General features: G+C 45.1%; 2 protein-coding genes across 4 annotated transcripts; both read right to left on the reverse strand.

The window, feature by feature from the left end:
- Window positions 1-2652: 2652 nt before the first annotated feature.
- Window positions 2653-13908, reverse strand: map2k7 (mitogen-activated protein kinase kinase 7; the record flags this gene model as incomplete). 2 transcript variants are annotated; one of them, XM_084465475.1, is made up of 12 exons in its annotated part: window positions 2653-5315; window positions 5444-5489; window positions 5617-5759; window positions 6071-6151; window positions 6519-6698; window positions 6841-6948; window positions 7160-7279; window positions 9526-9639; window positions 9810-9876; window positions 10050-10188; window positions 12525-12572; window positions 13784-13907. In XM_084465475.1, 12 exons carry the CDS (start codon window positions 13905-13907, stop codon window positions 5172-5174), a joined length of 1314 nt encoding a protein of 437 aa, XP_084321601.1. In that variant the 3' UTR covers window positions 2653-5171. The 2 variants fall into 2 exon arrangements, with proteins under 2 accessions (XP_084321601.1, XP_084321602.1); XM_084465476.1 differs by lacking the exon at window positions 12525-12572 and having other exon boundaries at window positions 13784-13908.
- Window positions 13909-14685: 777 nt separating this feature from the next.
- On the reverse strand, window positions 14686-60745 carry pkn1a (protein kinase N1a). 2 transcript variants are annotated; one of them, XM_084465913.1, is made up of 23 exons: window positions 59929-60745; window positions 36719-36913; window positions 33007-33112; window positions 32093-32241; window positions 31464-31584; window positions 29166-29311; window positions 26246-26459; window positions 25512-25706; window positions 24966-25075; window positions 24473-24616; window positions 24122-24197; window positions 23273-23402; window positions 22997-23081; window positions 22412-22515; window positions 21456-21531; window positions 21123-21214; window positions 20476-20652; window positions 19924-19986; window positions 19744-19820; window positions 17969-18111; window positions 17709-17816; window positions 17426-17506; window positions 14686-16851 (listed from the first exon to the last, which is right to left on the reverse strand). In XM_084465913.1, the coding sequence occupies exons 1-23, from the start codon at window positions 59947-59949 to the stop codon at window positions 16648-16650; spliced, it is 2817 nt and encodes a 938-aa protein (XP_084322039.1). In that variant the 5' UTR covers window positions 59950-60745; the 3' UTR covers window positions 14686-16647. The 2 variants fall into 2 exon arrangements, with proteins under 2 accessions (XP_084322039.1, XP_084322038.1); XM_084465912.1 differs by lacking the exon at window positions 59929-60745 and adding an exon at window positions 38312-38421.
- Window positions 60746-64962: the final 4217 nt, after the last annotated feature.

Consider the following 64962-nt stretch of genomic DNA (forward strand, 5'->3'; position numbering starts at 1 on the left):
GGCCACCGCTAAACCTGCATGTTTAGCAGGTCCAAACGGGACCAGGGATCTGCTGATTACTTTGTTCAATTTGGTGTCAAATAATTTTCCCTGAATATATAAAAAAGTTATATCATTATTATTAATAACAATATAATAATAAATGAATAAACATTGAAAACAACAATAACAATATAACAAAATAAGAGCAAAATAATAGTCATAACAATCATTTATAAAGACTTTTGGTAGACAGGAATAAAAATAAAAATCTGGCAAAAGAAAACAACTTCCCTCACATATGCGGTTGAACGTAGACGGAAAAAAGGAGAGAGAGACACAATTGGTTGGGGGGGGGGGGGGGGGGGACTCAAGATCTGCTGAGGGACAGCCATCCCCCAGCAACACTCTCCAACCCAACCACAGGTGCTCCAACACTAAACAAACATCACCAAAATAAAAAATAAAAAAAAGGCAAAAGTGTGTCTTTTTCCAAGTACACAAACAATTGACATTTCCAAAAAAACATTTTTTTTTTTCCCACAAAACAGGTATATATGCTTCAAAATAAATAAAAATACACTTTAGTTTGCATCCCCAGCCCTTAACTTAAAACCAATGGCAGTTACAGCATTAACAATAACATGCAATTGATACGCGCTCCCCCCCTACTGTCCCCGCATCCAGAACCCCACCCGGGGTCTCTCCCCAGTCCAAATACATTCCTCGCATTTCTCCGCTCCCTCCAAACCCTCTCGCTGCGTGTCTGTCTACTCTCAACGTCTTGACTCTCTCGTGGGCTCCGTGTCGTCGCTCATTACACACGGACGCGCGCAGACATGCAGGGAGGAGGGATCTCCCAAGGGAACTCTCATCCGCAATCCCATACGGGGCCCCAGTTTCTCCATACATGTAGCTTATTTACATGGGAGGCGGCGTCGTGACGTGCTTTGAATCACTGCATAGTGAAAATGGTTTTTGGTTTACTTTACAGATGGAGAAAAGACACGCACGCACCGCTCTGCATAGCGCGGGCAAACACATACACGATTTCTTGGCGTCTTTTGTTTTTAAACACCGCTGGCCCTGCAATGGCCGCACGCACGCACGCACGCACGCACGCACGCACGCACGCACGCACGCACGCACGCACGCACGCACGCACGCACGCACGCACGCACGCACGCACGCACACACACACACACACACACACACACACACACACACACACACACACACACACACACACACACACACACACACACACACACACACACACACACACACACACACACACACACACAGTTTCGCAGGGTCCTATGGGAAAGTAGTAACTATATACATTTGGTGCATGCGTGTTGTTTTACGGTTAGTTAATCAGTCTTTTTTTTTTTTTACATAAACTCACACACAGCGGGGGAGAGCATTTGCCAGATTCCCCGATAGTAGCTTGTTAGTGTCTTAGAGTGTGTCTGCATGTGGGTGCGTTAGAGAGAGTGTGTGTGTCGAGGGATATTTCAACGGAACAACAGAGAATATAGACCGGGAGAGACTGGGTCCATGTGATGCTCGGATGACCTGGATGCCTGACAGTATAGTATGGATAGGTCTCACTCTGTTAAAGTGGTGCAGAAAAAATAAAACACAGTATTGCAGAGAGACTAAAGTCCAGGAGGGAGACGGCTTTGACAGGCTGGAAACGGAGGAACTGCTGCCACATCTCTAATGGTGGATGGAAGGCTGAGTGCCTGAGCCAGACCCTCCCAGTGAAACCTCTCATAGTGAGGACGTCTGAGACCCACAGCCGCAGTCCGTGACACGGGACAGGTTGAACGAAACCGATCGATTGGGAGAAGGTTTGATACACTTTGGGTCGGGTGTGTTGGGTGTTGAAGGGGGGCCCCCCCAGTCTCTGGCTGTAGATGACACACATAGCTATAGAGAGATTTTACATAGATATATATATATTTTATGTAGTCATAGTGATCAAATATAACGTCAACAACAATGCTCATCATAACAATAAACAACAACAGCTCTTTCGTATCGTTTTTTTTTTTTTTCTAGCCGAGGACACCTTTGGTGTGGACAGACCTTGTGATACAGTTCGCTGGGGCGGCCCCCCGCAGACAGACAGACGTGGGTGGACTGACGGACAGACAGGCGCAAGGATTGAGGACTGCACACTTGAGATAACCTCAGAGGAAACAAAACCCAAATTAAAAAAACTAAGTGTCAGTTTGGGTTGTATCTGAACAGACAGACGGACATAACTCCCCTGCTCCCCGTCCAGTTCAGTGTACAACAGGACATGACCTCTCTGCGATGCTAGTGGCGTGGATATACAAGGTCTTCTGTAGCTATGGTGATGCGCGCCTGTATGTGTGCTTGCTGTGTGTAAGTGGCATTATGATTGGCGTACATTTTGTGTTTCCTGATACACCTCCTTACGCTTCCCTTCCTCTGAATTCATCAAAAACATTTTAAGTTAACCTCCTTTCCCCCTCAGATGCTTCTCAGTATTTGGTAACATGTGATTACATTGCATTAAGTTTGACATATTTGGCTTGAAAAAAAAAAAAAAAGGTATTTGTCCTTTGGGGAAAAAGATGACAGCAGTCTAAAGCAATTCAAAGTAGCAGCAGTACGCTAGCAACGCAAATAAATAATATCTTTCTCAAAAGAAAAGTAAACATGATCAAACATTGATATCAGACACTGATTCTCACTCCCTAAAGCCATACACTTCAGGTCGGTGTAACACCATGAAAGCTATTATATATATTTTAAGTATCCTGCAAACTCTACAACCCAGCAACCGTCCCGTTTCCACTTGCTGTCTCCATTCCCCCCATCACTTGCTGTCCAACATCCTGCCCCCGCAACTCCGTCCCAGACCCTTCTCTGACGTTCTGTTACTTTCCCGCAACAACTTCTCTGATTCCCTCCAGTCCGCCGATGCACCAGTAGGGATAACGCTATGTTACAGCAGCCTGATAAACCAGAACCAATCAGGCGTGGGGGCAGTAGAAAATACCCCTCGACACAAAGAGCCCCATCAAACAGGTCACATTCTCTACCAAGGGAAACAACCTAGAATAATATTAGATGTCTGTCCGTCCTGCTATAGACCCAAAGCCAGTTCTAGCATACAAAGGATCTCGTTGCTCCTGTGCATAAGCCTACTGACTGGTGCATCGTCTGCGCTGACATCACACTGCTCCTTCCCTCTACAATGGTCATTTCCTCAAAGCTAGACGCATCTTTACCACTGGTCTACATGCCGTGCTCTCCCTCACCCTGAACTCTCTTAACTTCCCTCCTGTTCCATGCGTCTCCCGCTCTCTCTCCCTGTGTCTAGTGGTGATTTGGTTTCCGGTTCCACAGTCCTCCCTGGTCAACTTTGGCAGTGACTGTGCCGGAGGTTAGTAGCTGGACTCCATTGGTGTAACACCAGAGAGCTCAGAGAAACGACCAGGGGCTGAACCTCCCTGTACTCACTCGCTGTAGAATGGCTTACACCCCAACAGTACACCGGAAATATGTTGTCACTATACGGAGGAGAAAGTAGACTTGTCCCGTCGGTGATCCGAACAAACTACAAACTCGAGACGTCTACATTCTCGGTAGTGGAGTCTTAGTGCACTCAAGTGTCCTGTAAACACCACTGCCATCACTGGGTCACTGGGATGAGGCTTCCAGCCAAAGTGACCTACACTTAACGTTTAATTCCTTAATATCAGCATTATGCCTGGTGTTGTTCACAGGGGCTTTTATTTTGGAATGACCCACCCAACTGCCACTGAGCCGTCAATACAGGACTGTATGCTCCATAGATTTGGAGCTTATAGCTTAGCTGGGCGCTAGCCCAACAGGACGGTGGGCTAGCTACCACTGTTCTTCTTCTACAACACATCTCCAACGCTCTACCCTCTTTAAGTTCCACATGGCTTTAAATAATAATCCTTATAAAATGACCCATAAGAAACCCATATACAACTGTACTACAAAGCAATGCAATTTTTTTTGTATTTTCCATAATTTCCTAAATCATGTAACAAATGAATGGATGTTAATATTTGTTAAAAATTCATTGTACTTATTAACTGCAAGATTAATATTGGCTACAAAAAAGTAATTGGTTGATCTCATGTGTTAGTTATAGCGAGTAAAATAAAAGATGGATAAAATACATAATCTGCCTTTGAATAATAAATGACACACACACACACACACACACACACACACACACACACACACACACACACACACACACACACACACACACACACACACACACACACACACACACACACACACACACACACACACACACACACACACACGAGAAGGTGTGATAGTAGAAAGCCCTGAAGACTCATAATTGCACCTTATCCTGGGTGTGTGTGTGTCCTCCATCAGGATGGGGGTAAAGGTTCATCTCTACTCTACTCTGTCCGCTCTGTACAGAGGCTTCGTTCCAGTGTCTGCTGACTACGCTGTTGACCGATGCGATCCCATCTCATCAATGTGATGGATCAAAGGGTGTGGCGCACACAGACAGAGTACACGTTGCGTGGTGACGGAACATCTACATGTAGAATCAAACTGTGTGCATACAGAGCTATACGGAGGAGTGTGAGTGTGCTGTACATTCTCTATTAGACTAACTAACTAACATCTAGCTATAGGACCCCCTCCACCACTCCCACCGCCATCCACCCCCTCCCGAGTCTGCCTGTCCAGATGAACCGATCAAAACCCCCAATGAAAACCTAATATACCCTTAAGGGATCTACTGCTGCACCTGTCCGTCCGTCTGTCCGTCCACCTGGTCCGTCTGTCCATGTGTTGATCCGGAGGCCTCAGCTCTCCAGTCTCCATCAGTCTTTCCTCTTTCCCCAAACACATCCTGGACCGGACGGCTCTCCAGGCCCCCCCCCCCCCCCCCCCTCCCCCGGGTCCAAAAGACAGGCTAAGCTAATGAAAGGCGTGGCTAACACCAGATTAGGCTAGCGTAGGCCAGGACCAAGCTTAGACCGGGCTAGGCTAGCGCTAAACACTCAAGCCAACGCAAAGCCTGCCTAAGCTAGCCTGGCCTCAGCTAGCCCTACCTAAGCTAACCCGGGTAGTGTTGGGCTGAGGCCAATGTTGAGCTTGTCCAAGGCCAGGCCAGGCCAGGCCAGGCCAGGCTACCTGCTGAAGACCGAGTTGAGCTGGTGCTGGTGGCTGTAACACTGGCTGCTGCGTGGGGACTCGGTGCACTCCATGACCGCCTGGAACCAGCCGGCCACGTCCACCTCCAGGACCTCATAGTGCCGGATGAAGTTATGCTCCTGGGGGGGGGGGGGTGGGGGGCAGCGAGAGAGACGCATGTCAACAAACAATTCAGCGGCCATCCAAAAATTTCTAGACGTAATCTTGATGAGAAAAACATTTCATGAAGCAGACAAACGCGACTAACCAGCAGTTTGTTGTATTTGGGCCGTTTTCTGTGATCCTTTGTGAGGCTGTGGAAAGAAAACGCATGAAAAAAAGAATAGAAAAAGGTTTGACAGGTGATGCGTGAACCGAGTGCGTCTATTTTAGAACCATGTTTGAGGCAGACGTGTGAGTCTGTGGTTGCGTGTGTCTCACCAGTCTTTGACGAAGGACTGGAAGTCGTTGGAGAAGTCCATGCCATGAGGCAGCACTGGAGGGTCTTCCTGGAGCACTTTGGTGAGGACCTCGAAGTCTGTCTTGCAGTTCTTATAAGGGAACTGTCCTGTGGCTAGCTCCACCTACAAGCCAGGAGGACACACCGTTTTCATTTAAAGGTGACATATTATACCAGTGAGTGTGATTAGCCGTTACAAGCCTGCCTCTTCTGACATCACAAGTGGGCGTGTCAACCTAGCTTGTAACGGCTAATCACCTGGTGGTATAATATGTCCCCTTTAATGGATTTAAAGGATTATTCCCCACCCCCCCATTCTTTTTTGGCAGCCTTAATATTAATACTGCCAAGCTCCAACATGTTACGGACCATGTAGTGACCACTACAGTAATGTTAGCATACATCCAGTGTTCGACCACAAGATCCATGTCTTACCAGAGAGATGCCCAAGCTCCACACATCGGCCCGGATGTCATAGTCTGGCTTGCTGGGGTCTGGAGGGTCTATTCTCTCAGGCTGCAGACACACAGATTATGACAAGGATCCGTGAGTACATATGGACTGCAGAACATCTCTACAACCTGGGACGGACAATTCCATGTTCAGAAACTAAAAAAAAGGTCCTGCCATGTGTTTCCTCTCACCCATGCAACTGAGCCTTCAGCCGACTCCTGGATTACACCAGCTAGCCGATCCAGAGGGTTGACTCACATGCTGGGACCAAATTAAATGTTCTGAACTTGGAAGTTTCCATCTCTGTGTTTATGTATCCATCTGGGTGCTCTGTGTGCGTGCGTGCGTGTGTGTGCATCTTGGTCTGGGTGTGCGCGTAGCCTTCTGGGCTTGCGTGTGTGTGGCCATCTGGGCTTGTGTGTTGACTCACTGCCATGTACGCAGCACAGCCGGCGCTGCGTGTCTTGGCCTTGGAGTCGACCAGCCGTCCACTGATGCCGAAGTCACACAGTTTGATCTGGCCCTTGTCGTCCAGCAGTATGTTGGAGGGCTTCACGTCCCGGTGAATCACGCCGTGCTTCTCCTTCAGGTACAGCAGCGCCTTCACGATCTGGGAGGAGAAACACACACATCCATTACACCAACTCAAGCTCTGGACCAGAAGCACACATGAAAACAACTTAAGACCTGGACAAGAAAACACAAACATGGAAACAACTTATGATCTGGACCAGAAAACACACACAGCTTACCGCCACGGTCATTTTTCCGAGAATGCGCTCCGGCATCGGCCCCTGGATCCTCTTTTTCAGCTTCTCAGCACACGTTCCCATCAACTCCATGGCGATGAACACATCCGTCTGCACACACACACACACACACACACACACACACACACACACACACACACACACACACACACACACACACACACACACACACACACACACACACACACACACACACACACACACACAGTGTGTCAGTAATCCAATCCAATAAGGTATTGGGCTCCTCTTCACAACATGAGTGTGTGTGCATGTGTTTGTGCGTGCATGAGTGTGTGCTTACGTTGGTAACTATAGCGCCATAGCACTGAATGATGTACGGACAGTCGTGACTCTTCAGCACTACATCCAGGTCCATCAGGATCCTCTTGTTCTCATCCTTGTTTCCAGTTCGACGCATTTGCTGGTGACACCAAAAAAAACATAGCACATCGAGTTACCAGAGAACAGTAGCCGTGTTTACATGGACACTTCTGTTCCGAATAGAAGTGGAAGAACAGCTCAATCTGAATAAAAAATGATCATATATACGCCTCAATCGGAATACAATTCTCTGATCGGAATAGAATTCTATGCGGAATAGAAGAGGTGGTGTAGTCCGCTATAATCGACATGTATACACTTATTCCGATTGGTTTGGGGTGGGTGCAGGTAACTTAGAGAGATGGCATCAGCAGCTGCAGTAGTTCGCAATTGGTCCATCTGTACTTTTATGCAACCTGAACTTGCACTGTCAAGGAAAATGGCTTTTTTGCCTGATTCACGTCTGTGTATTACTCTGCAAGTAGTCCGGTAACTTATCAAACCCAGCGGATTCGGTTGCTTAGAGACGTCAACGTCTTTGGCGGACTATTTCTCTGCTGATCAACACTACGAATGGTAACAAATAAATTGTCAAAAGACACACCGTGTGAAGTTATTTTTTCGTTTCGGCAAGTAGCCGTGTAATAATGTAGCCTATAGAACGTCGCCGGTTATTATCTAAAATAAGCCCCTTAAGGGAGAAGACACCTCCGCTTCAAGTCGGGGTCCGGTTCGCCCTGTCAGGGCCTACCGTAATTTCCTGCATATTGGCTGCATCATGGATAAACCGCAAGCCTTTCATTTATGTATTTAAAAAAGCAGAATAAGCCGCACCCATATAGGCCACACAAGTTTCAAATGCGCTAATTATGTAATGAATAGGCATATAAAACCCTTCAGCCAAGTGATCACTGCAAATCGATGTTAAACTTGAACTTGTTTTTCCCCCCTTTAAGACCAACTAGGTCTACTGCTTGGCACGCATTATTTTTGTGCAGGAGAACGGCGAGGGCACATCAAACGCGCATAGCAGCTATGGACCTGTCTTTCTTTAGGCCTACTGTCTCCGAGTGCGTGTCGCTGTTTTACACCTGGCGAGGTGTTCACCAATGAGTTGGTTTACCATAATAAGACCGCCATACAAATCTGGAAAAAACGAATAAAGACAGCGAGGATGCAGGGAGTTCAGCAAGGCTACAGCTGAAGATCAAGGTAAATAGGTGCTGATTTATTTTAAACGTCAGCATTAGAGCATTAGAATTTACGTGGACAAATTTAACGCACAACTGTGTGTTTATGCTGAGACTGCTTTGCTTTTTTCTACCTGTCTGTGTGCGCCGTGTGGGCTTTGCGCACCGTCATGGGAAAGAGGCGGTGGTTGAAAAAAATATCTCGACCGCTTATTAACTTCACTCGTAGCTTATAATGGTTTATTCGTTTCCCAGTATTTCATTAATTTAGAAGACAGTTTTGTTAATTTTTGAATTGTAAAAAAAATAGGCCTACAATATTTTTTTGAAGTTGCGAGTTTTTGAGAGTCGAGCTGACCTCGCCTGCTGTACCGTATATGTAATGTACTGTATATTGGTGAAACACCACTGCCAATGTGGCAGTTCCATGCGCAACGGGGATTTATAAAGGTTACTGTACAGTGGCGGAGAATGCGTCAGGAGCTGAATCATCACTACGGTACAGCTAAGAAGTTTCTACGAGCGCTTCAGACCAACCTTACCAACAAACGATACAAACAAAACCAACAAAATACATTAAAATGCCAAATAGTGATATCACGTCCATTAAGTCGCCGCCGGTCCAGATGTGTCAGGTGTGCGCGAGAGACAGAACGTTCGCTTACCACTTTTGGAAATGCCATATATACAGTATGTTCGGATCGCATGACAGGAATAGATCTATTCCGATTAGAAATCGAATCGGATCAGAAGTGTCCATGTAAACGCGGCTACTGTAAATAAGAACAAGGCTACGAAAAAACAAATGAACTCAACAGCAAAAAGCACAACACACTTTCAGGGATCCAAGCAGTAGTGAGTCCATGTGTGAAGTACTTGTAGAGCTTGCTAATTGTAAAACAGCACGACAACTACAATTAAGCTATCTCCCGATATAAAAAGAGAGAATGTGTGTGCTGTAATTAGGGAATCAGTGTGGGCTGAACCAATCAGGCGAATGAGAGGGACCGAGCAAGGAAATGCACCACACATACGCAGACACACATAGAAAGAGAGGATGAGAGATGCAAGAAAGAGAGAGAAATTGGGCATCTACACCCTAGTGGTCATAGATGACCGGATGCTGCTTTACAACGGAGATGGTGGCCAGCCTTACCTTGACGGCGATGACGTGCCCCGTCTTCTTGAATCGGATTTTAAAGACCTGACCACAAGTTCCACTGCCAATCTCGCCCTCGCTGATCAGGTCTGATACCTCAGCTGGATAGCGCTGTAGAGACAACATGGACAAGTAAATCGCTTTGTAATGATGGTATTCCAGTCAGTCAGTTACCGTAGGGGTGCTAAAGGTCCTGTCGATGTCGAGGGATCTTGTAGCTCAAAAACAAAACTAACCAACGTGAGATTATTCATAGTTTGTGTCCGTTCAGTTCATCTCACCTGGCCGTCGATCTTTAGATAGCCCGTCTGTTTCATGATCTCCTGAAGCTTCTGGTCAATCTCCGCACTGCAGAACCAAACACACACTGCATGTCAGGGATGGTATCTATTCGTGCGTGCGTGCGTGCGGCCGTGACTGCGGGCGGGCGGGCGTGCGTGCGGGCGTGACTGCGTGCGTGCGTGCGGGCGTGCGTGCGTGCGGGCGTGACTGCGTGTGGGCGTGCGTGCGTGCGTCCTTACTTTTCCAGGCTCTTCTGCAGGACGTACTGGGGCGTGGGCAGGTTGAGCATGTTGCGGGGCCGACTGGGGTGGTGCTGGGGCGAGCTCTCTGACGATGATGATCGGCTCCCCCCGTCATTGGTCAGGGGCAGCTGGAGTGCTGGGGGGGGGGGGGCATAAGGGGTTAGAGGCAGGGCCGCAGAGAGCAATAAAGAAAGACACAGAGAGGATAGGCTTGGACTTGCCTTAAACAAAGAGGTAACCGCATGTAATGACAACCCTGGAGCTTTTTTTTCCTCTCCAAAGTATTCTGCACTGTTTGACTTTATTGCCAAACTCTTTGCACTACACTTAGCGGAGGGTTTACTTTGTGTCTTAACATAGTTTTTTTCGTGGCTTGAACAGGTCATGGGGAGCGAAAACAACCTAGTCTGTGTCAAGCGAGTCCTTCTACTTCTATATTCGTGAAAAAAAAAAACAGCCCTACAAGGGTTAGAGAGGCTGTACCCATCTCAAAATGCAGACAGAGGAAATATCAATCACCATTAAAAACATGGACGCTGTGCACACAAGCCCTGGGCCCCCTAAAAGCGAAATACTGCGTTCAAAGCCAAGTGGTGAAATGCATAAGTAAACCTGCTTGACTCTTTAAGGTGGAGAGCCTTTTGAGCCCCCAGAGGGGTTCAGAGGAGGAAACAAACAAGGAGCCAGTGGGCTGTAATACGGTGTTAGCACGGAGCTGTCATGCACAGCGAGTCAGCAGTACCACACCAAGCCCTCACCAGGGGCACGGCAGGGCGCAGTGGAGACAGCAAGACTTCCAAACTAGGAGTTTAAACCTCATCCACATGCTTCTACATCATGCCCACAACTTCACCCATCCATCACCATCTTCATTAACGTATTAGGTAGAACAGAATCAATGACCAGAAGCATTACGTGGCAAAGCAATTAACCCGATTCCTGTGAATGGCCTGACCCGCACCCACAAGCCATGTTGCTGTTATCGCTATAAATCACATAATAAAATATAAATATACATATAAATGCTCTTCCTATAAATCACTTTATGTCTCCCTGTTGAATAATAATGCCCTCCGATTACCCTCATATCTAAACCCATCCACCCACATCAGTTCTGTTGGTGGATAAAAAAATTGCACCGCAAGTATCAATTATTTCTCTGAGAGGTGAGTTCTGGCCCACACCCTTCCACCTGCCTGGGACCGTCCCGTACCTGTAGGGAGATAATGTGTTAGTCAAGAGGTGGGGTTAGAGATACTAAAAGACTCAACGAGTAGGTCCCTGAGTCTTTTGGCACAGTTCACAATACAGCTTGAGTTGGCTTCAGAACGACAGACAACAGACAGAGCGAAAACCGAGAGAGAGCGCAAACAGACACAGGACTTGACACATGTGACAAAACGTGCGCACGAAAGACGCCGACGTGTCGCTCGCATGGAGCGATCAAACAGGGAGAGAAGAGAGAGTGTCTGTGGTGTGGACGGACAAACGGCATCTGCTGAGGAGAAGGAGAGGAGGAAGGAGCAGACACAATTGTCAAAACAGAGACTGAGTGGGGCGTCGGACGATAGACATTTAGAGAGGTAAAGTCATCAAGCGGTCAAACGAGTAGGAAGAGAGACCTTGCGAGAGAGAGAGAGAGAGAGGAGAGAGAGAGAGAGAGAGAGAGAGAAGTTCTGAGGACAAGCCAGTGGGGATGCTGGATTAGAGACCGTGTCAAACGAAACATACCCGGAACAACGTGCTGTGCAGAAAAAGCCACATGCAACGTGATTCTCTGCCTCCATCAAAACAAGGGTTAATTATCTTAACCAACGCACGTACACACAACACTGCCCTGCCACAGGCACACAGGAACACACACAGAGGGGGAAAGAGAGGTCATGGAAGAGAGGGGATAAGATTTTAGTGTCAAAGGTCAGAGTTTAATGGGGGTGGGGGTGGGGGGTACGGGAACCCATCACTGAATCTGCAATAATTAAGGCTATGAACTCCACAGGGCGTGTTGTTTTTGCCACAGCTTCTTCCCATAGTCGCTATTCTAATCAGTATGTTAGGTGTTTTTGATACAGCGACTGACAATGTGGAGAAGCTACATCTCCTCCTAGTTCCTCCCTGTTGCATAAATGACTACAGATCATGATCTATTGAGACCCTGTGGCACTACTATCATGGCACTGTGATGATCTGCATGAATTATAAAGATTTACAAATAATGCTTGAACAGAGACTAACATGACATTTCAATGGATAGCCTACACTAAGATGAGGATAAATGTGCAACATGTGTTATAAATAAGTACTGGGTGGTACTTAAGAAGAGAGCAGGTTTTGTTTACAAGCACAACACATCTGTGTTTTACAATGTGCTGATAACAGCTAGCGTGAGTGTGATGGAATACAGGAGGATGGATGAGAGAGAGACAGAGAAAAGGGGAGAGGGGTGCAGTGGCAGAGATGATTGAATGATACCTGCACGCTGGGAGGGGGCTGGAGCAGGAGAGAGCTGGATCACGATGACTGGACGGAGAGAAAATATACACACACCCACACATTACTCCCCAGTTTGACAGAACCACACCAGACACACAGACACACACACCTCAAACCATCACAAACAATCACACACCTCGTTCCTTACTGTGTACGCCAAATGTAACCAACAACTTTGAACAACTTTGACACATTTAACAGACATATACAGTATATAAAGATATAAACACACACACAACTTTGTTCATAATCCATACCGCCAAATGATCATGTCAATAAAACAAACATTGGAATAACGCCAGAACACCGTTCATCAAGGAATGAAAAAAAAAGTAAGAGCACTCAAGATCACCATATAAAATGAAATGGTTCCAGCCAGGTATAAACCTACCACAATGAAACATAGGTCATATTTATTGGAGAGATTGCATACTGTTCAAGTCTAATGGATAGTTAACCCGAACGTGCATTCAAAACACACTTGCCACTAGATCAGCAGTTTCGTGGATACTGACAGCGACTGCAGCTCCTCACTACTTGAAGGGCCGGGGTGGTGGCTTGGCGAGTTCACGCATAATCTCAAAACACGACCATTATCGTCATCGAACAGTCATCCGACCAAACGAGTCGGTCCTTTCTGAATAATGTGGTGAAACTAGACGTTATATTCACAGGAGTGTACCTATATCTAGCCGATGTGAGCTAAAGCTACAGTTCAAGCTAGCTATTGCTACCGCGTCGCTCCTCGGGTCGATTATTGGAATATAAATCAATTCCCTAATAAAATGTAATCTGTGTCAGCGCTACACATCTAGTGCAAATATAACTACACGTCATGTGCGTCCCAATCAAAGATAGATAATTATCCACGAAGGAATAACAACGATCCAACCCAACATTGCGGCGGGGGCCTGCAGCCGAGACGAGCTGGTGCGGAGCCGACAACAACCTGAACACAGTTCAGGGTGCCAGTCCGTTTGACATGTCACAAAACTGTTGCCATCCGTTTAATGTGGTTAAATATAACCTATACACAGCCATGACCATCCATTTAGGTGTTTTTGAAGATCACCAGTCTCACAACAAAGCATAGCGGGCGTTTGTTTATGTAGCTAGCCAGTTAGCATGAAAAGGTAACACCAGCAAAACACCCCCTATTCTCTCTTCGCCCTATCCTTTGCGATCTTTCCTCGTATTCTCTGTTACACGTCCCCATTCTCTTCCCAGTGGACACTTACTTGGCCTTGGACGTGATCGCTGTGGACTCATGTCTATATTAAGGTCGATCCTCCGGCGAGCATCATTATTCTCTTGTTTTAGTTTCTCCTCGATTCTCGAGAGCCTCTGTTCCAGCGACGACATCTTGAAAAATTGAACAGCATCGAGTGATCACCGAGCTCTTGACTCCCCTCTCTGGCCAACTCACAGTGATAGTCATGCAGGGGAGGCAGACTAGAGGAGAGCCACAAAATCGCAGTGCAGCAATGGGACCACAGATGTCCCAGTCCTGTTACCCCTGACAGTCTAGTAGCCTATAGTTCAACACGGGGGGTCGCGCCACTATGGAAAACACCTTAGATGTTTCGTTTTTTGGCAGCACAGTCTCACTGTTTATTAGGCTAGTGGTTTCCAAACCCATAACTTCCAATTATAGATTGCATGAAGACCATGCTGCATAGTTATGAGAATGATGCATTATATGGAGAATCTGTCAGCTGGACAAACGTAGATGAATGAAACGTAGATATATTTTCTCCTTTACATTACAGGGTAGTCATGTCTTAAAATGAGCCAATTAGTTACTAAGCCACTTCTTACACATGCTACTTGTTTTAAAGACAGTTTATCAATTTATCTAGTATTTATCCAGATATCCATTAGTGACCTGGCATTGAGTACTCTTATCACCTACAATTCAGAAGCAGGCCCTTGGGACCTGTTCTGTAAGCTACAGGGCATGTCCTGACCCTTACAAACTGATCAGATAAGCTGGTGCTGCAGAAACTGTCTCAATGAGAGTTTTAAGATAAATGGTATACAACGCAATACCAATCCTAGGCCATGTCCTTCTGACCGAAAAATAACTTTTATAAAACACACCCGTCATACTTTCACACAATTTTGTATTGTCGTACACAAGAGGAATCTGGTTCACATTGTTATACATACAGAACAACAATTGACAGACAAGGATTTAGGATAGCATAGCCTGAAATCCACGGAAAAAAAAGAGAACCTGGCCACAGACTCATGGTAACGGACAATGGTTGATCCAGAATCCTTAAAATTATATTTTGTTTTTAGTATCTCATGTGGTAAAGAATGGACAGCAAGAATGCAATAATCACTGAACAAATTCACACACAAAAGTTGATACAATATTGCTCCTTATCCCACCCACCTAATAATGACTTGTCTTGATTCACATTAGTTGACTACAGAACAATGGAGATGGTATCGCCACGAGAGGAAACATGACATTAAAAGATGTGGCAAGCTCTTTCTAAGAACTTTGCCAAGACCAGTTTGTTTTCCTTTCACCTGGGTGGGATTGTCGGTAAATAGCTTACTTCCTCTACAATAGCAGTCGGCTACAGGTTACTGCCAGTCATAATAATACACCAAAACACCATCAAGCTTTTATTTCAAGGCAGTTATCAGTATCGCTCGTAATGCTTCTAATGCATTTCCGTAAAGGGGTCAGATAGAGGAATTCCTGCAACATGAGCTACGAATGATAAAAGCTCAGGTTTCATCAGAGCAACATAATTGTGGGTCTCGGGTAAGCAACATTTTGTCTTGAATGCTAAGGTCAGATAAATTTCCCCCAATAGCATGTGAATTAAAATGCATGCCCACACCTTTTTTCCTGCTGGTAACGGCTTGTGATTTTGTGTTTATTTTAAAAGGTAGACAGAATAGGCCTGGGCCCTTAGGCCCAGGCCTGCGCTATATTTCCTGTTAAGCAGCGATATGTATGCAACATTTTGAAGGGTTCCATAATAATAAAAAAAAAGACTCATCGTCATGCCTTTGGGGCAAAGAAACTAAAACCTCAAATAAGAAAAATAGTAAATGTGTAGAGAAGAGCAACAGTTAAACAAACAAGACCTCTTTCTCCTGACAGAGGGCCAACAACCTTGCAATAGTGGTTCTTCACCCCAACACATAAGATAGCACGCTGGCACAGTTGTGCCGGCGTTTTCAGCCTAGGTCCTTTTTATGAGATATTGAGTCCAAACTCCTCCGAGCTTTTGTTTGATTTGAGACCGATTCCACTCCGCAACATTAAGAACAACCATGTACAAACACTTATTTTCTCACATTCTCAAATCACTTATTGCATTCTTGGACAATCGCAACATTTACAAGAAAATGAAAAAAAAGCTTTTTTGTGGGCGAGTAGAAATGTAAGGCATCAGGCTAGGAGGCCATGTGACACATCTGCCTTCTAGAAAACATTACAGAGGGTCCCAAATTCATAGCTAGACAGACCCCATACAGGCAGGAGAGGATAATCACTGGCTAGTAAAGATGCAATGTTTGCATGATACTGTTCTACCCTGGTTTTATGACAGCAGCCGTTGATGTGAATAGAAAAAAAGAAAATCACACTTTATAGTCCTGAAAAGAAAAGAAAAAGATCAGACACTAATAACTGTTTTTGCGTGTGATTGTGAGAGTACTTCATTTTCATGGCAGCCATCTTGTCTCCTGACACGACGCCACAACTCATCGGTGACTGTGTCCACATATCTGTTGTCGGCGCAGATCACACACACACACACACACACACACACACACACACACACACACACACACACACACACACACACACACACACACACACACACACACACACACACACACACACACACACACACACACGGCAGGTGGAGCGAAACCTCGTCCAAGGACACCGTCCGCCCACGGTGATCAGAACCGAACCACACCCCACCCGGACTGACCCCCCCACCCCCTAAAACTCTCCACAAGGATCACATTACATACCACCCCACCCCTGCCCTTAACTAAAAACCTAGACCCCCCCCTGCCACAGCCTGTGACCCAACACCAGCCCCCCCCTCCACGTGGGCTCCCACTAGCAGAGGTCAGAGACGTAGTCAAAGTCCCGGAAGCTGTCCTGGTCCTTGCGGGAGAGTGTGCGGGGCTCTCGCGGCGGCGTCAGGGACGGCGCCTCGGTGGTGAACTCTTCGTCGAAGTTGCTGACGTCCTCCTTGCCCGCGATGCGCGGCACGAAGGGAGGGGTGAGCCGCCTCTGGAGCAGCGCCTCCCAGTCCATGGTCTGCAGGGAGCCAAGGAGAGAGGGAGGCAGGTGGGGGAGGAGAGAGGGAGCCAGGGAGAGAGGGAGGCGGGGGGGAGAGAGGGAGCCAGGGAGAGAGGAAGGCAGGGGGGGGGAGGAGAGAGGGAGCCAGGGAGAGAGGGAGGCAGGGGGGGGGAGGAGAGAGGGAGCCAGGGAGAGAGGGAGGCAGGGGGGGGAGAGGAGAGAGGGAGCCAGGGAGAGAGGGAGGCGGGGGGGGGGGGGAGGAGAGAGGGAGCCAGGGAGAGAGGGAGGCGGGGGGGGGGGGAGGAGAGAGGGAGCCAGGGAGAGAGGGAGGCGGGGGGGGGGGGGGGAGGAGAGAGGGAGAGAGGGAGGCGGGGGGGGAGAGAGGGAGCCAGGGAGAGAGGGAGGCGGGGGGGGAGGAGAGAGGGAGCCAGGGAGAGAGGGAGGCGGGGGGGAGGAGAGAGGGAGGCGGGGGAGGAGAGAGTGAGAGAGAGAGGGAGCCACACATACAGGATGGAATGAGTTCATCTTTCCCATTGTTTTGCTTTTAAGGAACTGCTGTGGGTGAGCTGCTGGAGCGGATGTCCGTCCTTACCCTGAAGAACGGCTGCTTCTTCACCTCCTCTGCATCTTTCTCCCCGGAGCCCAGCCGTCTCTCAGGGTTCCTCCTCAGCAGCTGGCACACACACACACACACACACACACACACACAAGGTTTGAACGCAAGTGTGAGTATGTACTGTATATGGCAAGGTGTGTGTGTATGCGCCTATATGTAGGTCAGTGTGTATGCGTTAGTGTGTAAAGCATGTGTGTTCAGAGCTCCAGCCTGGATAGTGTCTGTCTGTGTGTGTGTGTGTGTGTATGTGCGTTCTTACCCTCCTCATGATGCCAATGGCCTCAGTGGAGAGGTAGCGTGGGTAGCGCACTTCATCATTCACAATGCTGTCAAACACCTCCTCCTCATCGTCACCTGGAAACGGGGACTACAGACACACACACACCCAAGATCAACCTTGCCATCCTTATGGGAACCGTCAATTTTATCTATGCATTTAAATGTTTTTATCAGTTTTGTGAGACTTGTGTGTTGCTATGGGTTTGTATGGTGTGAGTGTGTGTTCTTCCTCTGCCTCACCTCGCCCACCAGCATCTCATAGATGAGGACCCCCAACCCCCACCAGTCCACGGCGCGGGTGTACGAGGTGTCTGTCAGCACCTCCGGGGCCAAGAACTCTGGGGTCCCGCAGAACGTACTGGTCCGATCACCATAACCCATCCCTGCGCGCATGCACGCACACACGCACACACACACACACACACACACACACACACAGAGAAGAAGATAGAGAGCGAGGGAGGCCAGCAATGGAGAGTTAGAGGGAGACAGATATAAAGGGAGACGGAGATGGAGGGAGACAGATAAAGGGAGACATGGATACAAAATGGATAGAGCAAGAGCAGTCTATTTCACTCAAGAGGAACAGATTGTCATAATTAACTCCTATGAGGAGTTCAAAAATCTGATAACATCTAGGGGCAACAAAATTGCACATACTGGCTAGGGAGGTGTGCTGGCAAAAAACAGCCGATCATGTAAATTCGTAAAAGTGAAAGGATTCTGCATTTAGTCTATAAAATAACTGTAAAATGATGAATTGTTCGCCATTAATCCCAATAGAGTGATGATGATTTCAAAATGCATAAGCAACGTTCAACCTGCCTTGTTCTATAATTTAGGGAATTAACTTTAATTACACCCTATATAAGAAATGTATCGCATATGTTTTCAACCGCTGTGAGTGGCGGTGGTTGTAGTGGATTATTATAAGACCCAAACGCCAGAGACCAGGGTCCAAATCTGCCGTATCATCATGCCTTTACCCCCATAGATGTGGTGCCAGCCCGGCCTTGAGAACATGGGTTCAAGTTCGAAATAAGCACAAAAATATAATTCCATAACCTTTAGTGAATAAGTATTTCATATGACATATGATTTGGGACTTTTTAAGCTTCACACAAATGCGCATCACTTGGGAGATAAACCCCGCACCCAGAAATTGAAGACTGACGCGCTACCTCCACTCAACCACTCTCTCACGGAGACACACTGTGCAACAGTAAGCATTGTCTACATAAGGACCAACGAGGGCGATCAAATAGCGAATACCCTCTGATGAGAACCTGTATCTCTCATAAAGAATATTCTCAGGCAATGCCAAGGGATCGGATCTGTCCCAAAAGACCCTCTGTCTCCGGAGACAGGTCTGTACGATGTGGGCTCCGAGGTCCACGGGAAAACCCACAAATGGTAACGACATTGTAAAAAGAGGGGCTAGGAAGCTGCGCACGCCGATCTAACCTGATAGACTAAGCTGAAAACCTGCTCCCGACCAGTTAACGTAGGCTTTGAGCGCAACATACCTCGCTAACCCACTAGTCGAGGTTCGTAGTATACCCCACAGGTCCCAGAAAGTTAAACTCCACCCTAGTATTTCACATCAATCACATGCCTTCTCCAATTAACCCCACAGGGGTTTACACTTTACCATTAACTAAGAAATGCACCAATAAATGAACTAACAATTAACTATGAGTTAATTAACAGTTTACAAATGGTCTAGTAATAATGTACTAATGTATTCACGTGGTGTTCATAATAGTGGTCATGTTAACTAAGGTATTCATATATATATGACTTTATAGGGTTAGGGTAAGGGTTAACCCTTAGCCTAACTCACTGAACCAACCTTAAAATAGTTCATTTTTAATCAACTCTTAGTTAACTTATGTTAATGAATAGTTATGTTAAATGTACCAGCAAGTTTTAACTTGCAATCTGACTCGGCACCTAAAAAAACACCATGTAATTTGCGATGAAATGCAAATTTGAAAAGAGTCATCCACACCCACCTTCTTTACAAAGGCCAAAATCAGCGATCTTGACGTAGCCATCTTTGTCCAGCAGCAGATTGTCTAGCTTGAGGTCTCTGGAGCATAACGACAAGAGTTAACCGAGCATGAGACTGATGTGCTTAGAAGTAACCAAGAGTGAAATATTGAAAAGTCCAGTCCCAAGTCATGTGCGCTCACCTGTACACAATCTTATGGTCATGAAGAAACTGGAGTCCAAGCACAACACAGGCTGAGTAGAACCTACAGACGGGAACCGAACACATGCCATCACTATGGGAACACAACATACACATTCTAACCCAGACGTGGTCTACATGATCCACTTGGAAGGTTTTGGCTTTCAGCCAACCAGCAAGCCAACCTTAAAGGTAGTCCTATGAGTGACAGTTACAGAAACCAATGGTGCTGCTCCAATAGCTGGGACACAGACACGTATACTTTGCACATGTCCACGCATACACCGCATTAACACGCATGCTTGACATGCTGACGCATACCGCCCTACATCTGTACAAACACATATTACACACTCACATAACACTGTCAAGACTCACATTGTCACACACGTTCAAACCCGTGCACATGCAAATTCCAATGGTTGTGTGTGTGTCTCGTCCAGCTGCTGTACAGTAATCACCACACACACACACACACACACACACACACACACACGCACACACACGCACGCACGCACGCACGCACGCACGCACGCACGCACGCACTACGTACATGGCGCGTGGCTCGGTGAAGACGTCCGTGTGGATGTGCATCATGAGGTCGCCGCCCGCCGTGTACTCCATGACGAAGCACACGTGCTCCGGCGTCTGGAAACACGCAAACAGGTTGACCAGGAAGGGGTGCTGGGACGAGTTGACCGCCTCGAAGATCCTCTTCTCACACATGAGGCTGTGGTCCAGAGAGAGGGGGGGGGGGGGTCGGGTCAAAGGATCAGTGATGGACTAACACAGGAGTCTGGGACCACGACCCGTTTGCTTCCGCCCAAAGCGAGTGGCATGATAATTATAGGTTGTGTATTTTTTTCGAGATAATCAGAGAAACAAACATTGGGGTTCACGGGGGCAAAGACCGTATGATGGCCTGTGTCGTGCTCCAGGAAGACCCAGGCATCCATCAGGGAGACCTCCGGTTGCCGGGCAACGCCCTCGCTCTACCTCCCTAAGAGACTACTCAACACTAACGTACTGCACTCCTAACTCCTAACCATCCCCAGAAAGAGGGCTACTGATCTGTGTGCCTCTTATACGGTTTCCTCCCTCGCGTTCAAGCGCTTTAGGGTTAGAAGGGGTCTTGCGGGGGTTAGGGGTAGGAGACTGGGATCAAGTGCTATACCGGTGATAACACGGACGTGTATGTACCTGTCTACCTCGTCCCTGGATACGATGTCTCCCTTCTTCAGGGCCTTGATGGCGTACATGGTGCCACTCTTCTTGTACTCCGACAGCAGCACCTGGAGGTCAAACAGCTCATGAACCCGTGTCACGACGGCCCGAGGGTCCACTTTCAGGAGGGGTCAAGGGGGGCGCCAGCATAATGCTGGGGTTTACCAAATGTCTTAAAGATGATTTTGTAGTATACAATATGACTATATAATATATATATTATTTTTTTTACGAGAAAAACAAGGGAATCAGTGAGTAGTAGACAGGGTTTGAAAAGGTTGTGTGTAGGTTCCAGGTGTCCAACGTTACCTTCCCAAAATGTCCCCTGCCCAGCACCGCGATTAGGCGGAAGTCCTTGAGGGACAGCGGGCCCTTTCTCTGCTTACTGCAGGACAGCCAGACAGAGAGACACAGACAGAGAGACCGACAGAGAGAGATAGGCACAGAGACAGACAGAGAAACAGGCAGGGAAAAAGAGAGACGGGCAGATAAACACCGGAGAACCAGAGAGAGAGAGAGAGAGACAGAGACAGGCAGAGAGACAGACAAGACCATAGATGGGTGGAGAGACAGGTAGAAAGACACAGGTACAAACGTCAGCCAGATGGAATCGATCAGACAGAACCTGTGGAAATACACGCGGCACGTGTACTACTGCAGACAGTGATGGCAACGCTCGGACATGTCCGTGTTTTCCATGAATGAAACAGCTCTTCATCCCTTATCATCTAAGGCCCCGTCCACACGGAACCGATTTTTTTGTGAAAATGCAGAAGTCTTGTGCGTTTGGGTCGACCGTCTGAAACCAGGTCCCAGGGTGGATAAGATAAAAACTGACCTATGCGTTTTCGTGTTAGGATTCGTGTGGACGCCTGAAATGCAAACAGCTTTCTCCTCCTCGACTGTATGTTTATATACAGCGCACAGGCTTGATGCGCTCCACTTTTTTTTTGTGTCGAACCAGCGCCACACAGTGGCCTTGAATATGTACTACAGCGTTTCTACAGCTCGATGCGTTTTTGCGAGTCCGTCTTTACGGAAATATTCCTGAAACGCATCAAAGGAAAACGGAGGGGAAAAGATTGTTTTCGCCCGTGTGGACGTGTCATAAATGTCTAGTGGTTTGTGAGCAAAACAAGGAAGCCAACAGTACAAATTGAGTTTCAATAAAACAGCACTTGTATCCCACTTAACCTTGAATAGTGTTATAAACATAGTGCCTGGGGATCCAAAGTGTGTGTGCGCACGCAGGCGTGTGTGAGCACCTGTCAACAGGGGGGGTTTGGGCAGTACACTCTGGGTTGAGGTCAGGAGTGAGGTCAGGAGTGAGGTCGGGGGGAGAGAAGGGCTCGATAGCAGGCACCCGCTCCTGAGGAACACAGACACAGATGGAAAATTAGGAGTCGTGGGGGAGAAAAATAAAAACTAACTATCCATCTCTCATAGGCTTCTCTCGTAGAACCCCCCCGTCTTTCTCTCTCGTAGACCTTTCTCGTAGACCTCTTTCCCTCTCACTTTCTTTTCGTTCTCCCTCTCCCTCCATCACCTTCTTTTTGTTCTCTCTCCCTCCCTCTCACCTTCTTTTCCCTCTCCCTATAACCTTATTTTCGTTCTCCCTCTCCCACCTTACTCTCCCCTCATCTTTAGTTCTCCCTCTCACCTTCTTTTCATTCTCTCCCCTTTTTCGTTCTCTCTCTCCCTCTCTCACCTTCTTTTCGTTCTCTCCCCCCATTTTTTGTGCTCTCTGTCACCTTCTTTCTTTCTCTCTCTCACCTTCTTTTCGTTCTCTCCCTCCCTACCCATCTGCCTCCCTCTCCCTGCCTCCCTCTACCGCAACCCGTCTGTCTCACCGGCGTGTTGTTTTCCGTGTCTCTCTTGCTTTCTCCTTTGTATGGAGAGTCGCTGTCCAGACTCAGCTTCTCCATACAGATTTCCCTGGAAACACACACGCACACAACCACAGAGACGGGTGTGTACACAAACACAGGCACACAACACAACAGGGTGTTTAGACGACACATGGTACCGGGAAACACAGCAGGGAGAGACTGCAGGAACCATGCTGCTGGGTGGACCCTGTCCTCGCTGTGTGTGTGTGTGTGTGTGTGTGTGTGTGTGTGTGTTACCCGCTGGTGAGGCTGTGTGCGTGGGGGCTGTAGGTTCCTGTGTTGTTGACGGTGGGGATGGCGTTCCGCAGCAGCCTGACCCACGTCCCGATGTCCACGTTCATCTGGCGCGCACGCAAGAAGGCCTTGCCTACACACACATACCCGATTGTAAACATCAATGCAGACTTCATCTCCTGACAACCTTGCCACGCCATTGAAACCAACCACAAGGGGGTGCTGCTGAGCTCCAAGCATACCAACGGTGTTGGTGGTGACAGTACAAAGCCATCTAATACCCTAAATACAATTCTACTTCCTGTTCCCCAGTTTGAGGTGACCAAACTGAATAATTGAAGAGTCATCACCATGCCAACCACTGATAAGCCTGAAAACGTACCATTTGATTAGAGGGTGTGCAGGACTAGTAGCAGACGTATATTTGCATTATGTACGCCACAGAGCTGTATATATGAATGCATGCAAATAGGAGAGCACAAACCATGTGAAGGTGTGAAATGCTATTTTTAGGTAGTTAGAAACTACCTCTTTTCCATTAAAACCCATGCTAAAGAAGCAGTTTCACAGATCTGAATGCATCATGCCCAGACAGCCTTACAGCTGAAACGCGGTTCTGTCATCCCGTTGTGTGTGTGTGTGTGACACTGCAGCACAACGGATGAGCCTGTGCTCATTGGAGGGATAACATTTGAGCCCAGTCCCCGTGAGAGCCCGGCGGCTCTCATGCTCTCAGTGGGCGGTGGTATAAAAGCCGCCCGCGACCTAATATTGAAACTCAGACAACACTGTAGGCAGTGTCTGGGAAACCGTGTTGAGAGTGGTCACCGGCCCGATGAAACGGATGCTCACCCTGCTGTTTGGAGAAGACCTTCTTCTGCCTCTGAAGACGAGGGACTCTCTCGATCACAGGGTTCAAAAAGGTCACCTGGTACACACACACACACACACCATTATTTGCTACATCACTATTTGCTAAAACATATAGTATATTGTGTGTCTGCGTTATTTTGGTGAGTGTGTGGGTATGTGTGCTCACACGTGTGTGTGCAAGATTGTGTGCGTGTGTGTGTCAGATTGTGTGTGTGCGAGATTGTGTGTGTGTGTGTGTGTGTATGTGTCTATGTTTGTTAGATTGTTTGTGTGCGCTTTGTAAGTGAGCAATTGTGTTTGTGTGTGAGAGACGCTGCGTCTGTGGTGAACCTCGGCCAGCAGCAGCCCCTGCGGTTCCAGCTCCAGCTGCACTGTGTGCTTCTGGTTGTCCAGGAAGTCCTCCAGCTTCAGGTACTTCAGGGCACACAGAGACCTGTAGTCCCTCCAGTACACCGCTATCTCCATCTCCCTGGACTGTTGCACAAACACACACAATGAGGACCTCAAACTCATCACAGACACACAACACAGCGTTCACAGTCATTGATCTCTAAAAAAATCTAAAAAATCTAAAAAATGATCATTCTTGAACGTTTGGATTAGTAGCCTACACATCGATTTTCTACTGGGCACTCTTTGTACTCTTTCTTCCTTTTCAATTACAAGCTTCCAGAATGATCAAAGGAAAGTTGTATGCAGATAGCAATTGGTCAAAGACAAGTAGATCTGGTGAAGTGGTTGACTCCTTAGTCAATATATTAAAATGAGTGAATAAAAGCAAGTAAGATACGATGGTACTTGGTTAAGTGTAAAACATGCTAACCCTCTCCAGCTCCACGGTGAAGGTCTGGTCCCAGGCCTGATCTCCTACGGTCTTCCAGGCTGTCTGACCCACCACGGCGTTGTCGATCTTCAGGACCGCACTCACCTCCGCTACACACACACACACACACACACACACACACACACACACACACACACACACACACACACACACACACACACACACACACACACACACACACACACACACACACACACACACACACACACACACACACTAAATTACTTAACCATTCGTCAGCTAGTAAAATGTGCTGAGAGAATTTCCGATTCAATTTCACTGCGCCTGCCTCTGTACAACACTTTCGATTTCCCAGCACATTTCTGAACAATCAGGGCATTTCTGATTGGTTCTGGGTGATCCATCTGTCATTCACAGGTAATTGAAACGCAACACTGCCCGATGTCACTCAATGGTGGAGAGACGCAGAGTGGGAGGGAGCAGAGAAAGAGTGGACGTTTTCTTTTTCTTTTTTGTCATCACCTGCCCTCTCTCGAATCCTACTCAAAACAAACAGCCACTCACAGGAGAGCTCGTCTGTCTTGCTGGGGGTCTTGCCGCTGAGCGAGCCGCTGCGTCCATAGAGCCCCTTGGTGCCCCGCATGAAGGACTTGCTGTCCCCGGGGCTGTAGCACGGCAACATGGCCGCCGTGCCCTTACTGCGGCCGGGCACCAGCTCCAGCACACCCACACAGCCCAGCAGCTGCACCTGCAAGGTACCTGGGGGCGCGCACACACACACATTAGAAATTAGTAAAAATACGACACAGAAATGTGTAACCCACTTTATGTTAAAACATAACCATGTTAACGAGACCCTTTTTTTGGAGTGTCCACAGCTGGGAGTGTCCACCTCAATGTATGACCGATAAGCTACCAGTAGCTAAAGTCCACTGGGTATGCTTGTAGCCTCAATCTGGGTGGACACTCGTGATACAACAGGGCAGCTCAGATTATTAAACATCTGGCAACAGCTATTCACTCACGCCTGGTTGTAAAATATGGGCCCTTTATATAAAAAAAAATAATAAAATATATATAATAATAATAATAATAATAATAATAATAATAATAATAATAATAATAAATATATATATATATATATATATATATAGAATGTGACTAATAAAATATATTGGATAACATACATGCATGTTCTTAACAATGTTTAATTTTTTTCAAAAGGATATAACAAGGACAGGAGTATTCGGACTGGGTTCCAACCCAAACCAGTACATAATGCGTTTGCCTCTGCTCACCAGTGAGCGGCGACGGCTTGCTGAGGGTGCTGTACTGGTTGCGGAGGTAGGGGGCGCCGTGGCGGGAGCTGAAGGCCGGCGAGGAGGCCAGCACTAGCTCCTCCTTGATGAGGCTGGCCTTGGGGTGGTCCGCGGGCAGCTCCGCCAGCCTCTGGTCCAGGGCGTCCCGCAGGAGGTCCAGGCGCTGGGACGCCTCGCTCAGGAGGCACTGGGCCTGAGGAGAGGGGAGGGGTTAACGTCCACTGAGCATTGATGGTTAAAGGCTCTCAATGCATTTCACCGGCGCACCGTCCAGCAGCCAGTTTACACAACTCTCCCTCTCCTTCACTAATGTCTATGCACACAAAGTCTCAGTCAGTACGTTTACATGCACAGCTTAATCCGATTAAAGCCATAGTTAGACTATGCTCCGCATATGACCTCTCGGTCGTATGTGGACTCCTTCGGCTGCTCTGCCGGCGGAGGAGTCCACATACGACGAGAGGTCGGAACAATGGAGCGTCGGAGAAATGATATAGATCCGAAGTGAACTGACAGCTGTCTGCTGAAACATCGCTTTCTCCTCCATGTTCGTTTCAATCTGGACTTCAGAGAGTCAAAGCCAAAGTTAATTTCCCCCAATTCCTTTTCCACATGGGCGAGATAAACCCCACTAGGAGTCTTTACTTGTTGTGGAAGTACCAGAGAGTCGGAGAACCCGACGCAGTCTGTAAGATTAATAATATCAGAGAATACCCCCGTCAGTTCGGCCGCGGCGCAATGAATGAATAAAGATTGTAGTTATTTTACAACCTCGTTGATGAGAAACATTTAGAAAAACATACTTTTAATTCAGCCTTTGGTGAAATCAAAGCGTAGTGTATACTGAATGCATGTTGATGATACACTCCTTATAAGGCACGACACCGGCTTCCTCCATCTTCTGCGCCAGCTTTTTAAATAAATCGCCTATCCAAAGTGAGTTGACAGCTGTCTACTGAAAACATCTTTCTCCCACCGGAGCAGCCCCTCGGAACACGTCGGGAGAAAAAAACATTTATTTTAGATGTGCCTGAAGTTACTATTTTACAACCTCGTTGATGACCCATATTTAGAAAAACATGTACTTTTAATTCAGCCTTGGGTGAAATCGAAGCGTAGTGTGCTTCCACCATAATGAATGCATGCCATGCGCTCTCCCACGGCCAGGACACAATTCTTATAGGGGGTAACTACATTCACTGGCTTTCTCCATCTTCTGTGCCACCTTTTTAAATAAATCGCAGTTTCTCGTTTTCCAATGGTGACAACAACACGACTATCGTCTCCTTCTACTTCCGGCTCACAGCCAGTGTTTGGAATAACACAGTTTAAAAGAACGGTGTTAGGTAACGCCGTTATTTACTTTTTTTAGTAACTAATTACTTTTTAAAAGCAACGTTCCCAACACTGCTCATGGCCCTGGGAAAAGATCTTGAGAATGCGCAGAACACAATTCAACGCATAATCCAATTCGAACATCCGCTTAACTCGACTATGAATCGCATTATCTAGGGGTCTTAATTTGACTATGAGTAAACCAATTCGATTCGATTTTAGCTCGACTAAGGTGTATAGTAGTATGTAGGTGTATGTAGTTTTTTTGGGGTATTTTACAAGCTTTGCTGCTTGTCAAAATGGAGGCTACTTTATTGAACTAATGTATCAAAATGCATCCATCGAACTTAGAAATCAAACCAGGCAAAAAATTACGGATCATCGAGTTCCGGGTTCATAGAAATGAATGTGTTCGATTTTTTAAATTACGTGCATTTCTTACTTTCTTAAATATCGGCATTGCGTGTGAGGACATTTGAGACCTTTTTGAGACATATTGATTCAAGCCAATAGAGTTTCTGCTATATATAACTATGCGAGTCATGGTCCACGTCTATATTTCCCAGTAAAAGGAATGAGATTGTTGCCTAAAGATCAGACTGCAGATTTGGGAATAGGTAGTGTACATTCATAATAAATGCATTGTTGGTAATAACACAGTGAATAGACAGACGCCTTACACAGAGGGGGTCACCTCAGGACAGAAACAGGTGTGCCTCTTACCACTAACGATGTGCTCCTGTCATGTAGCAGGGCATGGCCAGTAGACCAGACCAATGAAGACAAGTCCACTGGCCGTGCCCTGCTTTCTACAAGCACCAGACCCGTCATTAATGTCATGAGTGACACCTGTGTTTGTCCTACGATGAACTTCCTGTGAAAAATACGTTATAATGAGTTCATAGGGTGTACACTGTGCAGTGGGTCAGTGGACGAGGTCTGCATTATGAGCTCATAGGGTGTACACCAGGGGTCGCGAATTACTCTTCATAGTGGGCCTCTTTTAAAATCCCCTTGGAAACAATGCGCCACTCAACCGCCCAGCCTCATCGGCCATCGAGCAACCAAACGGATCCGCTTTAAAACTCACCCCTTCACAGGCCTTACGGTAGACTTCTTGTTGTTTTGTGTTGTGTGATTTACACATAAAATGTATTATAATACTATTATTTGTATATTGGATAGCAGATCCTCTTCCAAAAGAAAGAAAATAGGCACAAAAAAAAAAAATCATGTTAACATTGGTTCAGTTCAATAGTATTGCTGATATTATTTGCCGTGCGAGGGAGGGGGGCTGGATTAGGGTAAATGCGCGGTTGAATTAATTTAATAAATTGTTTTTTCCGTGTTGATTAATTATTATGTCTCTGATTGTGCGCAATAAACACAATAAAGTGATGTGCATTATGAGCTCATAGGGTGTAAACTATGTAGTGGGTCAGTGTACGAGGTCTGCATTATGAGCTCATAGGGTGTACACAGTAGTGGGTCAGTGTACGAGGTCTGGCGTGATGAGGTCATAGGGTGTACAGTTCAGTGGCTAAGTGGACGGGTGTGGGCTGACCTCGCTGAGGGCCTTCTTGTCCTGGACCTTGCTGGCCCCCAGGAGCCGCAGGACGTTTTTGGCCCCCTCTGCCACCGCGTGCTCCACCCTGTAGTGGTGACGGAGCTCCTCGATGCGCAGCTCCACTCCGCACATGTCGTTGTTACCTACCGGAAACACACAGAAAGGGCATGGTAACGCACACATGTCATGGTTATGGTAACATACATACACACACACACACACACACACAGAAAGGGCATGGTAACGCACACATGTCATGGTAACACACACACTTCAGGTTCGCGGTAACACACACACACACACACACACACACACACACACACACACACACACACACACACACACACACACACACACACACACACACACACACACACACACACACACACACACACACACACACACACACAATGTTGCTCACCACCTGTGTAAGTCAAATATACTCTCACAAGTTATATCCAAGTATATTCCATTCAAATGATAAACCTGAATCTTATAATGTCTCATAATACGGTTTTGCTACATGTTTAGACAGAGATGCAGAGATGGGATGTGAAAACCATTGAAGGACATATGAGGTAAAGACCCAGCATAAACAACATTTATAGCACGTGAGGAGATGAGAGGGAGGGGAGAGGAGAAGGGTTTAACAGAGGGATAGATTTGTGCAGACGGAGTAAGAGGGAAATGGAAAAGTGGGTTTGCCTCAGTATGGGAAAGTATCAGAATATAATCCCTATAGAGCGCAGGGACCCCCAATAGAATGATGAGATAGTGAGGATTCAGTTAGAGAGAGCAGAGAGAGAGCAGAGAGAGCAGAGAGCAGAGAGAGAGAGAGCGAGAGAGAGAGAAGGCAAATGGAGGGGGGCGGGGGGGGTGGTGCATGTTGATGCCTAATAAGGTGATGTGTCTGGAGTTCACATCCTGATAAGTGACCCTGCAGGTGGTGGGCCTGGAGAATGTCTCACAAGCATGCACAAACACAAGTTGGGCAGGACCTCAGCGATACTCAATGTGACCTTCAAACCCTCAACAAAACACAGCTAAAATACAATGATGCAATGGAGCGAGAGGGCATTTGAAGTGAGATAGAACAGAGACAGTAGGAGACATGCAAGACACAGAGCCTAAAACGAAGAACGAGAACGGAGAGCGATAGAGACTGGGAGAGATAGATGGAAAATGAGTGACCAACAGAGAGACAGGTGGAGAGACAGAGAGGTTGTTCACCTGTATCAGTGTTGAGATCATATCCTTATGAAATAATGACAAACAAATAACTGCCAACATTCTGCCTTGACCAAAATAAATACCCAACCAGAAGGTATCTGGAAAGATAAGTTCACAAAGTTAAACGCAAGCCATATTGGAACACGGCGACTTCAAAAGCCTTTGCGGCTGCTGCCAGTAATAATCCATCTAAAACTACACAATGTCTTTAAAACATGTTATATTTATTTTTCCACTGAGGAGAAGCGGCCTCCCTTGAGTGGTCTGTCCAAACAGCCTCCATCTTTCCCCGCTTTTAAAAACACACCATTCTTCATCATAACAGGAGTTCTCCTGGCCCCGGATGAATCCGAATCATAAAGAGCCCCACAGGAAAAACGCTATTGTTAGTCTCCATCTTTTATCGCTAATGCCCTTCCAATCTCTCCCGAGAGCTCCCTCTCCATCCCCCTCTACTTATGCCTCTCTCTCTCCTATCTGCGGTTATGTCTTTCTACAAATCACAACCCCACCCCTCTCTCTATCCTCTCTCTCTCTCTCTCTCTGCTGACCATTCACCTTGCCCTTCATCAAGCTGGTCTGCTTTCCCAGCAGTGGCCATTAGGGTCCACAATGCTCACCCCCAGCCCTATAGGGAGACTCACTCACCTGCCCTGAAAACTGCATCGATCTCTCTCTCAGCACAAAAGGCACTGCGGTGCTCTGCCTGAATACGCCAGGCGCGTGTTACGTCGCTGTATTCGTCACACAAGGCATCGACCGACCTGCCATCGTCACTGCCGTGCGTGAGGATGACTTTGTGCGTGCGTGTCTGAAGGTGTAGGAGAAGGAGCTAGTCCTTTCATTGTGGATTCATACATTGCTCAATTTAGCACAGTTTCCATGAAATGGTATCCGAGACAATTTTAAGAGACTGGGCGGGGTCAGGAATGGAACGGTTGTGATTTGACTCCCTCGTCTCCCCGTAGACGGTGCTCACCGTTGTTGATATACGAGTCAATCATCAGTCAATCAGTCAATCATCATCATTTCAAAACGGAAAGAGGTTCCGGTGACCTCGCTCACCTTGCGGGTCGTCGCTGTGCTCGGTGGCCTGCACGGCCTTGCGTATCTGCATGCGGATGATGTCGATCTTGGTCTTGCTGTCCTGCAGCATCTGCTGGGCTGTCTGAAGCATCTTCTTGTCCTGATTGGATGAGACATGAGGAAGCTGGTCACATGACGGGAGACGGAGGGCCAAACATGAAAGCGAGATGAGACGTTTAAGGAACTAACTTCCATGTGTTCAACTGTGTTTTTTTTTTCCTTTTAAGGAGTCTCTATTTAGACTTTATTAGGAATACATTAGCTCCTTAGGAACATTATGTGTAGGATGAAGGCTGCCCAAAGTGGGATATTAAACATTGAATAGTGTGTGTGTTACATGCATACACATGATTGCATGCATTTGTCCGATCAATCTCAATTATCAAATCGGAGTAATGGATTGCCAGTAATTTGTTGGAGCTGTGTGTGTGTGTGTGTGTGTGTGTGTGTGTGTGTGTGTGTGTGTGTGTGTGTGTGTGTGTGTGTGTGTGTGTGTGTGTGTGTGTGTGTGTGTGTGTGTGTGTGTGTGTGTGTGTGTCTTAAACTTTATAAATCCCTTCAACATAAGAATAAAGAGCGCCTGTCTTTCTGTGATGGATCTCCAGTACCTTGGTGGATCCATTAGCGTAGATGGGGATCATGTTCTCGGCTCCTTGTTTGACCTTGAGCTCTATGTTGAGCTGTCTCTCCAGGGCCGAGATGCGGTCCAGCTGGGCACTGGTCCGGCTCTCAGCCCCCGGCGACTGGGGACACTCGTCTGTAGGGGGGGAGGAACGGATCATGTAGTCAAACAATATAGATCATTTCCCCCGGGCCCTGCAAATGTCTGACCAATCAGGGCCAATCTTCCCAATTCCCCAATTGGGTGGGGGAATCCCTATTGCTTGTAAATCACATGAGGACACGGCGTGTTGTTGTAGCTCAACCAAAGTGTATTTTTATGTCTATGTCTTCTTTTTTAAAGGGTTATTTATTTATTAAATCTGCCCATTCTCTCTGCAGCTCTCGATTGTTACCTACTGCAGCTTTAATGTAACACTTTTCCAGCCACCTTTCTGCGTCTAATGGCTGACATTAAATGGGAGCGAGTTACGATGTGGAGTCTTCAGTTCAGAGACACCTCGACACAGACAAAGATAAAACTTGGGAGCTCCCCATTGGGCCGAATTTATCCCACTCTGGAGCCACTGCTGCCAACTTTAATATCCCATAAACTCAGAACAAATGACAAAATCATGTAGGGTAGTTTGCACCCAAATAGCAGGCTCCCCTCAAAGTTGGTGCCAAGATTGAAGTTGACACAGGCTTTCTAAGCTTGTAGTCAACTCCGGATACTTGACATCCTATTCAACACGAAGGGCAGATGTTCATAGCAATTGGTGCACAGTGAGAGGAGATTGCAAAGCAATCAAGATGATCTAGAAACAGATATGACCGCAAGCAGGCATGGCTGGTATGGGTAGAAGAAAAATCCAGTCAGAATGGGAACACTGCAGTTTGTTTCCCGGTGATCAAAACGTACCTTTACTCTCATCTCCTCCCTTCACCACGATGTGAGCATCCAGCTCCTGCAGCTGAGCGTGGAGGTCCTCCAGCCGGCGGTTGGAGCTCCTCAGCTGGCTGTCCACCTGTACAGGGCAGAGCGGTCGGGCGTCATTATCCCTTAAGAGAGCTCTTAAGCGGGACATCGTGTTGCAAGGGGATTGGTTTCTATGGAACTCAAGGGATGATGGGATGTGTAGAACAAGGCGAGAAACATGAGTGCAATGCATCTGTCGAATTCCATCTGCATAAGAAGCAACTGGAAGATTTCAAGCTCATTTGTATGAAAGCCAACAGAGTGTCTTCAAAGCCTATGATGCCAGGAAGCATATTTTGGGGTTTATAATCTATGTTACATAACCTCGCTTTGATGTCCGATCAACTTCCTGCCTGCCAGGATGAGGAGTAGCTTATTAGACGACTAAATCATATACGATCTAGAATAACCTTGCATAGCTGTATTTGTTTTTGTTAGCATGCTAGTCATAATAACTCATGTCATGCAATCCCAACTGACCTTCATGAAACCACATAATTCTGATGTTGCATCTATTTGAAGAAGTTCATCTTTTAATAATGGACTATTAAGGTAAGTCCTTAAAGACATGAATAAAACAAAAATGCACTCTAAAAAGACAAAACCTTATAAAAATCTCCAGCCCTACATGACGGCTTAGGTTAATCTAGTTGGCATTAATTGACAGTGTGCTTGTCATTTCATGTTATCAGCGAGACTTGGTTTATTTTGTGTATTTACAAAACACAGACTCACCCAAAATTGACATCCTTTTCTACCGATATAAAACATGCAGTTCACAAAGAATATTATTATTCATATTCTACAACACTGGTAAACAGTGAGCAGTTGAAATGTTTAGCATGCTGCCCGGTCTTATTTAACATCAGCGATTACTCAGCGGTTTTCGGCTGAAGGCTTCAAGTGTTTTGGTTAAAAGGGCAACTTAACATTACTCAATCACAAGTCCCAAGCGATTGAGACTTAATAGGCGTCTGCCATTACAATAAACACCAGAGCTCAAAGCTTTGTTCAGTGGTGGTTACACTGGAACATGTTGGTGAAGAGCAGTGATCTTGACATCTTGTCAGTGAATAAGAGCATTGATCTTTACATCTTGTTGGTCTATAACAGCACTGATCTTTACATCTTGTCGTGAATAAGAACACTGATCTTTACACCTTGTTGGTGTATAAGAGCAATATTTACATCTTGTTGGTGTATAACAGCACTGATCTTTACATCTTGTTGGTGAATAAGAGCACTGATCTTTACATCTTGTTGGTGTATAACAGCACTGATCTTTACATCTTGTTGGTGTATAACAGCACTGATCTTTACATCTTGTTGGTGTATAACAGCACTGATCTTTACATCTTGTCAGTGAATAAGAGCACTGATCTTTACATCTTGTTGGTGTATAACAGCACTGATCTGTACATCTTGTCGGTGAATAAGAGCACTGATCTTTACATCTTGTTGGTGAATAAGAGCACTGATCTTTACATCTTGTTGGTGAATAAGAGCACTGATCTTTAAATCTTGTCGGTGAATAAGAGCACTGATCTTTACATCTTGTTGGTGTATAAGAAAGAGGTGACTTGTATCACATTTTGTGTTTCCTTACCACATTGCTCTCACTGTGAGCAGTGTTTATTATGTAAGTGTTCACTGTCTTCTAAAGTGCAACGTACTGTAGTGCACATACTGGCTTTAGCAACGGGTCCAAGCGAACCAACACCATGCTTGGGTGCATGGGTGGAGCAGAGCTCGTGGTGATCGTGCAGATCATCGATAGATAAGAGGTTTTCATGACTTGTATGGCTGTAAAGTCATACATGGAAAACACTCTTTAATTTACAGGTATAAGAGGGGAAAATTATTGGGTTTTGGCATCTTGATACGGCAGCAATAACCAAACAAAAATAAAAATGCAATAGCTTTTATTACACGAGTAATATAAATCATGTGTAGTATGTGTAAAGTGCAAATGTGCATCGTGTGCATGCTGAGGTGAGTTGGTCCGTGCACAGCTACTTCTGAAAATGTGTGTGTGGGTGTGTGTGTCACAGGCCGACAGGTAACAGGCCATAGTGTCCATTGTCCCTGAGCCTGATGGATAAAACCTTCCTGGGAGCATGTCAGTCCGGGAGGCTGCAATACCGTCTGCCAGGCGGCAGCAGCTGAGACAATTCATGTTCGGGGTGGCTGGTCTTTGATAATCCTGCGGGTTTTACTGGCACACCACATTGCATTTGACTGTGTGGCTGTGTGCCTGTTTGTGTGTGTGCACGTGTGTGCGTGCCTGTCTTGCAATCTGCAAATAGGCCGTGGTGTTGTGACTGCCATTGGAGTCCCAGAAATATACTGATCTACAGAGGCACCCTGTGGATTTGACAGGTAGAATCTATTTATTTTGATTCAGGACCTTATATACCTTTGTATGTTAATGGGGGCTAAGACCATAGTAGGTTCAAAACAAAAAAAACTGTAAATCTATAAAACATGCAATGTCAGAAACAGTTAAATGTGACCATGGGGCAATCAGTGTTGTTGGCAAATGAAAACCAAAAGTGTGAACTATTTATTTACTTTTTATTATTGTTATTTATTAATTAATAATCATTTTGTACATACAAAAGGGGTAAGCGTGAATTAGCAGAATGCAGTGGTCGTGAGAAATAAAAAAAATATCAATGGCCAAAGCACCAAGTTCTGGTAGTGTCCAGTGTCACTGTTCACACTGACCCCGTACGTTCATGGCTCTGTTCTGCACTGGAAACACGGCCCATGGGTCTGTGTTGAGGAACTAAGCAGTGGGTAATAAGCGAACCATGCCCTGCCTTACTACTATGCAGTCGAAAAACAGCATTGCCGAGTAAGTGAGTGAATGATCTATATTGCATGATGGTGAATGAGAGGTCATGCTCTGGGTGTGCTGGAGTTAAGTGCTTTAACAACAATGTATTAGTTTCCCTTTTTATATTCGTGGAGAAGTCCATCATGGAAATGATTTGCAAAGACATGTATGTGAAATGCGGATACATATTTAGATCTCTATCGATATATCTATAGTACTTCGATTTCCTTACATTCATAATTAAAGCCACAATGTGTACGGTTTTGGACTCTCCCAGTTAGTAGGGGGGAGACTTTCAGTGTTCCGTCCACTCTTAGTGGCCGTGAAACTTGAACTGGCGTAGCTTGGTTGGCTGGGTGGCCTGAGTGGGAGGGGTTTTGGGAACGTCGCAAGTACGATTCTTGTAAACAAAGATGGGATTGGGTTTCGGGCCGGGTAGCATTTCTTTCTGTAGAATATATCAGTTCTAGGATGAGATTTTTTATTGATAACATTATTGAATTCCCTATCGATCAGCATTGACTACAGATCTATGTCCAGCTTAAGTAAAGCTACCAGCTAGTTTAAATGTTACATATTGCAACTTAAAAAAAATCTAAAATCATATATATATCTCTCATGATCGTCAAGGAAAATGTATCTAAGATAAAAGGTTGTTGCATTGAGCCCTTTCACTTGGCTCCATCTAGTCACTGAACCAGGGGCCGCAGCCGTCCGCCATTGTGACTCATTCGATGCATAACAAAAGGTTTCCTGGTCTGAACACACACACACGACCTTAACACCACGGGGGGTCCAACTCGTGGCCCGGCTCACCTGCTGTGCGTTCTTCTTGTCCGTGGTGGCCCTCCGCAGGTTCTCCGCCCCCACCTTGATCTTCAGCTCCTTGCGGATCTCGCTGCGGATCCTCTCCCGCTCCTCGTCCAGACGCTGCTGGATGCTGGACTCAGAGAAGTCCGTGCTCTGGTCCAGACCCAGCTGCTCCAGCACCGACAGCCCACCCGGGTCACTCTGCATCATGGACACAAGGAAGGGGGAAGAGAGAGAGAAACACAGAGACAGAGAGAGAATGAAAGATAGAGAAAGAGAAACAAACAGAAACACACACACAGAGAGCGAGCGAGCGAGCGAGCGAGAGAGAGAGATGGGAAGGTAAAGAAAGGCAGAAGACAGTAAAACTGATGGTTAGAAATGTCTCTAGAAAATTATTTAGACTTTCATTTAACCAATGACATGGGAGACATTGGTGTAACCACTTCAACGGTTAACACGGCTCCAGAGGTGGTAGAGAGGAGTCCACGGTGTGAATCTGTCTCACACACCCACGATCAAATCCCAACAGAGCACCTGTCATCACCGCTCTGTTTCTAAAACGGACAATTTGCATCACATTGACGCACAAATGCAAAGCTAAAATGAACGTGGTTTAAAATGTTGTTAGCTGTCACCATGGCAAAGCGTCAACCAGTCGTAGTTCAACTAGCATAATTTCCCCGGGTTGGCAAAGCAGGAATTCTCAAGTAGTCTCAAGTAACAAGTAAGCGTTCAAGGTAGTACGTTTAGACTAGACACAGCAACCACTGCTAAAAACGTGTGCTTCCACACCCTCTGCCATCCCAGGCTCCAGGGATGGAAGAGGGGGGGGGGGGGGTGGAGAAAGAGTAAGGATTGTGGACAGAAGAAGGCTGGGAAAGAGAGAGCAAAACAGGGGGAGGGGTGGGAGGAAGTGGGGGAAACACACAGACAGAGAGAGAGAGAGAGAGAGAGAGAGAGAGAGAGAGAGAGAGAGAGAGAGAGAGAGAGAGAGAGAGAGAGAGAGAGAGAGAGAGAGAGAGAGAGAGAGAGAGAGAGAGAGAGAGAGAGAGAGAGAGAGAGAGAGAGAGAGAGAGAGAGAGAGATCTGAGTGTGTGTGTGTGGTGTTTTTCAGGAAAAGCAGCCAGGAAGTGAAAACGTTTTTGGTCCCTCAGCTTGTGTTTATAACACCTTAAACACCTCTACAGTGTCAAAGCTCTTTACAATAGACATGTTACGTTCAAAATACAACCCAACACATCATTAGAGTGTCATTTATGGAGATGTCTGGTATCAGACTTCTCCATAGTCGTCTAACTCTACATAGCTAGATTTCCTTTCCATCTGACAAGCCAAGCCTCTTATTCAACACACAACTCCTCATCGTAATTCATCAAGGATAGATTATAAAACTGGGTATCACAATAAGCACTGTTCTTCATGTCATGATGATACAATACCATTCAAAGTGATTGCTGCCCATCCCTAGTTTCAGCTGATTGGGCAACACAGCCCCACAAACTCCATTGGCAGCGCACTGCGCTCAGGGGTATCCGTCAGGTCAGCGTGTCCCATGTAACTTCAACAAAACAAACAAGAACGAGTACAATAGTTCACCTCTGAGCTGCCCTCGTTATCCACATCTCCGTGCCAACACATAGTCCCAAAGTTGAGATGCCAAGTGACAAGACGTCAAAAACTCTGAAACATTCTCCAGCAAAGCGTGCAGTTTAAGCCACCCAGACAGGAAAATGGGGCATGGGAGAGGAGGTGAAAAGGGAGACAGAGATATGGAAAGAGAGAAAAAGAGAGAGAATCAGAGTTAAGTGAGGGAGCAGGGGAACGCCTTCTGAAGAGGATATCCGTCCCAACACCAAGCAGTTCAGGCCTTTCCTGTTTCCTCTACGGGTCCACTGTCAGACGAGCGAGAAACGAGAGAGAGAGGTATATGGATGGAGAGCGAGAGAGCGGGAGCGAGAGAGCGAGCGTATATCATGCATTAATCAAGCTGTCATCCATATTTTAACATTAACCCATGTTTTAAATCAATGTTTTCTGTTCCTGAAACTGGATTTGAACCCGTTTGTAGTCCTTTCTCCTGCTGGCCCTTTGCAGTTACATTCATTTTGGCAGGAAGTTATTTGTGTTAGGATTCTGCCTCTTCTTTGCAGTTTATGTATACATTTGGGTCAGGGGTATCCCTGTGGGAGGAAGCTGATCTGGAAGGATATGTTTTCTATGTACTGGAAGGGAGCCAGAGAGTAGTAGAGGGAGGGGCCTCAGCCGTCTGCTCGACCATTCACTTCCTCCAGAAACCTGCCCTCTGGGTCCTCATTGGCTGCCAGCCTGCCAAAGCCCACTCTTTAAAATGTACCACTAGTGTCCCTGTTAGATAATGGATTGAACGTGTTATTTTGGATGCAGGCAGCACATCTTAACATAAATGAATCCTCCTGTATTTTAATATACACAACTAACTTCCTGTTCATGAAGAGTAATCAAGAAATTACTTGAGGATCAATAGAGATAAGATCTCAGAATTACGTAGACTAGGCAACACCTTATCCATCTTGGAGAAGGTATCCAAAAGTGAAAAATCCTTAACTCACTCATCAAGAAAAGTACCTGATGAACCATGTTGTCAAATCAATGGAACAGGACTTGTATACCTTCATCCTATCATTTGCTAATATCTATCAAAACGGCTACATAGTTAACCATCTCTTTGGGGGGAATCCATCACTCCAGATAGTTGTGTAGAATGTAGCTAGCCACACAGTTCCTCCCCTCTCTCCCTGCTCCAACCTCTTTACTAGTTTAGGGTGCGAATCTGCATTCTGCACAGCAACGGCGGAGCTGAATCAGGCCCAACACTGCTGGAACAAATCGAGGCAACCAAACCGTTACAGCGCCTGGGTTGCACTCTAGCAACTGTTGCTATCTAGGTTGCATGTCACAGAGAATCCCAGGGCTGCCAAACAGGTTGTGGAGATTCTGAATCACTGACTTTGGTTTCGAGGGAGTGAAACCGAGGTCTTATTCCAGTGATACAAGGCATTTCCCAGTAGAAGATAAGCAAAACAAAAACATAGAAGAGATGTGATCTGATCTTTCAGAAGGCTTCAATAGTCTTATAATTTGTATTAGTTGGAGGGCCTATGCCCCTCCACCACTGGATATCCGTGACACAACTATCTGTCATATCTGGTGTCTGTTTAAGAGGAAATTAGCTCAAAAGGCAGAGTCTGTTTCCATTTCACGTTTCCCTAAACCCTCTTCAACACAAGCATAGCCATTGTTTTGTACACGCTTGTACTCTGGCCTATTAATTACCTAACGCAGAACAAAAAAAATAAAAAAATAAAAAGAAATGCACCCAGAATTTGCCCACGCATTAAACAATAGAACATTAAGACCATGACACAGACCATAAACCTAACCTAACCATTAAGTATAACCTAACCTATAACCCAAATTGGCCAACTTTGACGGCACGCCACGGACACTCCCTTCAACGTACAGTCACAAATTGAACAGCGTTCATTCAGCACCATTTTCTGACTGTACTAACCAATTTTGAAGCAGATCCGATAAATTCCCTAGGAGGAGTTCATTCAAATACAAGGCGAAAAAGTGAAAAAGACCACAAAATGGCCGCTGAGAGTGAAAATGAAAATGAAAATAACCGACTTCATGTGGGTTTTGGGGCATGGGTCTAAGAGGCTTTTCTGTAGGTCTTGGCACGTTATACATGCCTACCGAGTTTCATACTAGGGGTGTGAACGGTTACACAACCCCTTTTTATTCGTGTACACGGTTAACCGTTTTTTTTGTTTCTTTTTTTTTTAAGTGGACCGCAGTCGCGCTATTGAGAATGAGAAGTCACGTGATTTTTGGGGAGGGGAGGTGTTGGAGCCCGTCCGCCATGATGGCATCCACGGCTATCGGTTGCCAGGGGCAACGTTGTCAGAGCGGCATAGAGACAGATGAGGAAATACGCGACATAGAGACACAGGAGACATTACGAGATGGAAATAAAGAAATAAATGGAGAAGAATAAGGCGAAGGGAAAGGGTCCTAGTGAAAATGCAGAGAACACAAGAAGACATTAGAAACCATTATAGTCGATGTAGGCTATTCCACTGGATACGGCAGCAGCACGGCACCGTCACCAAACCGGCACTACTTTTTTTTTGAAAGTTGCCGGTTCGCAGCCGTGTCTCAGAACACTTGTACAGCCATTCAGTTTATGATCTTTATTCATTAATTGCGCCACGGTCAAACTGACGCGGATATTCTCTGATATTATGTAAGCATAAGCACCGTGGAAACCACTGCTGTCAAAAGACGCTGATCCATTTTCACTGTTGACGCGAGTTGCTCTAGTTCTACCTCCACGGCCCTGCAGCGTGCAATTATCGGACAAGATTGTCCTATAGTGTGTGGTGTTCCGTTTGTGTTCGAATGTCATGTATTTGTATTTACGATCGGAGAGCAACAAATGGGCTGAGATTCTCTTTATGTGTGTGGTGTACATCCGACTCAAAAATCGCATAAGATTTAAAAATCTTGTAGTGTGGGGCAGCCTTCAGTGCGTTGTCCATTTAGGGAACCTGACAAACTGTAGCCCACTGTTCTTATGGTTTCCTCGGCGATCGTGTGAGGCACTGAAGCAGTTTTTAATGCAGCAGTTATTTCCAGGCATTATTAAAACAGTACAGAATTGCAACAACCTCCTCTGCTAGCAGCTACCGTGTCAACAATAACGCAAAGCTTAGCTGCACTCGGAGGGGCATACCTTCCAACATGGTAGGAAGGGGGGCGGGGCTCTGTGCCGTGACGACAACTCTTCATTCTCAATACGACCAATGGACCACCACCTCAATTATTGTGCGTCTTAGTTCATGGATTCACCTCAGACGGTTGCGTGGTTCCTCCTCAAGCATTTGCATGCTGTGTCACCTCATGATTAGGCAGACTCTTGACCATGTGAAGGGTTCTAGCTAATATTATGTCAATTGCTTGGCAGATGCACTCCTACAGACGCCCCCCCCCCCCCCCCCCATCATCGTTTTTAAAAGCCAAATGTACACCACACAGTGTACATTTCACTTGGTCTCCTTTCGCGTTTTTTTCAAAAAACGTCCACGCCACACTTCACTGTTTCGTGTCAGCTGCCATCGCAAGTCCAAAGTGAAACTTACGTGTTACGTGACGTAATGCCCGGTGGTCAGTTACCCAACATTTATCACGTGCATTTCTTAGCGCATTAATGTTGTCAAAGTGGAACATTTGTAGCTTTATTAATCTCTAAATAAATAGTACGTTTTCGTTTACTGATTTTTCCTAAACGGTTATGATTTACTAACCGGTTACACGTGTACACGTGTACCCGTTCACACCCCTATTTCATATATATTGGTGAAACGCTTTTTAAAGATCCTGTAGGGGGCGCTACAAACATGACAAACACCATTTTTGGTATGTGAGCTACAGGCACCAATCTACATGTGTCCATTGAATTTCATATTCATAACTATTACGGTCTCTGCAGAGTGGAAGTTTGTTAAAATTTGATGATTTTTATCCTATGGCGGCCATGTTGTTTTGCCAATTTACTTAATGTCACTTGAGCAGTTGGAACTTTGGGCCCCAACGGCCACTAAGTCGGTCCCGCTTAAATCAAACATTGCGTCTATGAACTGGCGATTTTAGTGACAGGCCATTTCGATGCCACGCCCTATTTGAAAATATGTTGACTTTAACTTGTTCAGAAATTGATTCTGAACAACTTTTGTATTGGAGTCAAAATCATAGGAGTCCAACTTGATGTTGATATGAGCAATTAACTATTTTCGCGTTTTAAACCATGCCCCTTTTAGAAGTCAATGGCTCATGGGTGCTTTAAACTTTATTGTACAGACTAATATTTATGTCAGATTGAAGATAATGGTCCATAGATGATATGGGCTATATGATTTTTGTCAAAGTCAAAAAACCTGCGATCCTTAAGCAATTTACTGTTTTTAACTAAATTCAAAATGGCGGCAAATCTGGAAACCGGAAGTCATAAGTTCTTGAGGCAAATTTGTTCAGCATGAGGATATGCACGTGTGAGCAAAGGTTCATGAGTGTAGGTCAAACAGATTACGAGATATGCTTGTGCAAAGTTTGCATTTTTGGACAGTTGGTATAGCGCCACCTTTGGGCTAATCAGTGTAATATTTGCTGTCTGTTAATCTTGGGTCAACCTCTACAGGTCTAGTAAGTTTCATAAAAAGTGTGCGCGCGGTTTAGGCTGTGTAAGTCAAACGTGGCGGAATATAAATAATAAAACTAACAATTACAATAGGTTGCCTCGCACTTTGTGCTTGGCACCTAATAACAAACCCATGACATATTAGATGAAGGATTTCTTTACGTGTCCCCAAGGCAGAACACTCTCAAAATATACAAGAGCAATGGAAAAGTCTTTATGTGCTACCACAGCTTGATTAAGGCCAAGGTTGGTAGTTAGGCACTTTTATTTTTTGGCCACTTCTGTAAAAAAGAAAAAGAAAGTTCTGCATTTGTCAAAATGGTGTTGTGTTGACCAGGCATGACTGAGCACAACAGAGGATACCAGCCATACATTCCTAAACACATCGGGTCACATGTTCACACACGATGCATCACAGAATGAAATCTACCCCAACTGTGCCACCAACTTCCTGTTTTCACATCTCTCGCTGCTTCTCAAAGTAGGCCAAGCAGTAAATTCAGCATCAGCATACTTTTATACATTAGCATTATTGCAAGTATTCAAAGTGTTTCAATGATGAAAGAACACAACATGAAAGAACACATGACAAGACAATAAATTCATAAAAGGACGATTCTAACCGATGACGACGTCTATGTTGCGTTTGTGCCTGGGCAAGAATTTAAGCAAGATGGACCATTGTATCGCAATACACAAATCTATAGACTCATCACGTCCCTGCCGATCAGCCTCCCCAACTCACAACAACACAATAAACCATCAATACTCGAGAGCAATGAACCAAGATTATGATCTGCAGCGCTAAAGTAAGATTGTCTGCCAATAATAAGGAGGACTGCCAACTCCAGGCCGTGTGCACGTGTGCGTGTGAGAGACAGACGGGACTCAAGGGAGACACACAAAGAGTGAAAAAATATATAAGAGAGGAATAACATTTATCAAGCTTAAAATCCATACTGGAAAGAGGAAAAAAATTAAAGAAAAAGGGGATTCTGCTGATGGTCACCACCAGGGCAGGGTGACCTTACACCCGCCCCCCAAAACACTTGAGTCTAGGCTGACCTCCCATCTCCTTTAGGACCCCTCCTCACTTAGCCTCGTGAGACCATCCTGATCTCAGGAGCTCCGTTGTATTTACTTGCAGATCAGTCTGGTAACCTGCGATGGAGAAAATTTGGAGCCGTTCGGCTATTGAGGCGGGTTTAGGTGTGACACAACGAGAAGCGGCTGTTCATTCTAAACAACGTGGCGGCTTCCATGGATGAGATGAGCGTAGCCATCACGCAAGTTTTATCAAATATCCTTTACCGACATGTTGCTTGCTTGCTGAGCTAACGAGCTATGCTTTGCCTTGATGCTGTTACCTCATACACTTCGTTGATCTGATTTGGCCCGTCTATCACCAACATAGGTGGTGATAGACAGATGGTTTATCCAATCAGCTAACCAGTATTTTCGCCTCTTCCCAAAAGTTCTCCAACGGAAGGTTCCCAGATGGATACGCTGAGCAAATGCAAATCAATCCATCTGGTGGAGTCAGGTTACTCCTCACTAGGGGTGTAACGATACACTAAAGTCCACGATTCGGTACATACCTCGGCACAGCAGTTTTTACTATTTTATTTTTATTAAACTATTTGATTTTGATTTGATTTATTAAATTGTATCAAACAAATGCCTTACAAACATTAGTTTGATTTGATTTATTAAATTGTATCACACATGAAAAGACATCAAATACAATTCAGGATAAAAACACAATAAAGTCCAGGACTTATTTCCATTGTGGTCCTCAACACAAAACATCAGGTCAAGACAAGACACTCAGAGTGTGTGATAATCAACAAAAACTTATTATTATTTTTTTTAAATATATAAAAAAAAAAATTATATATATATATATATATATATTTTTTTTTTTTTTTTTTCCCCCCCCCCCCCAGGTATGTCTCCCTACATTATTTTCCTGTCCCTTGCCTTCCTTCCCTCTTCTGCTCATCTCCCTGAACTGAAATCTTACAACGAAATACAGGGTTAACAATAACACTAATATTAACATTAAAAGTTGGCCATTGCTGCCCGCACTGCGTGCTATGGCACAGCTCTGATGAAATAATATAAATACTTCATCCATATCATGCAGTCCTACTATATTTGTACTCGTAACAATTCAGAATCCAGACACTATTCTCATTTTGTAATTATTGTAATGAGTGGATGCAGGAGACCAGCTGGATGATCTGCAGACAGTCCAAATCTCTCTCACACACACACACACACACACACACACACACACACACACACACACACACACACACACACACACACACACACACACACACACACACACACACACACACACACACACACACACACACACACACACACGTTTATGTGATGGTGAAACGGCAGCGGAATCCTAACCTGAGAGGGTAAAATAAACACAGCTAAAAACTGTTGTTTTGCAGTGGGGTGGGGATTTTGGTGTTGGAGCTTAACAGGTCATTCTGGCAGATTTATTTCCATGTTTTGATTGGAATCTTTTTGACAGTATTTAGATTAGCTGCAGCTCTATCTGAATTTCTGAATTAGTGAATCTGTCATCGTGTTTTTGATATGGTAAGCCGTATGACCAAGCCGATTTCAATGAGGTGAATTCAAAACGAACAAATTCAGATTTCCTTGTTTTCAAAGTATAATATTTCAATGTTATGAATTACATTGTTAACAATTAACAGATACAAAATCCAATAGCTTTTACAATTCATAACATTATGGCAGTGAATGCTTCCAAACAAACTAAACACAGGTATAACTTCCCCATACTTTGATGAATTAAGTTTTGAAAAATGAGTGAACAAAGTGAGAAGGAAGTGCACTAGAACACTGGCTCCAAGGAGGATGAGCCATAAATCAACAGATAAAATAAATAACAAAGAAAGGTAAACCTTGATGGAAGGATTAGCAAATCCTAAAAATAATACAGATAGAAATAGAAGTGGGTGGAGGGGGGGATTGGGATGGTCAGGGAGAGAGACATGTTTAATGAACAAACATTCTGAGGTGGGAATGTAAACAGAGGAGAGGCAGGCTGGGCCAGGCAGACTGTTTTCCTGCAACTAATAAACCAGACGTGTTTCCTCTGATCAGGTAGAGTGGAGGAGCACAGAGGACAAGGGGGAAGAACATCAGACAGCGAGAAAGACGGCCAAAAGTGAAGTAACAAGAATATCAAAAAGCATGAGGGAGAAAACTAAATTGGGAGATTCTGCGGTTACAAGATTATTTAATCCAGTTTCAGATTCAGAGTCAAGAAACCGCCCCAAAATACAAACTCTCTAGGCCTCACCACGTCCATCAAGCCTTTCACGTCAAAGTGCCGCAGTTCCTCCTCCAGGGCTCCACCAATCAGAGATCCTCTATAGGACACCCCACGACGACAACCCAGTTTTTCTCAGAACTGCTGGGGACACATAACACAATACCGGGGCACTCCAACCAGGTTGGAAGCTTCATTCAGTGCAGTTCGCTCTCTGGTGAAGACGAGGAGACAAGCTGTGGGCCGTCCGTGGCCCCCCTACCAGGCAGGAGGCCCCCCCCGGCCTGGCACAGGAGGCCCCCCTGCCGCACAGCAGTGTCGTTCAGCGCCCGTCACTTCCAGCACATGCCTTGTCGTCAGTGCGTGGGCCCGACAGCTGCCAATCACGTCTGTTCCCTGCCCTTTAAAAGAGTCTGTGAGGAGCCCGACCACCTGTCAATAAGCCCGAGGGCGGTAACCCATGGCGACGGGCCCATTCCCGGTGGGCGGAGTGCGAGCGACAGACACCGGTAGCTCCTCCGTTAAATTGTAGAAAGTGATACAGATTTTCATGTGGACTTTGAGAATGGAGTGGAATAGAAAACGGATCACAGGGTTGAGAGGCATTTCCCTCTGCTATATACAGCTGCTATGAAACAAATGTCTGCCAATCGTCTGTGGCAGTAGAACCAGCATACTTCTCTGCAAAAGGTAATGGTGCTGGTGAGGATTGTGATATGAAAAACATACATGCAAAGAGAACAACCATGTCTTACACGATACATAAACATGCCTAAATATACAATCCAGAGGGTTTTTCTGTGAGTGAAAATACATGCACGTGTGTGTGACCTCGTAGATGGGAGGCTAGTTCTTCAATGGTAGGGCCATGTCAGTCACTGTGACTCAACCGGGTCTGTCCTCATGTGCGTGATATGAGTATGATTTTTGGAAATAATGGATTGTTTCTGTAACTGAACAGCAGCCACTCAACAGGTGAGAGGCATGGAGCAGGGACTGCATGTAGAAGCCAGAGAGGTGAGTTGAGGTGAAAATGAAGCAATAATGTACCATTTAATCTAATGCCAGGGTATAATGCCATCATACTTTTGTTGAATTGTTTGGTTGATAGGAGGGAACATGTTTGAATCCATTAAAGTACATTAGTTATAATACAACATACTGACATTACTTCAATATGGCTCTGGTTTCCCATCAGCATTGTAATATACCTTGTTTGTGTCAACTGCTTTCATATCCAGAATTTGTATTAGTTATCGTAGTCCCCACTTCTTTTTTTCGGGGATTAACCCCAGACTCCCTGTTTTATTGGAGGTTAATACAATCAAGCAGGGAGAAAGAGTTTCAGACAATGACAGACAGAGCAGACAACCATAACCCAAATCAGCCATGCAAATGCCATACCTAGTCAAACCCTATCACATAGGACACTGTACTACAGTGTAGTGTATTGTACTGAGTATACTTCAAGTATACTCAGTTCAAAGAGTATACTTGACTCCATATTACCCTCTAAGCTTGTGTCAAAAACATCAAAATTGGAAGAAAGCAGTGGAGAAATTGTGTGCATAAAGACAGTGTCACAAATTAGCTGGGATGACTTGAATTCAGCAGCCAAAGCCTGTTAAGTTCACCTCTTTGAACTTTTGTCAAATATGTTGTTACTATAAAATACAGGTTAGAATTGAATTTGGCATACACAATCTATTTGTTGAGGCCCCCTGACAAAATCCTAGGTGTGCTTTACAATAATTAAATAATTCTTAATTTGTTCAAATGTGCTTCTGTTTATCTGCTTTTACTATTGAGTGTCAATTCAACTGCAGTTCGAGTAACAGACGGTACACGTGAGCCTGAGCGGCCAATTTTCCCTTTCAGTCGTTTCATTGTTAATGTCGGCTGACGCCAGCCATGTCTTTGAAGACTGCTGCTAAGAATAGGTCTGTAGCACTAATGCTCACTGATCCCAGGTAGTTCCAAGGTTTACAGTGGCTTGAACTGATTGCAGTGTGCGGACTCAGATCGGTAACACAGGAGGACTTCAGCGTAAACCGTCATGTTAAGCATAGCGTGCAAGTCCACCCCATGTCTAACACACACACACACACACACACACACGTCTGACTCATGTTCAGAATCATCTCCAGGCATTCCGGAGATGCCTAAGTTGTGCGGAGATATGGAAGGAGAAGGGAAAGGGAGGGAAAAGAAAAGAGTGAAGAGCCTAGAGAGTTCCTCGCTTGCATCAAGTCTATTCCAATCTGTTTTGGCTTTCAACTGTAGAATATCAACCAGATAAACTGGATTTTCCAACGTTCCTTCAGTCCTTTAATGGAAAACCCCTTTCTTGGGCATTTCCTGTACTAGTATAACTAATGTACAAAATGCAGCACAAAATTGTGTTCATTCAACAATGTTTTTCATTGATACATATTGATAAATGTTGCCTTGTATTGGATTACCTTTTCTCACAGAGGACTCACAGGGAACCCTCCAGAACAATGACTAATGACTGGAAAGTCTTTCTGTTCAGACCGGTGGAGAAGCAGTCATGCACTTGAGGGAGTTCCATGTTTCACTGAAAGCACCATGTGCAGAGGATCGAATGGGATGTGTTGTATTCTTCACAATAGTGTACTGCAGAGAAAGCAGAGGAAGGCTCCACATTAAGTCTGAGCTTTACATTTTTGCTGTTCAGTTGTCAGGTACAGAACTCTGCACAGCATCCTGTTAAAACTGGAAATACAAGTTGCAAGATCCAAGTTAATGGTTATTTACCAAGGTTTAGGTCACTAAACATCAAAGGCCCTTGGTTTGAAGAGCTCCTCCACTTAACCGTGGGGGGGGGGGGGGACATGTCAATTTGTTCATATGTAATGGTAACACTAGTGGAATTGACCTCCATCGAGAGTTGGAGTAAAGATATTCTAGCTGTTAATCATCAACATCTAACACCACAACAGCCAACATCTAAACAACGTGTTTTGGCGCATCTCCCTGCCATGAAGAACAGTTAACAGTTAAGGAAACAATTTAGATTTACCAATATATACCCAAGTGTGGGTAAAACTGTTGCAAAGGCAAAGTATGTAACATGCATCGTGTCAGCAGGATTTATATAAAAGACCTGTTTGTTTTTTTGAATCGACTTATGATGGTGCCAAGTGGAACATCCGGTCTGGTATTCAACTGTCCCAACAGAGAACGCCTTTGTTTAACTCATCCATTGGTGGCAATAATGGAACGCCTTAAGCATCACAAGACCCTTGTGCTGCAAGCGGTTCTCTTTACTTGACTTCTTCCCTTGTGCCGTCTTTCTGTTGCAGATGAAACATATTGGCCTATTTGAAAACGTTAAATGTCTCCCATCAAGCAGGCCAGACGGGCGATGAAATCTGTTGTGACGCCATGCTAGTCTTTATGGGAGTAACCGTGTGTGTGTGATGCATTGGGTGAGGGTTATGTAAAATGAACAATCTAATAATGGGAACGGGACCACTTCTCATCACGTCTCCACAGCAACCAAAAATAAGAGTGGTCTACTAATTGACAAAACATATCAATTCACTTATTAGAAAAATTATAATTTGGCATCTATCTGAATGCCCCAAAACAGGGGACAAAGCTAGCTGATTGGATGTTTTATGCTCATTTGCATTTCCGACATTATTGACTGAATGTGAATAAAACCTTCCGTGAGTTGTGGAGTCTATGAAGGTGCAGGAATAAGTGTCAGCAAATTGATGCCAGTAGAACACAAACTGCATAATGTAATCATCGTTTCCAAATGACTATTGGATAATAAGGCTTATAGAGGGCTAAATGATGACAATTGTGTATTAGCTTTTAGTCATACTATTACACACTATTCAAGCCCAACTAGTCAAGCTGATCAAGCAAAGATACCAGCCCTAGATCCATCTGAAGCAAAGTGACGCAACCCACACATAAACTTATTTTCACATACATTGTGAAAGCCACCACAGGCGTGTGTCGTCATGCAGGGATCGTGTGAATCCATGATGAGGTGGCAGCAACGGACTAATATCACAGCAACGGACTAATTTAACGTGTCAAACACGTTAGACAACGTGTGTGTTTGCGTGTGCGCGTTTGTGTGTTTCAGTTCTTATTATAAAAGTGTGGGAATGGGGTGGATGTTTTATAGTCAATAGTCATGCAGGGGCTGGTTGGGTTGGTGGGCTCATTTAAAAAGATAATTTCAACTGCCAAACAAACTACGTATAGACAGCAGCGGGGACTCACTTAACCCTACAGCGTTTAACCAGGATGTGCCATCGACCTGACTGACTGGTTAGATTTAAAGAACTTGTTTCTTCATGCACTATTTGAAACGGCTTCTTGTCTTGCATGTCATCTACAATATTATAAATTATCTTAGCAGACCACCCGACTGCATGGTGATGCGCTGGAAAGGCCCGCCTGATAAAAAAAAAAAAAAAAGAGTAGCTTGAAACATCTTAATCTGGTGCAATATGGCTATACAGACTTTTAGGATGTTAAAAACGATAACACAAATCTAAGCTCCATGTATTTAGGACAAGTTTATTCCAGAGTTACATAGCCTGATGCTGGGTAAGGAGATCTGCACTTGTCCTGGTCCCATGGGGGAGAGAGAGGATTGGCTTCCTGGTAAATAAAGTACTACAGACACATACATACATACGTGCGTGCGTGCATGCGTGTGTGAGAGAGAGAGATATCACATTATGGAGCATGGTGTTTTGAGGAATTGATTGAATAACAGCGGCTTAATGCAGGCTATAGTGAATTTGAGTGAAACAAATGAAGGCCTTTTAATACATTTTCTAATGATAGCGCAAATAAAATACATTTGCTTGCTACTTCATTGCCTTCTAGGGAGACCTTGCATTAAGAGCTTTAAAACAAACTTGGTTTGGAAGGTAGAGAGCTATGCAATATTACATAAGCATCCCCATTTTTAATAAACTCTATTTTGTTAATTTACCAATTAACTTAGGATACTATATTTTTTTAAGAAACTTTTATAGGAATGTAATGACAAAATCTGTAATGTGAACAAAAATACCAAGCAGGTTTAATTTATAGTGAAAACTAATCAAGTGGTTCACTTTTAGTACATCGACATTGCCACATTCAAATGAGGAAATCAATTAATTTAATCTAATCCTGAACCACTGATCATCCTCGACTGCACCAAGTACCAAGTTCATTCACAGCTAGTCATTATTAGAAGACCATTGATCATCATAATCATAGAGATCATTATCACAATGGAAATGACCTCATTGCATATATGGCCTCTAGGGCTACAAATCCCTCAATAAAAAGCAGAAGCTCCTCCTGTTGCAGCTGTTTCCATGGCATCCTCGCATGCAGGTAAGCCAGTCGACCCCCATGGTTGTGCCCTACATCAGGCCCACCACACCTCGGCAGCCTGGCCATGGAAGAGCTCTTCCGAGAACAGGTTGCTAGTCCCCCCATGGAGCATTGCCTTTAGGCAGTAAAGGCAGTGGCAGGCACACCTTTATTGGGACAGCGGCTGAGAAAACGCTGACTCAGGCACGGTCCACGTGTCCATATATAAACCAGACACCTGCCGCAGCCTGTCCACCTGCAGCAGCCTGCTTTGAGCTCTGGCTCGCAGGTAAAACGGTAGTCGTAGGAGGAGGTGAGAGGTATCTTTATGTGCGGAAAGGGTGTCCTCGTTATGTGTGTCTGTGGGTTAGACATGCTTGTGATTTTCCAAGGAGAGCTACTGGATCTCCATGGGGCTAAATGCTGGCTAACTTAATCTCCTGCCCTTAACCAGAGTGATTGTTTGTATTGGGCCTTTAATAACTCTTAGGGTCTATTTTAGGACACCAGGAGAAAGACTATCAGGATATGACACAAAGCACACACACAAAGAGTAGATAATCTTCAGACAAAACATTGTTTTAAATATTTGCCTCCAGCATTTGACTTGCCAATACAATATTTATACACACACCCAAAACATTTTCCCTCCATTATAACTTTTCTTTGTATTTAACAACAGGGCCAAGACCACATATCTTCTAAAGTGATACACGTAGAACAATGTATTTTTCCTAAACACGCATCTATGGACTTTGACCTAAAAATGTTACCAACAGTTAGTATGTAAACAAGAAAATGACAACGATTTGGAAAATGCAGAGCATGACTGCATTTAAATGCACTTAATGTAATACTAAAACTGCACCAACCTATACAAGAGTGCAGCACTTGAATGACTTATTGGGCTGAGGAAGGTTGTGCTGCACACAACATGCTTCGAAAACAGCTTAATCATCGATCCTTCTCTGCAGGGCACGCATTTTCATCACGATACAACTGCTCATACTGCAGTATCTGTATTAGGCAAATATCGACCAGTAGATAATTCCACGATCGCCGTCATTGCAACTGATCATATCAGGTGTGGGGGGGAGGGGGGGTAATGTGTTCAGCAACAGGTACACAAAATATAAAGGGCAGTCATAGCATGGAGCAAAACACAGCCCCCAGACGGAGGGAGGGAGGGAGGGAGGGAGGAGGGGGACAGCAGCTGTTGTGTCCGCTGGCTTGGAGGGAGGGATAGGGGGAGAACGGTTTGGTTTGGGGGAGGAGGGAAGGATAACAGAAGGACTAAATGGTGGATCATTTTACACACAGACCACAAACTGTAGCTGTGTTGAAGACCGTCGGAGGGGACCGATTGGAACCTGGTTTGTCAACGGCACTATGCTGAAAATGACATGGCCGCGGCGTCACCATTATCAGCCATCACCTCATCAGCACCCGTGGGAGAGATGGATGTGGGATAATACCATGGAGGGCATTATCTGGCTGGCCTACTGTAAGCATGATAGAAACATATTGACAGCATGGGGATCAGTCTCCAGAGTGGTTTTAGTTGTGTCATGGTGGTGTGGATAATCAATAGCAGCCCCCCACTCCCACCCGTGAGAACGTGTTCACTGGTAGTGGTGGGGTGCTGGCACTAGCTGCACGGGTGGCAGGACCGTTAACATGGAAAAGCCATGGAAAAACTTATAAAAACAACCAGATGGGTTCAACCGTTGATTTAAGTCCTCAGATATATAGCTACGCAGTCTGCCCTACAAATCTAATAAAAGGTTGCAAATATCTTTATGCATTATTATGGAGGAGGATGCATGGTAAAGTAAAGTCTGTATATCTTCCCTCATTTCATGACAGATTTTAGAGCATAATTGTATCCCCATTCCCTTGGGAGTACAACAAATAATCATAAACAAACCAAAAACTGTGGCTGCAAGCAGCGCCTTTATCAGGAAAATGGGAGGTTTTAATCATCTCCAAGCAAGAACCCATTAGACATCATTACAGGTTCTGCTTGGAGAGAATGGCATGGCATGCTCATTACTACTCCGCACGGATGGAGGTAGGCAGCTAATAGCCCTGATGACTGCTAAAACTCTAATGTAATGCTAACCCCGTCTTTTAAAAATACATTTGAGCACATTTCCTCCTGTATGTTGTGGGTGTGTGAGTCACTCGAGGGCCCCAGAGGGGGAGGTGTGTCTTGGGGGGTCCATTAGGGGTCCTGACTGGCTATGTTGATGGGCTGTTTACTAGCACACCACCTGGGGTAAGGAGGGATCCACAGAGCTCTGTTCAAAGCTGTGTATTGTGGTAAAAAAACAACACTGCATTTCTAGGTTGATGCTAGAGCAGACTAGTTCATCAATATTGATGTCAACATTGAGGTAGGACTCTAGAGTTAGTCGACCCTCTCTACTGTCTTTGTCCTGATCTTTAAAAGGTGAAATAACATGTTCTCTCTCCACCAAGTGGCCATGTTCAAGGACAAACAGTTTGTCCAACTGACAAACACACAGACTTGGAAACCTTGAATTCAAAGCAGAAGAACCGCTCCATTTGTTTACACATGTGATTGGATGATTTAATTATACAATTCTATTAATATATAATTGTACTGTACATAGAAACTGCACTGTACGCATTTCATCATCGAGCTCAGAGGTATTTTAATGTAGAAACGGATTTCCTTTGAAAAGTGCTACATCCTGTCAAGTCTCAAACTTCTTCAAACACTTGGCACTAAAAGCTGTTAGCAATTTAACGCGATGCAGGTTAAGCCTTTCCTCCCAATAACAATCCTGTTAGTTAGCCTACAAGCTAGGTGTCTGTTTAAAATAGCACAGCAGTGCAGAGCTGTGAAGCTGGGATTAGATGTTGTTGCCCTGGGGCCCGCCAGGCACTGCTCTAATGAGATGGGGGGGGGTCAAAGGTCGAGAGTGCAACGGAGAGCAGGGCTAGAGTGGTGGCGACACAGGGGCCCAGGTGCTGTGCCTGAAACCTCTTGTTTGTTGTTAAATACAGGTGTGCTTTTGGTAAATAACACGGCTGTGATGGTACCAACATTCACAGGCCGTGCTTACCATCAGAGAGAACAACTTTCATAAAGTCATGCTTAAATAAACATTGCAAAATTCTTAATTTTTAAAGATTTCAAGTAATATATTGTATATAAATATAATATAATAGTATTGCAAAGACCGTGTTACACGACCGCTTACGAGGAAAATGTGACCTGGGTGTAGTTTTGGGTTCAAGTTTGTGGAAATAAAAAGCAAGTTAAATGGGTTCATAAACTTGTATGTGTGATAGCATGTATGTCATCAGGGCATGTGATAGAGGATAGAGGGGTGTGTGTGTGTGTGTGTGTGTGTGTGTGTGTGTGTGTGTGTGTGTGTGTGTGTGTGTGTGTGTGTGTGTGTGTGTGTGTGTGTGTGTGTGTGTGTGTGTGTGTGTGTCTCTCTCTCTCTCTCTCTCTACAGAGGGCGTGTTGCTATGAGGTCATGAGAATGATGGGATGTTTGCACAGTGAGGAAACAAAGTAACATTCCCAGCAGGGAATACCAACCCTCCCTGAACTGTGGTTTGAGGAAGCTGCTGGGAATTTAAACCAATGTAAAGCTAGAATAGCACAACTGAAGAGCTTTGCTGGACCGATACACTGAGTGGAAAGCAGAGCAGCTTACTAAAACGTACAGCACATGCAAAAACAATATAGACACAGCCCCGCTAATGTCGTTTTCAGGTTACGTCCTCTATTCACTCCACTAGGATGATATGCCAACACAGTAACATCATCTATGCCAGTGTAGCACCACCTGTACCAGAGTAGCAACAACGTCACTATAGCAACAGTACCTGTACCAGAGCAGCATCAACATCACCATAGCAACCCAAAATGTACCAGCGTAGCACCATCTTGGTACCAACTACAGTAGCACCAGAACCACTATCCCAACAGTAACTCTATAGGGAACAAAGTAACTAAATCATTATCTCACAAAACACCATCACCATAGTAACAACATCACAACATAAAAATAATCCTCCCCCCCCCCCCATCAATGGCATCAATGGCAAAATAGATGATGAGGGTGTGGTCTCTCTGACCACAGCAGCCATGACACTGGGGGAAATGAACACACTCTGGTGGACTGAATAGGATCAGGCCTGCTCGTGCAAGACAATAAAAGCTACTGTCCCGCGTCAGGAAAATAGCATAATCATCAGTATAATGGCCTTTAGAGCCCCTTCCCCCACCCCTTCCTCTCCAACACTCTGCTGGAGCTTGGCCGAGACCCACACAGATGGTCTCTCTAACGCGGACACAGAACACCCAGCAAACAGGCCCCCAGAACTATAGGCCTTCAACAGGATCAATGATTACCAGGTTGGCTGCACAGTGCAACTACAGTTACTCAGCAAGACTTACTTAAGACTTACACACCAACTTAATTTAAAAAAAAACTCAACAACTCAACAACTACAATACTATGGTATTGTGGGGTGAATTGACTTCCACTCCCATTATAAATAAACTAAATCCGTTGACATAAGGAGGGACCAATAATCTCCCAGGGAGGGCTAGAAGCAGCTTTCAGCCTATGCATACAATACTTCTTTACAGAAAGCCGAATGCAGTAATCGCATGTTGACAACCATCAAATAAGTTGTACATGTATGCTGGTATAGGCATGAAAAACCACAGGGCTTACTTGATTGTTTTTCGTTAATTTCCACAGAGGACTGATGTAGTGCATAACGCATCACTTCCTGAACCGCCTCAATCTCCAACCAATGGCTTTACGAGTAGCCAGACAAATGGAAACATGCACGGTTCACGTTGAACACAAAGTGTATGGTGCGATGATGAATAGTAGGCCTATTTGGGAACCAAATAGCCTTAGCCTTCTTCAGTCAACCCTGCATTAGTGTGGCTACTGCTAGTCTTCCATGGCCACAGGGCGCTCTGCTGAGAGAAAATCAGGAGATATGTGCATAACTCTCTCTTAACGTCATGCTTGTGTTTATGGGAGTAACCGTGTGTGTGTGTGTGTGTGTGTGTGTGTGTGTGTGTGTGTGTGTGTGTGTGTGTGTGTGTGTGTGTGTGTGTGTGTGTGTGTGTGTGTGAAAAGCGTTGTTTTTTTAAATAGAGTGATTTGGTCGATTGGGTATTCTGCATGCAGAGTTGCCCACATTCACATGCATGTTTATTTGAAAATGAGCCATACGTTTTTGTGTATGATTAACATGCTATGCAAGCAACTCTTTCCCTCATTTTCTGAACATGAACAGTAGCAGTCTGCAACTGTAGTCCATTTCTTTCCCTGCATCGTTCTTCCTGTGTTTACAACTTAAGTGAGATGCCAGCATATACTTTGCCTCCATTCTACAAAATTCCCATTTGCTTAAGAGCAAGAGAGCACAAAAGAGAATGTCAGAAATGTATTAAAGACAAGGGCAAAACAAGGATTCACCTCTAGCAGGAATGATGTAACTGCATATGTCATATGGTCAACCAAATCACATGAAATGGTCAACATGGGTCAATCATTTCAAAACCTTGTGGCCCAGGAAACCATGCAACAGTGACCATTCAAGCCAGCTTAATGAGTCCTTATTTCTGCCTTCTTGATCAGAGAGGTGGGGGGTGTCCGAGAGGCTGGTGATGGCCTCAACTATCTGGCTCTTTGTTTGACTTTCACGGTGGTGTGCACTTGCCTGCTGTGGGCTGGGCCATGGCACAACAGAAGCACACCCCAGTGTGGGGAGGATGAAATGTCAGTGGTGCTTTGCAGCTCTTCACTTTGCCTGTCTCCATTTCCTGGTGTACTTCAGTGTGTACAGGCCTATTCAGCCTGCAAATAACTTCCTTTTACATTTAGGGCATTTAGCAGATGCTTTTATCCAAAGGGACTTACAATAGGTACATTTGTCATAAGAAGTGAAACAATATATCGCTGTCGGTACACTAAAGATGTTAATAGAACCAAGCGTTTACAAAGTACTTACAATCGCTAGGCTAACCCCTTCCCCGTATACAGCAGTGTTAGCTTGTTACTGCAGATGCTACACAATTAAGTACTATGAATAAATTAGGGCTGGGCAAGTTAACGAGTTAATTACGCCTTAACGCAATCTTATTTTAACGCGATGAATACAAATTGACGCATTAACACACGTTTTTCTTTTTTTATATATATGATTTTGAAAGGTTTTGTCCACAGAATGTCAACATTCATATCAGAAATCATTTTTCTTTTTAGTTCCACTTACTTTACATTCAATTACACTTGCAGTAAGTGACTGCCTGATTACAATTGCAGTAGGTTACAGCCTGTTTACAATTCTCAAATCTGTGGCGCTACTTATTTGAATTTAACTACACTTGTAACTGTTGGTTTACAATTGTACGAATTAACTGCCTGTTTACAATTCCCAAATCTGTGGTGTTCCGTAAGTTTCATATTCAACCCACACTGAGTGAGTCAATAAATCTCCCTCAAGATCACTTGGTCTAGTCTTTGCTTATCAAGTACATTTGGTATAAGTGATAATGTGTCATTCCATTTGATAACCTCATTTAACTTCAATTGGAGTGGATTTAAAAAATAATTTTAAAAGTGTGATTAATCGCAAGTTAACTCACCAAACCTATGCGATTAAAACTTTTAATCGTTGCCCAGCCCTAGAATAAATACAATGTACTGTATTAAGTGTGTACATTAAGTGCATACATTAAGTGCCAGGAGGTACAACATCCCAGGCAGATAGCAGGGTCTGAGACTTGTATAAGATGTTTTATAAATCAAAAGCTTACGGTTGAAAATGTTTGATGGACATGGATTTGTATCGGCCCATAGTCTACCTACTCACTTTGCCGGAATTGGGTGGAGTTGTCATACCATGTCTGCATCTGCATATCCTTTGTGGGTAAGAACTAGGATGCAGGCCACTTGTTAAGACCTTATCAAATTATACCAGAAATAAAAGCTTCAAATTGTAAGGTCTGTGGTTGAAATGGCTGAAGAAGTAACACAGCTAACCCAAGCTACGATTATGAGCATCTGGCAGGGGACTATTTTCCCCAAGAGAGATGTTGGAACCGTCTAGCTGGGCTGAAGGTTAGCTACATCTGTTGAGCAACGGAACACTTTAGCTCAGGGACATCAAGGCACCAAAGCTAGAATTAGACCTGGTTGAAGTGGGAACCCAGCACTGTGCAGATGCTTTTAAAAGGCAGTTGGATGACATACCGCTATTTTCTTTTTTAACAGGCACATAATTGAACAGTGCGTTGCCTTGTTTCACGGGTTCATTTCTCCCTGATGCAATACAACCTAGCATAAGGAAACGGGAGGCCCAGAGCATTGCCATTTTCCCTATTTTAAATATCCTTGAACTTCAGACAAGTTGGTGTACAACCTTTTTTAAACAGTTTTGTAACAGTTGTTTCAAACATAGGCCAGGTTTTTCTTTTTGCCGATCTCAATGGTTATGTACCAGTACTGATATTCAATGACCGGACAAATCTGTCAACTTAAAGCAGACCCACTGGAAGTGAAAAAGCATTCACATGCTGATAAATGCTTCTCTCGGACTACCAGACTTCCTCTGAACTAGAGCGTGTGCCGAGGCCTGAAAAGAAACCAACACTGAATTGCGTGAGATGTACTATGGTATAGAACAGGAAAACACCCCATGTAGTGGTACTGTCAACATTACTAGAAAGGCCTACCAACTCAACTGATATAAAAGTGTGTGTACACTTTTATATCAGTTGAATTATATACATTTAAACGTTGCCACGACAACCAGCTAGACAAGCCAGATATATTTGAATGAATTAGAATATTATTGAATGCTTTACATTTGGTAGGCTCATTCAACATTGCTTCCTTCACACCACAGGTGATGTAGCAGGTGTATCAGTCCTCTGAAACAAGCCATCACTATATGCCTTTGTGCCAAAGCACTGATCCCAGACGTATTGAACACAACACTACCAACACAACAGCTTAACTGGAAACTAAACCACACGATAATATCCGTACACCGAGGTCTACCAGCCAGGGCGAGTTCAGATAGGCTCCAGACCCTGCCACAAGTGGCCCATAGTACATTATTTAGCAAGTAACAAACTATCCTTTTTCATGTCCGGGCTGAGACATGGACCCAGCTAGGCTACTGAATGAATAGTCAATAGGTAGTGAGATAAGCATGCAAACATGGTGAACCCACAACATGAAGCACAATAGCCGTGTTGTAGTCATTTTAACTTACTTGTATGGAGTCGTTTGCCATCTTTGCTCAGCGCTGGTCAGATACCGGTGGGGGTTTTAGCTTCAGTCCGACGAACTCCACACTTGTTAGACCGTCTCACGGCACTATATCGTCTCCTTGTTCGGCTCGACTGTCAGGACTTTTAAAACGAACAAGAAGATTCACTTCAAATTTATATAGCAGACGTTTCGGATGTGTTAACAGGTCTTTGTGCACATAGTTTTATTGACACAATGGTCCACGGGGGTTAATCCGCATTGTTAGACGAGCCACTACCCTAAGAGCTGGACCTCCTGGGATATAATGTAGGCCAACGTGCAGCATTCAACACAATAAGTATGACCGACGAGAAGAGAGTATCAATAAAACATCTCCGTAGAGGATTGGGTACTGAAAAAAAACCTCCGCATCAGAGACATTGTTTAATATCCAGATTGTGGATCCAACAGCCGCCAGCTAGCACGAGTCAAAAGGAAATCCATCCATGAACAAGACTCCCCGTTGTCTTCGGCCAAGTCCAGACTGAACCAGCACGCATCCACAGGGGACGTTCAATGACTAGATCAACTGTAAAGCCTCCCTTCTTTCCCAGTATCGGTGAACAGTAGGCTACACGTCTCAGTCAGTGTCTCTCCCAGGGTAGGGGGAGCCTGCTGTCAATTTTGGTTGATGCCTTTTTCCGCCAGAGACAATGGACAGTCCAATATCAGGAAGACAAAGGATCTTCGAAAGGTATAGCTGAACAACCATGCAGTCCAAAACGAAACAGAGAAAACGTCGTTCTTCTTTTTTAGTTCAGAGGTTGGAGGCTACAGGGACCGCGTTTTAAGAGCACACGAGCTCTGCAGCTGACGCGAGTGGACACAGACAACCCTCCTCAGAGACGAGCCGCTCGCTCCCGCCACTCGGGAAATATTGGAACAGTCAGTGGGGACGCGCCCAAACGGGTCACGTGATAAAGTGACGGTTACTAATTAGGAGAAAATTGGCCGGCTCACTTTATACCGCTTTAAACTTAAAAACGTGTAAAGTTACTCTTTTCATTGGTTGGTTATACAGTCTCTGATTATATCCGTCTGTAAGATATGGAGGATTGTAGGACAATTTCGCAAGTATCATAACTTCTAAATTACATAAGAGATGATATATTTTGCTAATACTACATACTACAAGGGTTATAGCCTACTAATAGCATATTAAAACATTGTATTACGCCATGCTCATTATGTCTGTATATGTATGGCAATCAGCAAAATTAAAATCAGTTTAGGATAAAATTGAATTTGATCTAATCCGACATTTATATCAAATTAGATTAGAAGATTAGACGATTATGTAATATATAGTATACTAATGTATATGTAGCCTACACCTCGGGCAGTGGGCTTGACACCAGCATATCCCATTAGAAAGTACGATCTCAAAAACAACCGTATCCGTGAGGTAAGGTATCTAAAATATTGTTTATACAAACATTGATTCAATGATAAAGATACACACAAGATATTCGGGATGGAAGTTTTTCCCAGATTACTCATAAGCGAAGCTAGCCGTTTCGGAAGTCATCTCTAAAGATTAACAGGAGGTTAAAAAGGTCAACAGTAGCGCGTATGCAAACTAGCTAAGTAAGTCTATGCCACGCTTTGTTGTTGTTTTTTAAACAGATTTTCAACAAAAGAAAGAATGTCAAATGTCGAAGTACCAGACAAAATTACTTCAAATTCACCACAACATCAACAACCTTCATTACGAGCTCTACTCCAGGATGAAACGATAAGCGAGGAACGGGGCCTCTCTGCCGCCGTGGTAACGTTAGATGTCAAACAAGGTTAGACCATGGATGGACCAATGGCCCAATGTTCATGCACTTGACGTCTTTAAGCAAGGGTTTATTTTTTGTAAATAAAAACGATGTTAATAGTAAAACAACCTATTTTATTTAGAGTTAAAGGAGATACTGGTGGAGAAGTTTGATGGGGCTTTTACCCCCTCTTGTGGCGAGACAAAGGATGGCAACACAGACTATGAGGCCTTCGATTTCTCCAATTCCATTGAAATCAGAGCATCGGCAGCCGATATCCGGCCCATTAGGACCCAGCTACTCTTCCTAATGAGGAGAGCAGATGATTTACAGAACCAACTTGCTCACACGTAAGAAATCATCGCTATACATCTTTGTTAGAAGGCTAATGCACTGCTTTTAAGAATTGACAAATTGCATTTTAATGGAAGAGATTGTAGATTTATTTTGACTGCATTTATTATTGAGTTATTTAAATGTATAAGAACAGCCTCATTGCACTTTTTCCTCTGATGTAATATGTTGTGTAAAAATAATCCTTTACATGCATGTTATTATTTTATTTTTTTTGTTTGTTCTTTTGCAGGCAGGACCAACTAGAGAGGGAGCACCTAAGTACCCTGGTGCCCACCCTCCTGTCCAGCTCCCAGCCACTCTTCACTTACCTGGAGTCCAGAGCCCGGAGCAGGCTGAACCAGCAGCTGGCAGGCCCACTCCCCTCCACCAGTTCCTCCACAGCAAGTGTCCTCATTATCACCATAATAATAATAATAGTATCTTTATTAGGTCTTTAAAGTGATTGTTCACCACATGTTGACTACATAAGTGTGTGTTTGCATGTGTGTATTCAGGACTGTGTTTGTGTTTGTTTGTGTGTGTGTGTGTGTGTGTGTGTGTGTGTGTGTGTGTGTGTGTGTGTGTGATGTAGTTTCTAGACCTCTCCCAGCAGCTCTGTGAGAGGTTAGAACAGTTGGTACTGAACTATGTTGGACAGGGACTCCTCTCAGTGAATGAGACCCAGTCAGACAGGTACACACACACACACACACACACACACATACACTCACATACATGCGCTTGCATGCACACACATACACACACACACACACACACACACACACACACACACACACACACACATACAGAAGCTAGGGTTATGGTTAGTATTAGGGTTAAATATGTGGTAATTACATGGCTATGAAAAATAACTCAAGGCAGAGAGAGTTTGAGTAGTGGTGCCTCACCTTTATAGCCTGTCTCACCTCTACATTGCATGCCTCACCTGCATACCCTGTCTTGCCTCTACATACCCTGTCTCGCCTCTTCATTGCGTGTCTCACCTTCACATACCCTGTCTCACCTCCTTATACCCTGTCTCACCTCTCCATACCCTGTCTCACCTCTCCATAGCCTGTCTCACCTCTACATCGGCCAGTGTGTGATAGACAGGCTGAAGGTGTCCGTGTTCCGCTACCATGCTCCTGCTCCCTTTATCTCCGGGGGCGGGGCCCACCCCAGCCTCTTCAAGCGCATGCGCTGGAACGTGGAGAGGCTGTCAGACGACCGGCTTCATCCCCACCACCACCTCCACCACTACCATCGTCCTCATCAGCAGCAGGAGGAAGAGCCAGAGGAGAGGCAGCTGGAGACAGGCACTGACACAGAATAGTGAGTTTGGCCGAGCAAGATACACAGAGGAGAGAGAGAGAGAGAGGCTCTTTTGTGGGTCTCAAATTCATTCAACACTCGCATCGCACAGCAGCTCACTCGGCAGGAAAAGGCTACACTAGAGTCATTCTCTAGGGCCTTCTCAAGTGCTTTGCTTCAGAGCAGTTTAACAGTAAGCACCCATCACCCATCACCCATGATCATCCATGCTAAAAGCCTAAGGCCCACTACAAGTCCTACGACAGCTATTTTCTACTTTGTGTGCTTATACCTGCTTTGTTGATTTAAACTGAAATTACTTTATCTTTTAACATAATCCTAATAATTTGCTACACAGAGCAAAATGTTAACCATGCATCTCGTCTCATTGCTACGTGTGTGTGTGTGTGTTTGTGTGTATGCATGTGCGCGTCTGCATGCTTGCATGTGAATGCTTGGGCTTGTTTGTGTGCATGGGCCTCAGCTTCTTAATGTGTTACGAGGACATTGCCAAAGAGGTCAGCGGAGAGGAGGGGGAGGGGCTTGCCCCTGGTGCCTCTGCAACAAGGAGATGGTCGATTGGGCGGTGGGTTCAGACCTTCCCTGACCCTGACACAGGGGACATCTATGACTGGTAGGCTCTTGTGGGCTTGGTTGTTTTAGTCAAGAGGGTGATGTGTCCCTATAACGATATTAAGGAGCAGCCGAAAAGTCCCCAGAATTATTGATCGATAGCATTGATCGGTACAAACACGGTACAGAATCACACACATACGTCTCCCTGCCAATCTCCATCTCATAATCAAACACATCCTTGCGAGCATCATCTAGTCATTAGCACTAACCCTAAAAGGCACTCAACACTACAGTAGACTGATAGACATGTGCATTAAATGTCTTTGATGGCCACTCAAGGCCTCAGGTGATGCCTCACATTCTGTCTCACACACACAAACATGTTTTATGTTTAAACCACTCGATTGCATTCAGTCCTCCTGCATGTGTTTAACCAGAACAGCAACAGTCATCCGTTACAAGGAGGCTTTAGTGTAGCTTACGAAGGTAGCTCTCCTTTACCTGTACTGTTAGCTTGTCTGCAATGTGTTTTGTCATCCACACAAAGCGCTCAGCCAACAGAACACCATGACGCACAAAGGGCATATCTCCTACGTTATTTATCATTTGATACGTTTGTGTGTGTTCCTTAGGATCCTTTGTGAGGTCCCTCAGGCCAGATACCTAAAGCTGGTCACTCTAGGCAGCGAGGAGCCATCCGTCCGTCACGCCACAGACTGCCTGCTGGGGGTGCTGTTTCCCCAGCAAACTGGAGGGAAGGATGACTTCCCTTGTTCAGAGTGATGAGGTTATGGAGTATGTGTGTTTGAGAACAAATTATTTTGTGTTGAGTCATCTCCAGGACTGCAGACAAACAAACAAACCAAAGGGTTAGGCACAGGGATTTGAAGCAGGCCATGTGCTCATAAATATTACATTTTTTCGAAAGTGGTTCTCTGGCAGTACGTTCAGCTGATTGTCAAGCCTTCAGTTTAACCCGTGTTAGATGTTGTAAACTATGTTTTACTCAC

The sequence above is a fragment of the Micromesistius poutassou genome (assembly GCF_964030765.1).
Source record: "Micromesistius poutassou genome assembly, chromosome: 3".
Taxonomy (NCBI): Eukaryota; Metazoa; Chordata; class Actinopteri; order Gadiformes; family Gadidae; genus Micromesistius; species Micromesistius poutassou.

What these genes read in the sequence shown, in the direction of transcription:
- pkn1a (XM_084465912.1), bottom strand. Translation starts at nt 38,353, where the DNA reads ATGTGTTGGCACGGAGATGTGGATAACGAGGGCAGCTCAGAG. An exon ending in CAAGCCGTCGCCGCTCACTG is followed by an intron (nt 25,707 to 26,245) that starts GTGAGCAGAGGC and finishes GCGCGCCCCCAG; the next exon opens with GTACCTTGCAGGTGCAGCTG. An exon ending in ATGAGATGCTGGTGGGCGAG is followed by an intron (nt 17,817 to 17,968) that starts GTGAGGCAGAGG and finishes GTGTGTCTGTAG; the next exon opens with TCCCCGTTTCCAGGTGACGA.